This window comes from Notolepis coatsorum (assembly GCF_963971535.1).
Source record: "Notolepis coatsorum genome assembly, chromosome: 17".
In the NCBI taxonomy this organism is placed as follows: Eukaryota; Metazoa; Chordata; class Actinopteri; order Aulopiformes; family Paralepididae; genus Notolepis; species Notolepis coatsorum.
In genome coordinates this window covers 95,813,543-95,885,631 of record NC_140181.1, presented here as the reverse complement: position 1 = coordinate 95,885,631, position 72,089 = coordinate 95,813,543, and the positions used below count along the sequence as shown (strand labels likewise).

General features: G+C 43.1%; 2 protein-coding genes across 3 annotated transcripts in view; one reads left to right on the top strand and one right to left on the bottom strand.

The window, feature by feature from the left end:
• Positions 1-4,818, top strand: part of LOC311244389 (uncharacterized protein) — a 4,989-nt gene extending 171 nt beyond the window's left edge. The window contains exons 1-6 of one of the 2 annotated variants that reach the window (XM_084333857.1): positions 1-67; positions 1,131-1,199; positions 1,314-1,415; positions 2,641-2,810; positions 2,929-2,993; positions 4,674-4,818. The exon at positions 1-67 is cut by the window's left edge and continues 33 nt beyond it. In XM_084333857.1, coding sequence (XP_084189983.1) covers positions 1,349-1,415; positions 2,641-2,810; positions 2,929-2,993; positions 4,674-4,707 — 336 coding nt within the window. In that variant the 5' untranslated portion in view covers positions 1-67; positions 1,131-1,199; positions 1,314-1,348 and the 3' untranslated portion in view covers positions 4,708-4,818. The remainder of the gene's footprint in view (positions 68-1,130; positions 1,200-1,313; positions 1,416-2,640; positions 2,811-2,928; positions 2,994-4,673) is intronic. The other variant, XM_084333856.1, reaches the window with a different exon arrangement.
• Positions 4,819-34,948: 30,130 nt separating this feature from the next.
• opn7d (opsin 7, group member d) lies at positions 34,949-59,569 on the bottom strand (the record flags this gene model as incomplete). The annotated part of the gene is made up of 5 exons (XM_084332740.1): positions 34,949-35,416; positions 46,081-46,411; positions 47,397-47,528; positions 57,139-57,301; positions 59,479-59,569. 5 exons carry the CDS (start codon positions 59,567-59,569, stop codon positions 34,949-34,951), a joined length of 1,185 nt encoding a protein of 394 aa, XP_084188866.1.
• Positions 59,570-72,089: the final 12,520 nt, after the last annotated feature.

The following is a 72,089-nucleotide window of genomic DNA, read 5'->3' as shown; positions in this document are numbered from 1 at the left end:
CCCTCTCGAAACGTAACCGGGTTGACTACTATATATCTAATGGCATGTGTAGTTGGTTCATACGAGTGTACGTGCTTGTATTTCTCTAAAAAATTGTTAGATCTTACATGTTGCACGCGCACTACGTGATTTCAGTGATGGCTGCCCCCATGCTACCGCGTTGAGGCCTGCTAGCTAGCTGCTCTTATGTAGAATAGTGTACAATTAGGAATACTGTCACTATTTTATTAAAATCTGCGCATTGTTGTGGCCATCATAGGCTGTATTATTTAGCCTCAGATTGTTTATGTTCATGGTATTAACCGCGCTAGTCTCAAAGCTAGGCTATCATGTTAGCATATGCTAACGTAAGCCCCAGTCTGACACTAGCTGTGTAACATTACTGTCGCATATCTCGCCGGTAGGAATAACTATAGATGTATATGGGAATAACGACCAAGTGGCACAACGTTAGTCCCTGGCTTTATAGACAGTCTCCCCTCCTAATGTACAGTCCCCTCCCCATCATATGTATATACTCTGTCAGGATCTAGGGGTAACAGTACTGTATATTTGAATACCGTTTATGTCACAAATGTATCAGTACTAAATACCTATATGTCCCTATGCCATAAATGTCATGTATGTTGTGTATGTCATAAATGTCTATATGAATTGAAAATGGGGGACCCTGATGGAAACAAGACAAACGTCTTTTTCAGGTCTGCATCCCCTTAACAATTGTGTGTATTGAGCCGTACTGTATTGTACCCATTCTGCAATATGTTAAATAAAGTTTTCATTCATTCATTCATGAATGGGGAATATGTGTCTCTCACACCATGTCATTGATTGATTGAAAACGTTATTAACAGATTGCAGAATGGGTACAATACAGTACAGCTCAATACACACAATTGTTAAGGGGATGCAGACCAGAGAAAGACTTGCGTCTTGTTTACATCAGGGTCCCCCATTTTCAATGTCAGATATGGCAACTGCAGCTTAAATTATGCTGTGACCTGCTGCCAATATCCTGTGTAACTAAATCGAATATACTTGTATTGAGAAGACACTTGTACATTAGTCTAGAGGTCAAATACTTATGTTAATCCCTATTTAAAATGTAACGTTCTGTTGCATGTGTCCAGATGCCGGGCGTCAGTGAAAGATGTGAACCTACAGGAGTTTGTTCGTGCCCTGGCGGCCTTCCTGAAAAAGTGAGTTGACTTAATTAATTTCCTCCAATGGTGTGACGGTCACACTATTAAAATAATATAAAAAAAGTATATTCCACAGGGCCTCCTGTTATGATACATTTCTTCTGTCACCAGGTCAGGAAAGCTGAAGGTGCCAGACTGGGTGGACCATGGTCAAGCTGGCTAAACACAAGGAGCTGGCCCCTAATGATGAGAACTGGTTCTACACCAGAGCTGGTAAATTGTGACATCATCCCACCATCTCTTGTTTCCACTGCTGTTGGTATTAGTTGCGTTGATTAACGCAACTAGTGTTAGCTGTAACATTTGATGGCTGACGTAGCAGCTCTAATGTTTGCAGGGCTGTACACTGCAACGAGATGATCGCAAATTGCCTATTAATTTGGCCGTTGCGAGTGAAAAATAATATCTGGGAGCAACGTTGTGAGTAGTGATTTCAACCTTCATTCGCATTTCACTCCTAAATGAATCAATACAAATTGGATAAAAAAAATTTGTAAAACTTTAGCCTACAACCAAGGCTGTACAGTGCGACACAATGTTGTGGTGCTATGAAAATTGTCGTTGAGCTGAGCTCATCAAAATCAATGGAGGACTTTCAGGAAAGTAAAAAACGCATAGCGCTTGCCGATTGGTGCTAAGAACAGCAGGGCGGGTGCAAGCGATGTGACGTAATTGGCAGACTCGACTGTCAATCAAAATTATTCTGTTGCCGGCTGAATGATTGAATGAATGAAAGCGTTATTAACGATTGCAGAATGGGTACAATACAGTACAGCTCAATACAACAACAGTGGACTGGAGGATGAAGACTAGAAAAAGACTTTCGGCTTTTTTACATAAGGGTCTTCTATTTTCAATTCATCAAAACATTTAGAGACGTACAAATATACAATAGTTTCCTAAAAATGCTATTTATTGATTGATTTAAAAACTTTATTAACATATTGCAGAATTGGTACAGTACAGCTCAATACATACAATTGTTAAGGGCATGCAGACCAGAGAAAGACTTTCGTCTTGTTTACATCAGGGTCCCCCATAAACGCACCCGTGTATTGAAGCTTCTGTAGCATGTCACAGAAATATTCTGTACTTGTTTCAGATGTACCCCAGACAAGGCCCACTCCCAGGAGAGACAAATTTCCTCTGCCTGAAAAGACTAAGATTATAAATAGAATTTACCATATTATAAGTTATTGCTGGTGTAAACATTCTTACAGTTGGGTAAAAATGCCTAGACACTGGTGACCGTTGTTTCAACAACTAACAGTGATAAAATCTTAGCATGTAATTTGAGTTTATTCCTCTGTGAAGTATGGGAGAATACATTAAAACTCCTCAGTCACAAACGGGTTGAGTTGTTTTGCACAATATTTGCGGTTATTTGAAGTACGGAATGTTTTCACTACATTTAACTAATAATTGTCATTTATATCAGGGTTCCAGAGAAAAGTGATGGAGACCCTCCTGGAAATCAAGGATGATATCAAAAAACTCCACAAAGAAATTCATCCGGATGGGAGGGTCGACATACACCCCTGCCAGACAGAGGAGGCGTTGAACCTGCTTGAGGAGGACCTTGAAAGGGTGGACATCAGGACAAAAATGGTGACTTTTAAATCTTTTCCTAGGTTAGAGATTACTGACTCATATGTTCAAAGGATTTAAATTGTATTGTACATGATGTTACATTAATATACATGTCATTTGGTTTTTTCTTATTCAGATATCCACATTGACGGGGATCGGGGGAAAGAGTGTCCGCGACTGCACTAACAAGATGATGGACAGGTATTTATATGCATGTACAAAGATGCAGGTTGAGGCAGGCAGGCATGCGTTCTCACTTTCTGTGTTTATGTTTGGAAAGACCAGATGAAGTCAGACGCGTATATTATATTGATAGTAAATGTACTGAGGATGGACAGATGATGTTGACATTTAAACAAAAAATACAATGCATAATAAATGTGTTCATGATCATCATCATGCAACAAAAAACAATGGGAGGAAGGGGTTTTATGAAACTGGTGATACACTTGTAGTCCCAGTACAGCTTTTCCCTTCAATTTGTATTTGTTTTGACTAGTCACTTGTTGAATTGCTTGAATTATTAATGTCATGACTTTCTCTTAGAGACTCATGACAAATGCAGTCATGTCCCGTTTTAATTTAAAAGGGGGTGGTCTACGAGACAAGAGGGCCTTTAAGGAGACTGCCCTCTACCGTGTATGTTGGAACGGATAACGGAATTTAAAAAATGTCTAGAGGCAGAGAGCAGAGGAGAGATGGGAGAGGTATTGTATTTCATGACTGTTGGGAACTAGGCTTAATGTAGCACCTACCGGTACTTCCACGGATTAAGCTAAGCTAGGCTAACGGTCCAGGTGTTCCCTAAGCCTAATGCAATGCATGCATGTCTAACTCCAGGGAAGATGTTTAATAAGCTAATTTCCCAAAATTTTGGGAGTGTTCCTTTAAGTTGCCTTAATGTTCAAAGGCTTAACCTGTTACAGTATATTTATGTAAATATATATATAAATGTGCGAATTGGCTATAATAAGGTAATTTATACGCCTCCTATTCTATAATAATATTTCTAATGGCATTGGTCCGGATGGGAGAATTCAGTACTGTATCTACAGAACCTTCGGTTTAATCATCTTCCCTTTATTAATTTCCTTAGATTTTTTTGTACACATGATCTCAAGAAGGTACTGAACGAGATCAGTGGCAGTTTTTAATGTTTGGTCATTATTAGCATGGTGTTATTCACTGTCAAAGATGCAAAGAAAAATCTTAATTCATATTCTCCTTTCTTCACAATTTAAGCAAGCCTAGTAATAGACACAATATTTCTGACACTGTGATTACGTTCCCTGAGGTCCATAGATGTCCCTAGATACCAAGAATATGCAAATGTCCTTGTAGAAGTGGAGCAATATTTTATTTACCTAGTTGCCTTAATGTTCAAAGGCTTAACCTGTTACAGTATATTTATGTAGCTAATATATGTAAATATATATATATATAAATGTGCGAATTGGCTATAATAAGGTAATTTATACGCCTCCTATTCTATAATATTTCTAATGGCATTGGTCCGGATGGGAGAATTCAGTACTGTATCTACAGAACCTTCGGTTTAATTATATTCCCTTTATTAATTTCCTTAGACTTTTTTGTACACATGATCTCAAGAAGGTACTGAACGAGATCAGTGGCAGTTTTTAATGTTTGGTCATTATTAGCATGGTGTTATTCACTGTCAAAGATGCAAAGAAAAATCTTAATTCATATTCTCATTTCTTCACAATTTAAGCAAGCCTAGTAATAGACACAATATTTCCGGGGGTCATCCCTACTGCTGTAACCTACTAATGCTTACCACTTGTATCTATTGCTATGTCCGCCCATCACAATCACGTGAGTTGTATTAACGCCTGTCCCGTCTCCCTGTCTCCCTGTCAGTGGCTGTCCAGGAGTGTTGGACGTCCCGTGCTGAAGACCGGGAGGATGCGACCCCCTCTGCGCCTCTCCGGCTGTCTCGAAGTGCCGAAGACTGGGAGGATGCAACCCTCTCTGCGCCGCCCCTTAGCTCAAATAGATCCGCTATCAGCTCTTATCTTTAATCTTCAAAATGTTCAGTTGCTATGTATGTGTGTTGGGCCAGCCTTTAGTATTTTAAAATAAAAAGAAATTATAAAAACGGCTAACTTTTGACTATTCCATGTTATTGATGTGTTAATGTTTAAACAATGCATTTTCAACGCTCATGCTTTAATGTAAAGTTTGGTAGACGTCTATGTCATGACGTTGAAATAACGTCTAGGCTTAGACGTTAAAAACACGTCTGGAATAGACGTCTACCAAACTTTCACTTTTCACCCCATTCTAGACTGATTTTAGACGTCTATGTCATGACGTTGAAACAACGTCTAAACATAGACGTTCAAAAAACGTCTAAGCTTAGACGTTAAAAACACGTCTGGAATAGACGTCTACCAAACTTTCACTTTTCACCCCATTCTAGACTGATTTTAGACGTCTATGTCATGACGTTGAAACAACGTCTAAACATAGACGTTCAAAATACGTCTAAGCTTAGACGTTAAAAACACGTCTGGAATAGACGTCTACCAAACTTTCACTTTTCACCCCATTCTAGACTGATTTTAGACGTCTATGTCATGACGTTGAAACAACGTCTAAACATAGACGTTCAAAACACGTCTAAGCTTAGACGTTGAAAACACGTCTGGAATAGACGTCTACCAAACTTTCACTTTTCACCCCATTCTAGACCGACTTTAGCCTAGACGTCTATGGGCCATTTAGACGTCTTTTAAACGTCTATTCAACGTAAAATTGCTCAGAGGGATAGTTTGAGAACCACTTACTAATGTATACATTCCACCAATTAGTGGTTCTATATAGCAGCCATATATAAAAAGATAGAAAGCACAATACATTTAAGTGGCCCATGAATAGAATAACAAATGCACCCTTAGAAAGTATTAAAGGGGAACTATCTTATAAATGGCCCTTTTCAGTGTTTAGCATTGTTTCCTAGCTATGTGGACTTATATTAATATGATCTATGTCTCTAATTCTCATATTGGCGTATTCTTCCAATTCTCCTCTCACAATATTCACCCTCACTGAACTGAGTCATCTGAAAATGTGCTGATTTGTGATGTCAGAGAGACTCAGCTGCATGATAATGTGGCTGTTGTCGTGTTACTTTGCACGGTAACCAGTGGTGCGTTGTTAATATGGACTGAGCCGGCACGCAGGATAATGACGCCGCGCGCACGGGCGCACATAATAATAATAATACACTTTGTTTGTATAGCCTTTCATACAGAAACTGCAGCTCAAAGTGCTTCACAACAGAAGAAAGACAGGCATAAAATGAGCACATAAAGTGCAGACATATAAAATCAGTTTTTCACATTAGGATCTAACATCCCAACAGGCAACCTTGTTTATGGTTTGATTCAGTTTTAATATAAATAATAAAAATAAAGAGAAGATTAATTAATTATCTACTCAGTCCCAAAGTTTGTGATGTAAATATGGAATGTCCCAAGTTGCTGCTGTTTACAGAGTGTATTGTTGTCCAAAGGTGAATGATGGTGAATGAAGGGTTAAATCAAAACAGTTGTCAATTCCAAACGGTGAGACACGTCCTCATACATCATTCACCTTTGGACAACAATACACTCTGTAAACAGCAGCAACTTGGGACATTCCATATTTACATCACAAAGAGTCCAGACGTGGTTGAAGACACCGGCCTAGCGGCTATTGTTATGATAATGCGAGGTAGCGCCGGGAGGCAGGTAAACAGACGAGCCGAGTCGAGCGCAGCGCGTTCTTGAGTGCACGCGCATGCGCGCACAACCATGCATGTGCATGCACGCGCTTCTGCTCAAATCTTTAATACTCAGTGAGCTTGCACACCGTGCTACCCCGTCCCATGAACAACGCATGCCTGACGGTAACAACACATTAACATAACACCACAGCTGTGTGGCATCAGGCTCATGATGACACAGTGGTTGGAGCCCAGGCTCAAAACGGCTTAAGATCTTGAGGTAGAAAAATGCTGTTTTTGAGGACTTGATTAGAAATACAAAACAATGAATTAAAAAAAAAAAAAAATTACAGAGGTGTTCCATAAACTCACAGGAATTGTGTAAAAGTGCCCAAATAGTGAAAGAAATAGTAAAATAGTTCCCCTTTAAATAAATACAATACATCCTTGGAAAATACAATTATTCCATAGAAAATGCAATATAGAATGGTTTAAATATGAATTCATTCATAGAAAGTGACACTTGATGGCCAAAACAACTATCAATAGCCTACATTAAGTATAGGGCCGAAAGTATAGGGCCCCCCTGTCTCCGGGGTCTCGTAGTGGTGACCGGAGTGCCGGACGTCCCGCGATGATGTCGGGGAGTTCGCGACCCTCTCTGCGCCGCCCCCTATCTCCCTGTCTCCGGCTGTCCCTGAGCAATGACCGGAGTGTTGAATGTCCCGTGATTAAGACAGGGAGGACGCGACCCTCTCTGCGCCGCCCCTGTGCCTCAAATAGATTCGCTATCAGCTCTATCTTCAATCTTTCAAAATGTTCAGTTGCTATCGCTATCAGCTCTATCTTTAATCTTTCAAAATGTTCAGTTGCTATTGCATGCACTCATCTGTGTTTCACTACACACTTGAGTGCATGCTTACCAACTGTCCGTCTGCAACACTACTATCACCGACATCTAAGAAGGGAGATCCCCCCTTGAATGGCCCTTCTAAGGTGTCTCTCCTCCACACTGCCTGTGGAGCATTTTTACCTATTGTTAGGTTTTAGTGAGTTTTTCCTTACCTTCGCGTGGGGTATGTCTGGGAGTGCTTGCATTCTTTCATTTATTTGCATTTATTTTAAATTTGTTGGACCTTATGGTGTCCATGTTCTGTTCTTGACTTATTGTTATGTTTTCTTCTTGACTTGTTTAAAGAAGACCTGTATGGCCCATGGGGACATTAACGTGTGTTGTTGGGCCTTATAAATAAATAAATTTGAGGTTCCCAGTTCGATTCCCGCTCCTCCTGGGCAGCGTGTCGAAGTGTCCTTGAGCAAGACAATTAACCCCTAATTGCTCCCAACACGCAGGTTGGCACCTTGCATGGTTGCCATCGCTGTGTGAATGTGTGAGTGAACGGGTAAAATGTGAGGAACAAATTGTAAAGTGCTTTGGATAAAAGCGCTATATAAAAATGCAGCCAAAAATGCAGCCATCAATCAAATAAAAAAAAATAACAACATGATAACCTTAGCTCTTCATTGGAGCCTGAGTCTCCTGAACACGGAGATACCAATCCCAAGTTGATCGTCACTTTCTCGGCTGAGCTATAGTCACTTTTCCGCACATACTCCCCGAACTCTGCATGCACAGATTGATAAACCTAGATCTCTCGACAATCCAGAGACTCCGTGGGCAATCTGCGCAAGCGAAAGCTTGGCAGAGAAAGTGCTGATCGACTTGGTATTGGTCTCTCCGTGTTCAGGAAACTCAGGCATACAGTATAAAAGTCTATTGGATCATGTCTCCAGCCATACCTGTCAACCCTCCCGGATTCTCCCGTATTTCAACCTTCTCTCCCGCCGTCCTCCTGTTAAAATATCTTCCCGTATTTTTCCCTGTTTTTATTTATTTATATAAAATGGCTGCAATTCCCCTCCGTGACGACAGGTGGCAGCAGTGTAGATTAGAACATTAGCACAGGAAGTCAGACCGGAATATGGTTGCCGGGCAAAGTGGGGTTGTTCCCGGAGAGCTCACTCTCAGCCGTGGTTTCTCAGTGTATAATGTTGGTGCTCTCCCTCAACATGCGAGTAGGGTGAGACAACACCATTCTTTAGTCCAAATAATACCCTACTTTATACTATATTATTGTCATTCGTTTAATGTAAAGTCAGTCTTACATTGGCACTGCTTTAACGTTGCATTTACCCATAATCCATTGCTGTATTAGACCCATGTGCCAGGATAACTTTTGTAAAGTAATGAAGCGCAAATGTAAAGTTAATCAATACACAATGAAACTGTTGACAGAGTCACCTATGGAGCGACAATAATTTGGCGATGACGACAAGGTTTCTCTCTTTAGCCTTTGGCGTGGTTTATTATTCACATTGCACACATCAGTACACAATACCTTCTCCTTGTAAGAGGCGACGGAGGAAGAGACAGAGGGGGAGGTAACATCTCCTTTTATACCTCTTACCTGGCGTCAGCTTCAATAGCTACGCCTATAGCGCCCTCTTGTGGAAACAGTTAAGCAGTTACATGCAATCGTATATAACACATAACTTCAACAGAAACAATATCTTTATCTATATCACATGTCAAAACTACTTTAATAAAACAAGATTTCCGTTTTTCATTTCTACTCATTCATCCAAAACAAGACAGCAATTCTACTTCTGCATGCACCGGGAGAATTGAGCTCATAGCACAGATTTGGAGTTGATAGAATGGATATTGCTGTTCTTAGGAAATGTTGCACATGGTGGAAATAATGGAAATTAACATTTCTAACATTAACATTTAGTGTATGTTTTTAAAGTTGATACATTGAGCCAGGCATGGTAGAATTTCACTTTATATTACAGCAGTATCCGTTTTTAACATTACAATTAGTGATTGACACTATAGTGTTAAAAGTCAAAGTCAACTTTGTCATTTTCCAATTTGTGCAAGACATACAGAAAAATTCAATTACGTGCCCCCCTTCCCACGGTGTATATAGAAAGAGACAGTAAACACAAAAGTAACATAGGACACAATATACAACACACAGGACTATGTACAATATAAACAGTATAAATCAAATCAAATTTATTTGTAAGGCCCGACAACACACGCTAATGTCCCCATGGGCCGGACACGTCTTCTTTAAACAAGTCAAGAAGAAACATAACAATAAATCAAGAACAAAACAAGAACACCATAAGGTCCAATACATTTAAAATAAATACAAATAAATGAATGCAATGCGAACACTCCCAGACATACCACGCGCGAAGGTAAGGAAAAACTCACTAAAACCTAACAATAGGGGAAAATGCACCACAGGCAGTGTGGAGGAGAGAAACCTTAGAAGGGCCATTCAAGGGGGGATCTCCCTTCTTAGATGTCGGTGATAGTAGTGTTGCATACTGACAGTTGGTAAGCATGCACTCATGTGTGTAGTGAAACACAGATGAGTGCATGCAATAGCAACTGAACATTTTGAAAAATTAAAGATAGAGCTGATGGCTATAGCAACTGAACATTTTGAAAGATTATTCAGTTGATTAATTAATTGATTACAATTAAATTAATGAATGAATTAAATAAGAGGTAAAAGAGAACTTAGTGTAAATATTCCTTAATTTGTGTCGTTATAAAAATCCTATTGTATTCAATAAATTAATTATGATACACCACAATGTGCCCTTTCTATTCTAAATCTATGGCCTTGCGATTCCACGGCTGCGCAGTGCCGACAAGAGCAGGCATTCCATCTCCTCTACAGAAACACTGACACTTCCATTCATTTAATGCAGGGATGTACACAGCATTTCACTTTCAACCAGGTATCTGATTAATTTAATGTAGCAATTAGTAGTTCACCCAGTCCTTGGGTACATACAGGTTTTGTACACTGTACATTGGAATACTGACAAAGCCATACTTGGTCATTTACTGTACAACTGGGTTAGGACATTTGTAGGGGCCAGTTTCGAATTGCAGTCTCCCGTAGGTGTTCTTTGAGAGTGTTTTTGAAAGTGGGTAGTGATTCACATTCCTTTACAGCTTTGGGTAGGGCGTTCCACATTGATGTGGCATAATTGCGAAACGTGTTTAGTCCCTTGTTTGAGCCGAATCTGGGTTTAACATGATTTGTGGAGCTCCCTCTGGTGTTGTGATCGTGGTATTCACTGACCTTTGGGAAGTATTTTGACATGTACATGGGTACCTTGGTCGTGTAGTGTATCTTGTAGACCAGGCCCATTGCGAGTTGCTGTACTCTGTCGTCTACTCTAAGCCATCCTAGGTTGTCAAAGTGGGCAGGGGTGAGGTGGGTTCTAGGAGTTAGGTCAAGCAGTAGTCTGACTAGTTTGTTTTGAGATGTTTGTAATTTGTTTTTTAGTGCCTTTGAGGTGCTTTGGTACCATGAGGTGCAAGCATAGTCGTAGTACCCTTGAATGAGTGCTCCTGCCAGAGTCTTCAGGGTATTCTTGTTTACCAGAGAGGAGATCCGGTACAAGAATCGAGTTCGTTGGTTGACTTTTTTTATTACATTTATCAACACATCCTAACAGAAAATATATAAATACGAGGGGGAGGAGACTACATTGGGAGGGGGTGGGGGCGGGGCGAAATCTCCAGTTTTTTCAAATCCCAATGTTGACAGCTATGTCTCCAGCACCCCCACAGCCGTAGCTACAACCACTTAATGTCAAGGCTCTCATCCATATTCATTCATTTTTTCCCCCCGCCCTCTCCTCCATGAGCTCCATTTAACGCAGAAGTGTAGTGGTCTATGCTTCTCTGCACAGTCGTAGTTTTCTGATGACATCACCACCTTTCGAGGATATGGAGACTTTTTCAATACCCCATCATTTCAGAGATGCTGGGGAACCATGATTGGCTTGGATATAATGCAGTGCGATGGCATAATATTATTTGCCCAAAAGCTGGGCAACGAATGGTGCTTGGCTACTACCACTCGCAAACATACCCATGCAGGGACCTTAACAAACAACTTGCGTCTTACAACTTTGTCACATACATGTGTTCGCTCAATCAGTGGATTCCGATTAGAGAATTCAGAATGCTCACAGTCGAGAACCTTCTACGTTCTGTCAGGCCGGGAGATCCGTTCACGTCTACACCAGAGGATTCCATTCTGATGCACGGCCTTCACCGTAATGCAGCTCCTCACTCTGATGGCGGCATGGTGGTGTAGTGGTTAACACTGTCGCCTCACAGCTAGAAAGTCATGGGTTCGATTCCCACTTGGGGACCAGGTTGCTGTGTTGCCAGGTACCCAGGTGGGGTATCTCCCGGGCCTTTTTGTGTGGAGTTTGCATGTGGAGTTTGCATGGGCAGCGGTGGCCTAAAGGTTAGAGAAGCGGGTTTGTGACCGGAAGGTCGCCGGTTCTATCCCCGGGACCGGAAGGAAAAAGCTGAAGTGCCCTTGAGCAAGGCACCTAACCCCCAACTGCTCCAGTGGAGTTGCTCAGTGGCCAATGGTGTCAGACTGTGGTTGTACTGGGCAGCTCCCAGGTGTGAATGGAACTGTGTGAATGTGAAGCAGGGCGTTCCTGAAAAAGAGCATCTGTGCTCAGCGAACCTACCTTGGGTAAATAAAGGTTAAACAAATGTTCTCCCCGTGCTCGCAAGGGTTTCCCCTCCCGATAAGATAAACCCAATGAAAAAACATGCACAACAGATCGCTGATGCTGACGAAGACGGACAGGAGCACTTGGATTGGTCCCCGGGCGCGGCGCTCGCCGCAGCCCTTGTCTGCTTCCGGCTGCCCTTGGGGGGGAAGGACGACGGGATGGGAGGTGCAGAGAACATTTCGTCAACGACTCAGTGCATGTGTGTGTGTGTGTGTTCCTGTGGGTCGCCCATTGCATGTGTGTGTGTGTGTTAATCTGATGACAAAGATTTATACTTATGATGCCAGCAGCCTATCCAGCAGTGCTGCTAGGCCTACTTCACACGCACCAGGCTACAGAGTCACTCACCTCAAGTGGACCCAGTGCACCACACAAGAGATGTTGCTATCCATTCCTTGTTGCTATCCATCCTGGGGGGGCAACGGTGGCTCAGGAGGTAGAGTGGTCGTCTGGTAATCTGAACATTCAACGGTTAGTTTCCGGCTCCGATGAGCTGGTTGGCACCTTGCATGGTTGCCTCCGCCGTCGGTGTGTGTGTGTGAATGGGTGAATGTGAGGCATATGTTGAAAAGTGCTTTGGATACGTTTATCATTTACCTTGTCAGGCGAGGGGGGGGGGGGGGGGGGGGGTTCTGATGGGCACAATAGCATCATATGTTACCGTGTTCACGGACGCCCTAATGGGCGGGGTGGACGGTATGGTCTAAAATTTATATCACGGTATAATTTGAAGCATAGACGGTAACTGTATATATCACGGTATCAGTGTTTCCGTTAGAATAATTTTTTTTGCCTGATAGGCAGGCTATATAAAGAATGACATCCTCAAGGCATGTAGATTTATAATATTTTAACTTAAAACTAGGCTACTTTTGCGTATAAAGTCATTATATTCCAAATAAAATAAGTCCCGAGTCGAGACTCCGTGCTGCTCCCATTGCAAACAGTGAGGCTGGATGCTGGATTTTGCTAGAAGCATATGTAGCTGCAGAGCCGCAGAACCATGGGCGCTTTCAGGAGCCATTGGCAATTCAGCCGTTGGGTGGGGGGGCGCTGTTGAGCGGGCCTGTGACCAGACCTAAAAGCGCCCATGGTTCTGCGGCTCTGCAGCTACATGCTATTCGCAACTCCACTGCTGCAGCCGTCCTCCCGCTGCAGCCGTCGTTATCATAACACTACACACATATCATAATGTTTACAGCAAACTGTAGTTGATCACCAGGTATGTTTTATTAACGTAGAATAATTCATATAAGAAAAACGATAGGGAAATCCCTTACCTTTCTCCACTGGTTAAAAATGCCAGGAACTGAAATTGAAACTTGCTGTGTGCTCGGTGATATGTGTTTATTATGAAATGACAATTGCGTGTTGACACGCCCACTGCGCGAAGCCTCCTAAATAACTTTTTCCAGTTTGCACATATCTATTATCTATGACTAATTCTATCTAATTTTAGGGGCAAATGCGATTGAAATAGTCGAGCTGTGGTTACATGACGTCATTGCTCTTTTAGAGCTGCTCTACCGGTTACACGGTATAGTCAAAATCCATACCGTAGAGCAAATTCATACCGTTTATACCGTATACCGTTTATACCGTCCACCCCTAGCGGGTACTGGACGTGTCAGATTCACTCTGTGTATCAATGTGGTGGAGCTCTCTACAGTTCTTACACATTCGGAAACACTTTCATTGGTTGGTGAGCGGCCAGCATGTCCTAGTCATCATGTCCTAGTCAGCATACAGTCAGCATGTCCTAGTCATCATGTCCTAGTCAGCATACAGTCAGCATGTCCTAGTCAGCATACAGTCAGCATGTCCTAGTCATCATGTCCTAGTCAGCATACAATCAGCATGTCCTAGTCAGCATACAGTCAGCATGTCCTAGTCAGCATACAGTCAGCATGTCCTAGTCAGCATGTCCTAGTCAGCATACAGTCAGCATGTCCTAGTCAGCATGTCCTAGTCAGCATACAGTCAGCATGTCCTGGTCAGCATACAGTCAGCATGTCCTAGTCAGCATACAGTCAGCATGTCCTAGTCAGCATACAGTCAGCATACAGTCAGCATGTCCTAGTCAGCATACAGTCAGCATACAGTCAGCATGTCCTAGTCAGCATACAGTCAGCATACAGTCAGCATACAGTCAGCATGTCCTAGTCAGCATACAGTCAGCATACAGTCAGCACACAGTCAGCATGTCCTAGTCAGCATACAGTCAGCATACAGTCAGCATGTCCTAGTCAGCATGTCCTAGTCAGCATGTCCTAGTCAGTACAGACAGTCTCCACCGGTGCAGCTTTACATCCTAAACATCATGGTTGTAGTTTCCATCAGCCCCCGGCTCGTTCCTCTCCTCCAGGGAGCATTGTCCCAAGCAAACTGCGTTGTCCTAATGGTTCTTAGGGTTCCTCCAGTTTACTCTGAACTAGGAAAAACTTCTTTTTCCTTTGATGCTTTCCAACATCTGGAATTCCCTCCAACTGACTCTGAAGCTGAAGGTTCTTCCTTCTCTTGCTGCATTTAAAAGTACGATCTCTCTCTGTGTGTCTTGTAACTCAGTGTCTTACGAGTTGAAATAAAGGTTTGGTTAAAAATTAAATGAAATGCCGGCCACCTGTCAGCATCTGTACTCACTACTGATGCTCTGGTACTGATGCTGCTCTGGTACTGGTGCTGCTCTGGTACTGATGCTCTGGTACTGATGCTCTGGTACTGATGCTGCTCTGGTACTGATGCTCTGGTACTGATGCTCTGGTACTGATGCTCTGGGACTGGTACTGATGCTCTGGTACTTGAGAGGGTGAGACTTGAGAACTGAGGTCTCTCCCTCAAGGTCATCAGAACCATTCATAGCTTGAGCTCCTTCCACCACCACCACTACTACCACTACCACCAGCACCACTACCACTACCACCACTACTACCACTACCACCACCACTACTACCACTACCACCACTACTACTACTACTACTACCACTACCACCACCACTACTACCACTACCACCACCACTCTACTACCACTACCACCACTACTACTACTACCACTACTACCACTACCACCACCACTACTACCACTACCACCACCACTCTACTACCACTACCACCACTACTACCACTACCACCACCACTACTACCACTACCACCACTACTACTACTACTACTACTACTACTACTACTACTACTACCACTACCACCACCACTACTACCACTACCACCACCACTCTACTACCACTACCACCACTACTACTACTACCACTACTACCACCACTACCACCACTACCACCACCACCACCACCACCACTACTACCACTACCACTACTACCACTACCACCACCACTACTACCACCACTACTACCACTACCACCACCACCACTACTACCACCACCACTACTACCACCACTACTACCACTACCACCACCACCACTACTACCACTACCACCACCACTACTACCACTACCACCACTACTACCGCCACTACCACTAACACCACCACCACTACCACTAACACCACCACCACCACCACTAGCACCACTACCACCACTACCAGCCTTGCTGTTACAGAGTCTTGGTCAGGAACCTTTTTCAAAACTAGCAGAAAAGCGGTGGGTTGTCTTAAATCTAGGAGTTTATCACAACGAGTTGCCTCGATGGGCTTCACAGAAGTGACATCACAATAGATCCACAATAAAATCACCATAAAATCCAGAATTTTACAACAGCCCCAGACCTTCCCCAATGAACATATAAGGAACAACTCCCTGTAATCTAGCAACATGAAAAAAAGGAAGAAACCTCAGATGAGCAATTCAAAGGGGATTCCCCCATCAGGGTGTCGGTGATATATGGGTGTTGCTATGGATGATAGATGGATGGATAATAGAACAAGCGAATAATTGTTATGTATATGCATACATACATGCATTGCAAGAACACCCACAACAGGCTGGATGACACATACACATATATACACATACATACATATAATATATACATACATACATACATACATACATACATACATACATACATACATACATACATACATACATACATACATACATACATACATACATACATACATACATACATACATACATACATACATACATACACACACACATATAAGCGTATACATACATATACACACATACAATACAATAGTATCTAAAGTATTTATGAACATTTTAAATAAAAATAATAATAGAAATAAGAACAATAAAGCACAGGGATACTAGCGCTGGTATGATTAAATATGATGCATGGCGTATTTCCCTCCATTAAAGAGAGAGGGCAGTGTGGCTCCATTTAAATGAGGCCGACCCAGATGTTGACTGCGGTTTAATTCAGTGAGGTTCCAATTTAATTTGGACATCTTTGCAGGAGTGATATTTGAATCCATTTGATAAAAATCGATATACCTCTTGTCGTAGGAATCACAGCTTGTAATGTGCAGCATGTTCGAACATTGAAATGAGATCGCTTTAAGACACGCTGAACTAACCCCCTAGGACCTGAGGGATTATGGCCCACCCTTATGTCACACTAATTGTGTAATTGTCACTATATACTGTAAATCCAAAGGGAAGTGAAATTTAATAATTAATTTGTGCAAATGCACACATTGCATTCTCTCTCTCTCTCTCTCTCTCTCTCTCTCTCTCTCTCTCTCTCTCTCTCTCTCTCTCTCTCTCTCTCTCTCTCTCTCTCTCTCTTGAGAATTTGAGTTTGGCACGCTAACTGGGCGCCTGGGGGAGTGGGGAAGTGGTGGAACAGCTGGTCTGGCATGCCTTGGTCAGGGCTCCAAACCGCCATAGCCTACTAAAGTGACCATGGGTGCCCACAGACAGGCAGAGGGAGGAATAATTTGGGGGAGATTGGAGAGAGAGAGAGAGAGAGAGAGAGAGAGAGAGAGAGAGAGAGAGAGAGAGAGAGAGAGAGAGGTGTGGGGATGTAACTCCACATAACCCTTCTCTGATCTTTAAAGTTGCTTCATTTTGCCAGCAGCACAAGAGGATTAGAAAGAAGTAGCCCTCTTTAAATAAGACCATTGCTTTATGGAACGAGGAGGCACCATTAAAGGTAGACAGTGTAGACCTACAGGTAGTTATCATGCCATTGCTTTATGGAATGAGGAGGCACCTTTAAAGGTAGACAGTGTAGACCCACAGGTTAGCATGCCATTGCTTTATGGAATGAGGAGGCACCTTTATTAGAGATAGTTTGGTGGCCATTTTGTGCTGATTAATCACTTCCATAGACTTCCAGTGTATCTGAAAATGTACCTTAAACACCTTGTGGATGCTCATAACTCACCACATCTGATGGAAATGGCTTGTTAACCTGTGGTCCGGTCTACACTGTCTATGTGCTTCCTCGCTCCACAAAGCAATGGCATGCTATTGCTAACCTGTGGGTCTACACTGTCTACCTTTAAGGGAAAAGTAGATTCAACAACTGTCCGACATATTCAGATTCAGATTCAGACAACTTTATTGATCCCGCGTGGGGCAATTCATATTTGCAGCTTCACCAACAAGCAACAAAGACAAACAAAAAAAAAACATCTCAACGACAGCACGGCAAATAAAAAGAGAAACACTCCATGTGATACACAATCCAGCAAAGTAAAAGTAAAAGTAAAAACAGACAACCAAGTGCAAAAGGCTACTTAAAATGACTACCGTCTGTGTTTAAAAGTCTGATAGCAGAGGCCGAGGGACAAAAGATTTGGCGTAGCGGTTGGTCCTACTTGCTGGGACGTCATAACGGCGGCCAGAAGGCAACAGTGAAAACCGCTGAGACAGAGCATGGAGGGGTTGATTAATGATGCTCGTCCCCTTCTTGACCACCTGGTCCGTCCAGAGAGAACATAGGTCTCTCTGTTTTACTCCAATTATTTTGGAGCACACTTTCACTATGTACTGTAGGCTGTTCCTATCTTTAATGGACAGGCCACTGAACCAGCAGATAAAAGAAAAAGTTAGGAGGCTTTCAATAAAAGAACTATAAAAAGTGCTCAGGATCTTCGCACTAACATTAAAAGAGTTCAGCTTTCTCAGCAGGTAGATCCTCTGCTGACCTTTTTTAACAATTTAAGTTGAACTTTAAGTTGAACTTCAGTTTACAGTCAAACACAGTTCCCAGGTATTTGTACGATTCAACAATCTGGACGTCCTCATCATGAATTACACTAGCTACACTGGCTTGATAATCGGGGTTGTGTCTGAAGTCAATTATCATGTCCTTAGTCTTAGAGACATTGAGGTCCAAGTAATTCACAAAGTCGTGAAGTACAGGTCCATGATCAGTCTCGGAGCGCTGCAGTAGGGATACCAGGACAGTGTCATCTGAGAACTTAACCAGATGCCTTTGGTCATGAAGCGATCTGCAGCTGTCCGTGTACATAATAAATAAAAGGGGAGACAAAACGCAACCTTGGGGGGAGCCAGTGTTGGAAATCGACATGTTGGACATCTGCCCATTGACAAAGACCTGCTGGACCCTCTCAGTGAGGAAATTTAAAATATATAACTCAAATTAAGTGAAGAATGACATAGAACCACATTTAATAATGGTGGAGTTAGGCAGCTGAGTGGCGCAGTGGGCAAGGCGCTCTCCACTAACGCAGGAGATGCTGGTATCGAGCCCAGCTCTCGGCGTTGCTACCGGCTTGGCCGGCTATCATACTAACACAATTGGCAGTGTTAGAGGGTGGGAGAGCTGGTGGGTGGGGATTGGACGTCGTGGACAGCGACTCCTACAGGTCGGTTGGGTGACGCAGGTGCGGCGGAAACAGGAAGTATCGGGGGCAGCGTGAGCCTCCCACGCGTTACTCCTCGCCACTGAGAGTTCGAGCTGCTGCGGTGAAAAGATGCGGCAGGCTGCCTCCTCGTGTACCGGAGGGGACACGTGACGCAAGACTGTTATCCTTACAGCCGACCAGTGGGAGGCATAGTCTAGCAACGTTCAAGACAGGGGAGGGAAGAATTGGAAAATACGAAATTGGGATGGGAGAAAAATAGAAAATGGGGAGAAAAAGTGGATCAAAAAACAAAACAAAAATAATGGTGGAGTTATCTTTAAAGAGAGGGGTAGAGAGAGGATTTATTTCCCATAACACCCATCTATTTTATTTAAAATATTTTTTTTGTTCTGACTTTTTCTGTATTTTTGCTCCCATCCCAATTTAGTCGTTATGCCAATTCCCTTCCTGGTCGTTGCGCGCATTGGCCCCACTGTCGGTCTAGGGAGGGTGTAGAACTACCACATGCCTCCTCCGATACATGTGGAGTCAGCCAGCCGCTTCTTTTCACCTGACAGCGAGGACTCTCACTGGGGGAATGTAACGCGTGCGGAGGTTCACGCTATTTCCCCCGATCCCCTCCCTGCTGAACAGGCGCCCCGACCGACCAGTAGGAACCGCAGTTTACAACGACCAGGACACATACCCCGCTGACAGCTGGATTCGATCCCAGAGTCTCTGCGGTGGTAGGCAAGTGCATTCTCCACTGCGCTACCCAGCTGCTCCTAACACCCATCTAAACTGCAGTCAGAACAGGTTAGACGACTTCTCTAACCTCAACGAATACAAGCGAGAGCACACCAATGAACAATGAACACGTCATTTAATGTTTGTAATAGATTATTAAACCATACCTGTCAACCCTCCCGTTTTTCCCGGGATTCTCCCGTATTTCAACCTTCTCTCCCCCGCCGTCCTCCCGTTAAAATATTTCCCCGTATTTTTTTATTGATACAAAATGGCTGCAATTCCCCTCCGTGACGACAGGTGGCAGCAGTGTAGATTAGAACGTTAGCACAGGAAGTTAGACCGGAAGACTGTTGCTGACAAACTGTCAGGCAAAGTGGGGTTGTTCCTGGAGGCCTGAATACTTTCCACAACAAATTCGTGTTTCCGCGTCTGATTGGCCACGCGCGTTTCTGGTCGCGTGAAATGTGCGCCAATCGTGGGACCGCAAGTTTTTGGATGGTTAAGCTTAGGCGCTCTTTCGAAGTTGGTTAAGGTTAGAGTTTGTCTTAGAGCATGGCGATAGAACGCCTGCCCTGATTCCAAACTCTAACCTTAACCAACTGCGAAAGAGTCGCCTAAGCTTAACCAGTGATAAACTAGGCGTTAGGTAGTTTGCAGGCTGTTAGACCCGGAAATAGGTGCAGAACTTGCCGTCCCACGATTGGCGCAGATGTCACATGAACAGAAACGCACGTGGCCAATCAGAGCGCAAAACTCGAACGCGGAAATACGAATTTGTTGTGGAAAGTATAGACGCTTCCTGGAGAGCTCACTCTCGGCCGTGGTTTCTCAGTGTATAATGTATGGTGCCCTCCCTCAACATGCGAGTAGGGTGAGACAACACCATTCTTTAGTCCAAATAATACCCTACTTTATACTATATTATTGTCATTCGTTTAATGTAAAGTCAGTCTTACATTGGCACTGCTTTAACGTTGCATTTACCCATAATCCATTGCTGTATTAGACCCATATGCCAGTATAACTTTTGTAAAGTAATGAAGCGCAAATGTAAAGTTAATCAATACACAATGAAACAATATCTTTATCTATATCACATGTCAAAACTACTTTAATAAAACAAGCCTCCTCGGAACCGATGTCAAACTGTACTCTAAGGTATTAGCCATCAGATTACAAAAGCATATGACGTCTTTAGTTCATCCGGACCAAACTGGCTTCATAAGAGGTCGCCTGATCACTGATAACATAAGACGAATACTGCACATACTAGATGCAGACAAGGACGACACCATACCTAAGGCGATGCTGTCCCTGGATGCTATGAAAGCCTTTGACAGGCTGGAATGGTCGTATCTATGGGCAGTATTAGAAAGGATGGGGTTAGGAAAAGGATTCATTGATATGATTAAAGTATTATACAAAGACCCATCGGCCATGATTACAACAGGTACATTCATCTCCAAAATCTTTCCGGTATCACGCTCAGCCAGACAGGGTTGCCCTCTTAGTCCCGGACTATTCGATCTATCATTAGAGCCTTTAGCACAATATATAAGACAATCCCAATCCATAGAACCAATCGTAATCAAGGGCACACAACATAAAATTAGTTTATATGCGGACGACGTAATATTGTTCATGCAAAGCCCCAACACCACATTGCCTCATCTACTCAAGTTGATTGAGAACGTTGGTGATTTATCGGGATTTAAAATAAATTGGCCGAAGTCGGCTTTCCTTCCACTTAACACCCCTGCAAAAAAAGATACAACCCTCCCAGGTGAGATACCTATGGTAAAACATTTTAGATGCTTGGGTGTGGAAATATTTCCCACCATAAGACAAACGGTGAAGCACAATTACACAAAAATACAGAACAAAATCAAAGACGACCTGGACAGGTGGGCAAAACTTAAAAACTCAGTACAGGCAAGGGTATCAATAGTTCTGTATCGTATCGCTCTCGCTCGGCATCGCTCTCTGCACTATCTCGCATACGTGCACGCGCACTGAATAAAGACCACAATGTACCTTTAATCCCAATATTCGTCTGACCACACCCCTATCAGCTTACCCATATAAGCAGGGGTGGGGCCACCCACTCGCCTCCTTCTCGCTTTCACCACAAGGAAGAAGTGCCTCGGTAGATCCCCACACTTGACACCATGATGGAAGAAAGGTTTAGGAGCAGCTTTGGGAAACAAGGATACGTTGACATCATATCTTTATTTTCTCTCTCACTATTTTTCGAGAAAATACGGCGATATTGTCTTCGTACTGGAGTGTCTAGAAGATGATGATCATTCTAAAAACCCTCCACCGGTTTGCGTATTGGGAGCACGCCGCTGCATGCTTCTCAACTGCAGTTCCTTGCTGTGTTTGTTGGGGTGAAACCTGTCAGGCCACAGCTGAACTGTCGGACATGCCGCTGTTGTGAGAAGCGGTGCGTTCCAGGTTGGTTGAGTAGTGTTTGCTGGCGGGCTCCACTTGTCTGTTAGTGCTATGGGGGCTACTTGACAAAGTTTATGGAAACCGGCCCCAGGCTAGGGTCCTTTGTTCAGCCACCTAGGCGACAGAAGGCCTTGGTCTGAAGACCATTATAGTTTTAACTAGTGGGCCGCGACCATTGACACTGGTGATCCCTGTGTGTTCTGGACGAGTGGATTCTCTCTGTCACCGTGTTAAGGCCCCATCTTTCATATCCAAATGAGAGTATTCCTTCACGAGGGGATATGTGCATGTAATGTGCGATAGCGGCAGATTCATGTTCAAAGTCAGCTACACAGGCCAGTTGGTACTGTGCTGATTCCGTCGGGTGTGGTAAAGTCACCGTTGTGAAGCGGTGTTGACATCTTGTTTTCTCTCTTCTCTTAAAAAGTGAGGAGAGGTTCAGAACGGCGGCCTGTCTGGGTGAGTGTTATGTCATTGTTTACATGTTCATAGCTTACGGTTAGCCAGTCAGCTGTTAACTGCTGCGTTAGCCTGCTGGATCGCTGCATGGCCTGCTTAGGGCCTACTATTAGCCAGTCAGCTGTTAGCTGCGGGGCTAGCATGTCGTGGTCGCTAGGTAACGTTAGCTTGCTGCTACAGGCCATGGCTGGCGCGGGGTAGCTTAGCTTCTCGCGCGCCGCCGTGAGCTCGCTTCTGATCGCGTGCGTCGTTAGCTCGGCGTCTCGCAAGCAGAAGCAGTAGCACCCGAACGGTTGGAGCGGCCGTTAGCTTGATGCTATTCTGTTGAACGTGCTTTGATTTTAACATGTTTTACACTCTTGACCGCGACGTCATCCTTGACAGGGGATGTTTCGTCGACCCTGCCCTGAGCCTGGACGGCAAGGTTGCATCAACGGGGGACTGTAGTACGGGTTGGGGCGGTGACGCTACCCAGTTCGGACAACACAGGAGCGGCTGTGTTCCTACGGTGTCTGTGACTGCACTTCGCTGATCTGCGTTCCGGGTAGGAACGGGGTTGACCAGACCTCATAACACGTCTTCTGGTTTTACTTTGCTGAATGTATTGTGAATAACGGTGTTTTTTCCCAAAACGTGTGTTGTTGCAATGCATTTAGGATACGTTGCGGGTTATGTGTGAGCTGTTTTTTGTCACTGGCAGTTAGCTTCTCCGTGGATCTGGTTGTTGTGTGAGAAACATCATGGTGTTTATATGTACCGTGTACTCGCAACTAAGGTAACTAACCTATGAAGCTATGCTTGGTGACAAGTGAGTAAAAGAATGTTCTTTCTCAGACTGTAATGACAATGAACAGTGTGTTCACACATTAACAGGTTTTCCTGTTTTAACTGGCCGTATTGAGGGTAAAATAGGAGGATTGTGTTTCCCCCCCGGTTCCCTGGGGACTTTTTCATCCTCCTATCAGACATGTTGTGCATTAATTGTGTCTTTTGTGTGGTAGGGATACGATGTAACTCTTAGCTTGATTGCTGAGGTTGTGCTAAATCTGCTGGAGAAACTTATTTCCTAAAGGGAAATTGGTTTGGTTGCTGTCATGTGTGCTTAGCAAGGCCTGTGGTCGATACTAATCAAGAATGATGTATTCTCTCATTGTGAAAAAAACGGCGTTCCTCTGTTGAGTGTTTTTGCCATTTTTTGTAGGTGATGATGGGTTGTGTGTGTCATGTGACCTACAACTGGGTTGTACTGGCCACAGAAGCACATGTGTATGTTGGACCGGGGTTCTTAGAGCCCTCTCTATTCTGTGTTTTTCCTTAGTAGAAATCAGATAGCAGGTTAGCTCATGCGCTGTGTGGAGCTGTGAAACGCTTCATAGAGCTGACTATGACTGTGTCATATTCTCTTTTTGTCGTTACATCGTATCATGGGTGTGGGGTCGTAAAGGGGTGAACTGGTAACCTTTCCTCTCCCCATTGTTCTGTCGGTCAGGGGTACACCCCCTGTCCTTCAAGGTTCCCGTCACGTGGCGGTTCGGCACGTTACGGGGGGGGGGGGGGGGGGGGGGGGGAGTTCCTGGTCCCACGGCCTGGTATATTGGGCGTGTGCACCGCAGGAATTCCCCCGCCATAGAGTACGTCACCGTGCGCGTCTCTGTTGGTAGGACTTCCGTGTGCTGTTCAGGTCCATGTGATGGATCTGTTTTCAGGGGGGGTGGTCAGGGCTCCTCCTCACCAAGCGCCTATTCAGGCCTTCTGTGAGTTCGGACTCCTTCTTCCATGTGAGGAAGCCTCCATCAGAGTACAGAGCCTTCCTCCTCAGATTGTCAAAGTGAGTGGACCCTCTAGAAGGGTCCTTTTCTATTGTATGTATATTCGATTCAATTCGTTTATTGAGTGTGTATGGGTTCAGTGCCTCTTCCCCGGAGGCCCTAAAACCAGTTTTTTACATGGCTCAAGGTGCAATATATTCTTTTCAATCTGTACAGCTCGCGTGGGAAGTCTCTCTGGGGATCCCCGTCTCTTTCCTATGGGAGGGTGGTGGGATGTAAAAATGTGAAAAATTTTTACCCCGGCTGTGTAGACTGGGATACATACTGTTGATGCTTCCTTCTTTCTATTCCAGAAGTGTTGGAGTTAGGGAGTGTCACACCCCTCTTGTCGTTCCCCTGGGTGCCTTGGGGATTCAATGACAGGTCTAAATAGCCTGTTCATTGATGGGGGTGTGTCCCGACGCACGTATAGTGCTAGCTCGCTGTAAACAGGCGATTGACTGGCACGCCTTGGTTGCTTGTGGTTGAAACAGCGTTTTTATAAAGCAACTGAGATGGGGGTTTTTCCTCTTCCGACGACCACATCCCATGACCTGGGTGGGTTGTCGACGGATTCTCGTTCATGTCTGGGGGATGATGACGGGATGGATCTGAACATATGTGGTGGGGTCTCACGCCCTTGGGGTGGGCCACCAGGCGCGGTTCGTCCGAACGTCTGGGTGGCGCCTTCTTTTCATGTTAAGATCAACACGCATATCTGCCCTTCTCCTGGAGTAGGCATGTCGGCGTGGTTAGGGCACGGGACTGGTTCTGGTCACGCTGGTCCAGATCAGTTGAACCCGTTGTCCGCCGGGGATGCAGATCTGCTGTTCTGGTACCCTGAGGGACTTGGGCTTTTTTCAGGGGGAAAAATGCCAGGTCGGTCTGGGTGTCACAGGGTTAAGCGCTATGGAGACCCTGGTTGGGTATGTTTTTACTCAGCACTGTCGTAATGGCTTACAGCCATGCCATTCTGTACACGCTCGATCTCGTCGGATCTCGGCCGCTACACAGGTTGGTCCTGGTTAGTACTTGGTTGGGAGACCGCCTGGGAATCCCAAGTACGGTGTGCTTAGGGGCTGGTTCTCCATTCTTTTTCGCTCCTCTCTCACGCATGGCGGAGAGGGGCCTGTGGGGGTGGTTTTTGACCTCCTCTGGTGACCCTGTGCTTCCCGTACCGCCAGGCCCGGTCCGAAGTAATGTTTCCTCGACCCGTAGGCCTGGGTTAACCCTTTTTTGAAAACTGAAACACTTGTACTGCGGTATAGCCGGTGTATACCCGCAGGTGTGTTTTGGAGTTTTTTCTTGAGGGGTTATAGGAACAACCACCGCATTGGGTAACACCGAGGTGGTTGATTCCCTGGTGTGTTGGAGCAGTGTCAACTCCCGGGTTCACCGTTTGAGGGTGCCCCTGCACGTTCATGACGTCTGCCAATCGTGTCAGCCTTCTCTGCCTCGACCCCTCTGGGTGGGGGTTTTTAAATGGAGGCTTGGTCATGCAACACCGCCAGCTTACGCTCCTTCCGCCGGGGCGGCTGTGTTCAGCTGTCCCCTCTGGCGCCTGTCTCGTCCGCAGTCTCCAGGCTAGGGTTAACAGCCTGTTGCCTGGTTTTTCCCCGGTGCGCTGCCTGCTTCCGTTGGTTAACCTTTTTTGTGTGCTTACGGCCATGCTGACTGCCTGTTCTGCAGGGTCAGTGTGCCAGGCGGTGTACTATTGGGGGGACAGGGCCCGCTCGGCTTACGGCCATACCAACCTGAACACGCCCGATCTCGTTCGATCTCGGAAGCTAAGCAGGTTCTGGCCTGGTTAGTACTTGGATGGGATTCCGCCTGGGAATACCAGGTGCAGTAACTGAGGGGCCTTTGTCCGAATACGCTGGCGATGTGGGGGGCGGGGCACTACGTGCCCACCTGGTGGGGTCTTGATGCTGGCATCATGGACTTCTCCGGGCCCCCATTCTAGGGAGTCCAGTCCTTTTGGTGGGTCTGGGTCTTCCTTCGCGCTCCGCTGCTACGGCCTTGCCACGGGGTTGGGTTTGCCCTTGACCCCGTGATTCTGGGGGCAGTAACGAGGTTGTTCCTCCGTTCGTTCCCGGGTGGCATGCGGGTTGTGCGTGTGTGTAGTCGTGGGGTCAAGCCACGGTCTGCTCACCCTGTGCGTTGAGTTGCTTGAGTGCCTCTTCGCACGGTCGGGTCCGTCGCCCTCCCGTGAAGCCCCTAATAGGGGGGGTGCCCGCCATTAGGGTGGGTCGGGGGGGCTCGGCCCTCCCTGTTCTGATGGTTTGTGGGGGGCTGTCAGCGGGGTGTATTTGTCGGCCGTTGGCTCTCGCTCGGCCTCCCTTGTGCAGAGAGCGATGCCGAGCGAGAGCGATACGATACAGAACGTTAGGTTATGACTATAACCAAGTTCTGTTAGTATAGCGACGCTCGGCATCCGACGCCGCTGCAGCCTTTGACCTCGCCTTGTGGCGAAAGCTTGGGAAGGAGGCGAGTGGGTGGCCCCACCCCTGCTTATATGGGTAAGCTGATAGGGGTGTGGTCAGACGAATATTGGGATTAAAGGTACATTGTGGTCTTTATTCAGTGCGCGTGCACGTATGCGAGATAGTGCAGAGAGCGATGCCGAGCGTCGCTATACTAACAGAACTTGGTTATAGTCATAACCTAACGTTAAGATGGATGTACTACCTAGAATCAACTTCATCAGTTCAATGCTACCGTTACCCCCTCCAGAGGGTTACTGGAAAAGATTACACTCCTCCACATACAAATTTATTTGGAATAACAAACCACCACGTATAAAAAGATCCACTGCACAGAGAAATAAAGCAGACGGTGGCATGGCAGTTCCAGATTTTTTCCAATATTTTAAGGCGTACACATTAAGACCATTGACAATATGGTTTGATCCCCAAGCATTAGTATCCTGGAGAAAATTGGAAGAAAACATAGTAGCCCCACATAGACTGAAGGACATAGCACACACTAAACTACCAATCAAGCACTGTGAGCGGAAATTTGGCCCCATAATTACCCATGCGATCCGGATATGGCGTGAAGCACAAAAGAAATATTCTAACCCACAAAAATGGCACAATCACACTCCCTTATTCAATAACAATGCACTCTTAATTGAAAAACGTCCTATAAGATTCCCTATATGGGAAGAGCAAGGCATACACTCATTAGGGGATGTTTTTAACAACCAGGGTTTTTGTAGTTATGGAGAAATATGCACAAAATTTAATCTCACCGAGTCCACATGGCTTTTTTACTTACAGTTACGGCTATGTTTGAAGTCTCACGGTGTTCCATTAGACATACCAGTTGAACACCACAGATACCACAAATTCTTCTATGAAAGAGAGACATCGAGAGGTTTTGTATCAGGTTTTTATTATCAATTACTAACGTCCTCGTATGAAACCCTCCAACTAGACTCTGTCTGGAGGAGGGATATACCAGACCTGGAAAGTGACTTTGATTGGCAAGGAGCATGGGCAAATGTCCGTCTTACATCAAGGAACCCGGACCATCAACAAATCAATCTTAACTATATTCACAGGACATACTTGACTCCTATAAGACTGAACAGAATGGGTCTTAAACAAGACTCAAAATGCTCCCAATGTACAAATGGAGACGAAGGGACATTTATGCACATGTATTGGGACTGCCCACCAGTTAAGGCATTCTGGAAAGATGTGACCCATCAATTATCAAAACTCGTATCTTGGAATATACCAGTACACCCCTCTGTATTACTATTGAATGATGTTTTTGAGTTTGCAGTAATTCCACAGCTAAAGAGATTGGTTTTATCGGGTATCACACATGGGCGGAGTTTATGGGGGTGCAGGGGGTGCATTGCACCCCCTGGTGGCCGGGGGTGAAATTGCTTTAAAAAAAAAAAAAATCAAGATTATTTTTATTTTAATAAAATTATAATAATTGTGAGAAACAAATCTGAATTCTATTATGTTTTGTTTTACAATACATTCATTTTATAGTAGTAATCATGTCACATTATAAGGCGAACCTTCTGTAGTGTGGCAGTGAAAGGGTTAACGAGCGGCCAAGCACCAAGCAGCAGCAGCAGAATGCCCCGCGAGATAGAACGCTTGTACTTAAGCCCCTTATTCTGAGATGATAATTAATGTATCTGGATAACCAATGCACGGATTTTGTCGAGGCAGGTAGCGTTATTTCGGGAAAATTGATATCTATAGTCTGGTATATTTTTCGTCCACGAAAAATGGAGGCTGTAATAATTATTATTGCTCGAGAGTCTCTATGAATAATAATAATTAGAGCCTCCATTTTTCAAGTCAGTTAAAAATGATCCCCCGTAGTGCTGTGTGTGTGAGTGTGTGTGTGTGCTGCTGTACTACCTAAATAAAATAAAAAATTAGGGGTTAGGGCATTGTAAAAACGCTAAAATAATAAAATAAAGGTCAAAAAAAATCGAGCGCGCCCGCTGCGTGCGCGCGGGTATCGTTCGCCAATGACTCGCACCCCCTGGCGTCAAGTTCAAACTCCGCCTATGGTATCACAGTAGCTAAAAAACTGATCGCATCACGCTGGTTTCAACCGGAAAAAATGTGCCGGAAGGTTTGGTTTCTTACATATCTCGATGTGATTTATCAAGAAATATCTACAGCAAGAATTCTGGGTCTCAACGAATCCAAAATGTCAATGTGGTTAGAAGTGGTGGAGAGAATAAAAGCTAGCTTATAATGGTAGTGTCTGGTTAGGAGTGAGGGATAATGGAGGTAATATCCAAGGAGGGGTCCGGGAGGGGGGGGTTCGAGCTGGAGCATATGTGTGTAGGGTTTTAGATAATAGGTATTAGGGGTATATCCTGTATAAGACATTGGTATAATTGGTAATTTCGTTGGATATACACTGTATACGGTAAAATATTATTATATACTTTTTTTTTGTTTTCTGTTTCTGTACTTGCATGTCATTTTAGCCACCTTAATTGTTATTCATTATGCATTGTGTGTTGAGTACTGACTTTTAATAATTTTGTTTTGCAATAATATAAAAAAAAAAAAACAAGATTTCCGTTTTTCATTTCTACTCATTCATCCAAAACAAGACAGCAATTCTACTTCTGCATGCACTGGGAGAATTGAGCTCATATCACAGATTTGGATTTGATAGAATGGACATTGCTGTTCTTAGGAAATGTTGCACATGGTGGAAATAATGGAAATGAACATTTCTAACATTAACATTTAGTGTATGTTTAAAGTTGGTACATTGAGGCATGGTAGAATTTCACTTTATATTACAGCAGTATCCATTTTTAACATTACAATTAGTGTCTGACACTATAGACACATGTTTAAAAGTCAAAGTCAACTTTGTCATTTTCCAATCTGTGCAAGACATACAGAAACATTTTATTACGTGCCCCCCTTCCCACGGTGTATATAGAAAGAGACAATAAACACAAAAGTAACATAGGACACAATACAATATACAACACACAGTGACAGGACTATGTACAATATAAACAGTACCTACAATTAAATTAATGAATGAATTAAATAAGAGGTAAAAGAGAACTTAGTATAAATATTCCTTAATTTGTGTCAACGTTATAAAAATCCTATTGTATTCAACAAATTAATTATGATACACCACAATGTGCCCTTTCTATCAATTCTAAATCTATGGCCTTGCGATTCCACGGCTGCGCAGTGCCGACAAGAGCAGGCGTTCCATCTCCTCTACAGAAACACTGACACTTCCATTCATTTAATGCAGGGATGTACACAGCATTTCACTTTCAACCAGGTATCTGCTTAATTTAATGTAGCAATTAGTAGTTCACCCAGTCCTTGGGTACATACAGGTTTTGACCAGCCGATGGCAGCGACGAGGCAGCTCAGCAGAGAGCAGCTGAGCTCTCCAGTTTTTTCAAATCCCAATGTTGACAGCTATGTATTAAACAAATGCGTCTACTCAAACATTGTTTTCACAACTGATAATGATAACAATAGATATGCTTTTTAAATTTTTTATATTGCATACATCGAAATCCACATCACAATAACAATAACAAAAGGGGAAACCGTTACATAGTGAAATTACGTTTTGTTGTTTTGAATGATCAAGAAGGCTTATCAGAGGCCTCTTCTTGACACATAGGCACAGGGTTACAGATGAGGCTGTAATAAAAATAATTTCCTTTGGTTCCATTCCATTGTATTGGGAAAATATCTTGCCCGTCATCACACAATTATTTCACAGCGTTGGTGTTACAGGCGTCCTTCATGCTTCGTGGACTATAGCCTCCTCCTGGAACGCGTCCCATTCGTGAAACCATGCATCCAGTGACCTGCCAGCATTATAGATGACTGTGCTACCGATCAAAGCTCATTCAAAACCCTTTCGGGTGTAAGTTATGTGGAACATTTTCTCCTAAATTCTATCTTAGAACCTGAATTAAGAGCATGCTCCGAAGTGTTGCATTTCTATCTGAGGAGTGGGCTTCAACAACAACAACCTCTTTATCTACATCATAATATGTATCTCTATCATTTATCTAAATGTGAATGATCACCTAGTGTGTTCCATGTACATTGGCCAAAATATCAAAACGTCCGTATAATCTCCCATGAGGCAGTCTTCTCTCGTTGAGATCATTATGCAATAGGGAGGTGTAGTCTGATGTCACTTTAGTTTCCCGCACGGTCCACCCGTATAGGGAGGTGTAGTCTGACGTCACTGGTTGTTCCACCCATATAGGGATTTAGCATTGGGAAAATGGATTATCGGCTATTGTAACAATTCTGCCGCATGAACATTGGCAAGCTTTCCATTTTTGCACAAAATGAGTTCCCTTCTACCACTAACATTATTGTTTAAGCATTTATGGTTGAAATAAAGGTAGTTATAAGGTTTTTAATTTGTCGTAAAAAAAGAACTACTATTACCAGTAGGCAGCCTGTTGTTCAGTAGCCAGTAGGCAGCCTGTTAGGCTGTTGCCAAACAACGTCACGGCAAGCTGATATCAAGCTAGCTAGCTAGCTAACGTTAAGATTACCTAGCTAAACGTACTAGACGTTAGCAATGTCTACTGTCGTGAACCATTTTAAATTGGGGCATGTAGAGGAGTTTCGGGAACGAGTAAAATTTACAGGTCCTCTTCTCAGACCTGTGGGGCAAGCACTGCACACGCAAGCACTGCACACGCATCATGCTGGCTAGCAAGCTAGCTAGCTACACGGCCCATTGATACCACAATAGCTAACTAACGTTACACGCTCAAAAACCTTATAACTACTACTACTGTCGTGTCCATAAGTTCCCTGGCAGAATACTTTGTTTGTGAGGACAAAGGTATACAAAGAGGAGAGAACCATTTTAAATCGGGGTATGTTAGGAGTTTCGGGAATGCCGGCTATAGCAAGCTAGCTAGCTACTAACGTCATGTAAAAAACAATATAAACTATACACAATATGTACAATGAAACAATGATTTACATTAGTATTTACAGTGATTTAATATGCAGCGAAATAACATTATACGATTTTAATTATAAATACAAATGTGGTTGTGGCTTTTACAAATAGTGGTTAGCTTTAGAGATAAATGGCTATGATCACCGGAGCACTAGTTGTTTGCAAGTGTAGCTGTACAGTGAGCTGTAGACCAGCCTGTAACACTAGTGTTGGGTGAAACAGATACTAGCCACAGATTCAGGGTCAGTTATTTTCCCATTGTACGAATTGTTAAGCTTATGGAATGTAAGGGAAATCTGATCCTAGGTCTGTGACTGACTACAGGCAGGAGGCAGGCTACGCTGTGGTGACGTCAGTCAGCAGCGCCAAATAGCAGTGTAGTTAACCAGCGAACAAAAACATAAACGTTGTTATTTTGCTACCTTTACGATTAATTGCGAATATTTTCATGTTGAGCTATAGATTGTGGATACATACGCACAGAAAGGTACACCATGCCAACGTTAATGCTTTATTTATCTAAAACAAGCCAATTTAGAAATGGTCAATGGGGAAATACATTAAGTGGAACAGAGGGTGGAACAGGAAAAAACTAAAATTACGTAACCACTACACCTCCCTATAGGGATTTATCATTGGGAAAATGTATTATCAGCTATTGTAATAATTCTGCCTCATGAACATTGGCAAGCTTTCCATTTTTGCACAAAATGTGTTCCCTTCTATCAATAACATTATTGTTTAAGCATTTTTGGCTGAAATAAAGTTAGTTATAAGATATTTAATTGGTCGTAAAAAAAATAACTACACTTACCAGTAGAACGCCTGTCGTTCAGTGCTGTCGCCTAATACAGCCAGGAGTCTACGCTGTGGTGACGTCAGTCAGCAGCGCCAAAGTGAAGTGTAGTTCCTCAGTGAACGAAAACATAAACGTTGTTATTTTGTAGAGGTGTTTTACAGTTAATCTAAATTAATGTAGATTAAAATGGCTCATTTGAAGTCTGCCGAAGGCATTAAAAATATGTGTGTTCTACCCAAATAATGACCAGAAGTAAGTCCTTACTTTTTCTTTCCTCCTTAAGTTTCTCAGGCCAGGTGGCCCATTACACCATGAGCCCATCTCCCGTTTCCAAAATGCATTACATACTGTTTGAAAAAGCTGTTTTGCTATGATAATTGGTAATGAAATATCAAAATAATGTTCAATAAGATGTACTTGTATTTAATAAATTATTTTATTCAGAACACAAATAATGTTACCAGTACAGTCACTCAGTAGCTATGTGACATGGCTTGACTCAATCAGTGACAGTCACCCACACAGTCTGCAACTGGCAGAGAGAGAGAGATATAGAGAGATTGAGGGGGATACTAAATAATTTCGCCGCGGGGGGGCATAATCCCACGGGACAATGCATTGGTAACTTGTTTCAAATGACAATATATACCTCTGTGAATATTATTGCACAGATCGGAATACGGGCGTGCACGTGGGAGCATGCGCAAAGATATTTTGACAGTGATATGCGAGTGCTCCCGACTGCGAGGGAGAGAGAGAGAGAGATAGAGAGAGAGAGACACACACACACACACACACACACACACACACACACACACACACACACACACACACACACACACACACACACACACACACACACACACACACACAGTCACACACACACAGAGTAATTCGACCAGGTATACATCAGCTAATGTAATTGGCTCCCAGACCCAACTCTGAGAATAGATTAACGGCGGTAATTTTTTTTTATCGCGCAATAAGAGTCCGCTGTTAACGGCCCGGCCTTATCATTTTGCTACTTTTACGATGAATTGCGAATTATTTCATGTTGAGCTATAGATTGTGGATGATTACACACAGAAAGGTACACCATGCCAATGTTCATGCTTTAAACGAGGCAATTTAGAAATGGGTCCATAGGAAATACATTGCCATTTCAAGGAGGGTGGACCGCGCGGGAAACACCAATGACGTAACCACTACACCTCCCTTATAGGTGCTGAGGTAGCCTACGTTAAAAGGTCTCCCTCACCGAACTGGCACCAAAGTATGGCACCAAGCAGAGCACAGAACGCTGTTATTCTGATGTGATGACCCTTCCTTCTTTTATAGTTTCCTTGGTTCAGATTAAAGGGAGCTGCAGTTCTTCTCATTATCAAAAATGTAATCCAGTTAATTTAATAAGTCAGAAATGTGACATGTAACATTAATACAGATAGCAAAAAAAACTAAAAAAAAGTAACAGGCTGTGGTCTGTTCCTTTTTTGGTCATGTTTGTGAATCTGAACCACATGTACTGACATACAAACATTGCATAAGACCCTGCACCACATCCTCTTTGGCAGAAAGAAGCACATTGTGGATGTTGGAGGGTGAGCCACACAGGAGCGAGGACTTTAAAGGACTGTTGCCATGCAAGGTTTCGGTGCAACCGCTGTCAGCTCAAGTGCCACAGCCAGGGCCGTTTCTTGCCATATGCGGACTATGTGGTTGCATAGGGCCCCCGAAGCCACCAGGGCCCCCCCTAAACTGCCCTTTTATTTTAATAAAAAAAAATTGAAAGACCAGTTTCTCTTGGTAAGTATATTGTATATACAGTATATATATCCTGTAGGGATGTAACAAATCATCAGCTTACATTTTTTTACCGATAGGCTACTGCTTATGACCGCAAGTGGGCGTTTCTTTATAAAAAAAAATTTAAACATAAGTAGCTTACTGACAAAAATGTAGTTGCATTTTCAATTAAATGTTAAATGCATGCCCACCTTAAAGGGTTTTGAATCCCCCCACCATAGTTTCACAAAATTGGGGCCCCCAAACAACATTTTGCATAAGGCCCCCAAAAGGCTAGAAACGACCCTGGCCACAGCCTGTCCGGGGTTATGATCTCAATGCTCCTCACTCCGATACGCACTTATTTCACCTTGTGTGCGAGTCGGATAGAATTCAGGCCGGGGCTCTTTGTAGTTTTTTCGCCGGAGCCGACCGCGTCGCCTTCTCTCGTTTCGCGCCCCCGTCTGTCCATTCTCATTTTCCGCATTGAGGAAACACTCTGTCGTAACACTAGAGGAGCTCGGCCTGCAGTTTGCCCGAGAGCTCGCTGACGGTCACCTCGCTGTAGGTGGATCCTGTCAGCAGCACGCAGGCAGTCCTCAGGGGCGTGGTCACGTGACCCTGCGCACCGTCCTCGTCCAGACACGCCCCCTGGCTCTCCTGTTGCCCGTTGGAGAAGCGCGTGGAGACACTCGTGTCCTTGTTGTTGCGCTGGAACTCCTTGAGCTCCGGCTGTGGACTTCCCCTGCAGATCCTCTGGCGGATCGTCGACGTGTCTCTGTACAGACACTTGCGGAAGTTGGGTTTGCACAGAAGGTAGACCATGGGGTTGTACATGGTGGAGGACTTGGCGAAAATGGCCGCCAGGGCGAACGCAGCGGGAGGCACCCGGGTGGCGTCGCCGAAGGCAGCCCACATGGACACCACGGCATAGGGGGTCCAGGCTCCGAGGAAACCTATACACACTGCCACCGACAACTGTGAACAAAGCACACATGCAAACATGGATATAGACAAACACACACACGCTCACATTTGAAGATTTGCTGAGATTAGTGGTCCACTGATATGGTTTTTCAATGGCCGATGCAGATATACTGTATAGAGAGCAGGGCAGCTGGTGGCTGTTAGATTGCCGTTATAAATATATATATTTTTTGCATTTGATAAAATACCACAATTTAACCCTTTCTTCGCCAATGACGTGTTACCACGGCATTGCTCGCCATGCGTAATCTGCCAATGACGCCGTAAGGCGTCTTTGGTCTGTTTACATATTTCTTCCATTTTCCCAGTCTAAACTTGACCGCGGAGCTTTGAGACTTGTGTTTGAGCCGGAAACTGCATTTCCTCTCAAATTACACTAGGTGGCAGTGTCCCCCTATTTTCTAACACTGTATCACAAGAGAATGGTTATTGCATCCCTACAATGAAGCTGATCTGTGATTGGTCAGTGTACCTGACCGCAGGTATAAGAGCTCACACCCTCCCATAATCTATGAGGTTTTGTTGGAGAGAGAGATATTTACATTCATGAGAGCAGCGTATAGTAGTGTATCAGTGATAGTTCATGTAGTATTAGAAGTAGTATTAGGAGAAATTGTAAGGTATCAGCTGTGCTTTAGAAGTACATAGTCGTGCTAATAGTAGTACTTATTGTGAGGGATTAGTGGGTAGTCTAGGTAGTATATTGTAGTAGTAATAGTAGTTTGATCATTTAGTTGTTATATTAGATTAGTTATTTAGGATGAGAAGACGTAGTGTAGGGAAGAAACATGCGGATAGGCCGACGGAGGATCGGTTTGTCCAAACCAAGTTGACGTTCGGACCTGTTGCTGTGCCAACGACCGGGCCGTTGGTAGCTATGACCGGGCTGCGCCGTGAGAGTGAGACCGTCGCTGGGCCCAGCGGCGTGTCTCGCCCCAGGAGCATATCCCCCCGTCGTAGTTCGAGGAAGAGGACGGTGGCTGTGCGGGCATACGTATCTTCTTCCAGTGATAGTGATTCCACTGTTCATGAATTGGACTGCAGCGCCGATTGGAAACCACCAGGTGAGGTTGTGTTGATGTAATTGTGTGTGTGAAACGTGTATATTGATATAATGCTTTACCTAACGCTAATGGATTCATTGTATACTGTACTGTCCATGTGAATATGTAACGCTAGTTCGCCAACCAACGTCAGTATTTATTGATTATAGACCGGGAGTCCTCCGATGACGAGCTAGGCCTTGGCCCACGACATCATCACGGTAAGGGCAGAGCTCATTTTGACGCATGTACTGTTCATATTTATTTGCATAGCGTGTATGTATAATGTATATAATTCGCCAACCAACGTTATCATTTATTTATTATAGACCCGGATTCATCTGATGACGACGAGTTAGGCATTGGCCCACGACATCATATGTAAATGTAAATGTGTTACTATTGTGTTTTATGAGACTGACTGACTGAATGAATTCAATTCAATTCAGATTCTGGAGCAGAGAGCGACGATGGCCCACGCAACAGAGCGTCACCGACTCCTACAGGTGAGTGTCTACATAATAATACATAATACATAATACATTGCAATATTGTAATGTTTTACATCCTGTGATTCTAGAACCAGAGGATAGTCAGCATATTCCGGAACCCGTTGCAGGGCGGAAGCACACATCTAAGAGTGGTAAGTTGGCCTCACTCTGCACACCACTTCCAGCTCTGACCTCTGACCCCCACACCACGTCCAGCTCTGACATCTGAACCCCACACACACTCACTCATTCACTCACACACAGTTTGTAACTACGTGTTATATGAATGTTTGTCTACAGTAGGGGTGTTATGATAATTGTATATTTGTATAATTGACAGGTCGCGGGTGCGACGAGGAGCGAGGAGCAGGTCGGCGGCGAGCCGTCAGGACCAGGAGGATGCCTGGTCTCGTGAGGGCTGGGTGCCTCGTAGGCTCCCCTTCACAGCCCAACCAGGACTGCTCCAGGACGCCGTGGCACTGGATTCTCCCCGGCCTGCAGCATGGCTAGATCTGTTCCTCACCGACGACTTCCTCAACACGATTGTTGCCCAGACCAACTTGTACGCCGATCAGTCCATTGCCCGGCTGGATCCCACGCTAACCAGTAGCAGGGCACCGGTTTGGAAGGCCCTCACATTGAAGGAGCTCAAGCAGTTCCTTGGCCTGATCTTTCTAACCAGTGTCCATCCCAAGCCTCGCTTGGATATGTTTTGGACCACTGATGAAACGATCTTCACACCGTTCTTCTCGACCACCATGCCACGGAACCGTTATGAGTTGATCTGGCGCTTCCTCCACTTCGCAGACAACACATCCCTAGATGTGAGAGACAAACTTTGTAAGGTGTGCACTGTGGTCGATCATGTGAATGTGCGGTGCAAGGATCTGTACCAGCCCGGCCGTGAGATTTCCATTGATGAGGGGATGATGGCATGGCGAGGCCGCCTGGCTTTCAGGGTCTACAACCCCAACAAGCCAACCCGGTATGGCATCAAGTCATACTTCCTGTGCGAATCACGCACAGGATATTGCTTCGCCTTGAAGCCATATTGTCGGGATGGGGCGCTGCTGGGCGACACGGTCGTTGGTCTGCTTGGACGTTTGGCCGGGTCCGGCTATACGCTCTACATGGACAATTTTTACAACAGTGTAAGCATGTCCGACAGGCTCCGACAGTTGAGGACCGACGTCTGTGGTACCCTCAGGAAGCACCGGGGGGAGCCAGCCATCATCAAGAACCTGACCAATGCTGACATCGGTGTGGGGGAGCGCATTGCTGTCAACAACCAACAGGTCATGATCGTGGCATGGTGGGATAAGAGGATCGTGAAGACGATCACCAGCTTCCATGAGGACACCATGGAAATTGCAAAAGTGTGGCAGAAACAGAAGACGGGCAAAGCAGTGAGGGTGGAGATGCTCAAGCCGTCATCCATCATGTCGTACAATAAATTTATGAAGGAGTTGACCAGATGGATCAAAACCTGGCTTACTATCCGTGTACACGTAAGACTGGAAAGTGGACCAAAAAGTTTGTGCTGTATCTGATCCAAATATGTTTGTTCAACTCTTTTGTCTTGTACAGAACCAGGCACCCCAGAGGGTATTATCACAGCCTCCTCCGGTACACCATGGCTGTGGGGCGGACCTACACAGGGGCTAAGGAGTTGAAAATTCCTGGGGTGGCAGAGGAGGAGGAGGAGGGCGGTGGGGGTGAGGAGGAGGCAGGGGCTGAGCAGGTGGGGCGTGGCAGGCAGCGCGACCCTAGGGCCCCACCGGGGGACCCGCAGAGCAGATTAGTGGGTGGCTTTGGGAAACATGTTATGGTGGCCTACAAAGCCACCCCGAAGCAAAAGCTACCGTGTAGGAAATGTCGGGTCTGCAGTAGGCGTGGCATCAGGAGTGAGACCAGATATTTTTGCACATCGTGCAAAGTCCCCCTGCATCGTGAAAAATGCTTCACTCTGTACCACACAAAGAAGGATTTTTCTAAATAGTTTCTTTATTAGTTGTCATACAGAAGAAGTACAGACTACTTCTAAATAATCCAGCATACAGAAGTACAGAATACTTCTAAATAATCCATCAATATGTGATACAGACAGAACCATGTGTACCACTCCGGTAGATAGTATAGCTAGCTGAGTGAGTAGTATAGTATAGTATAGTATATGGGTAGTTGCACTGTTTTCTGTACAAGACAAATGCGTTGTACATATGTATTTGGGCCACTGTTGTAAATATTGCATAGGCATGTTTGGACCACTTGCAGATGAGACGTTATGTTAGTGATCTAGCTTTGTCAACTCCATTCATCATTTGCATTGTGTGTGTATATAGTTTATTTTTTTATTTATCTTTTCCCCCCCCCTCATTTTTACCGTTTGTACAGAACCAATGGTTGCTGACAGTCACCCAGTTTATAAAGTATATACTGTAGGTAAAGTACCACACTTTTCTAATGCAGTCCATTGGCCTCTTATTTATATACTTTGGAAGCCTGTATTGGATAGTTTTTGGTCCACAGATCATCTGGCGCGCTTCATCCATTTATCAATGGACAATGCAGCCATCGATGCGAGAGACAAACTGTAAGATACGCCCTGTAGTTGATCATGTGACGTGCCTGTACTGTGAATGTTACCAGCATACTTCTAAATGCACAGAAACAATGGTTGGTTCTGATGAGTCACCCAGTGTACACTTTTATAAAGTATTGTGTTGGTAAATTACCATAATTTTATACTGTGAATGTTACCAGCATAATGTGTCTAATGCACAGCAACAATGGTTGGTACTGATGACAGTCACCCAGTTTATTGAACATATTCTGAAATAAAAATGTGTTTCACTTCATCAAAGTTTCAAGTTTTCTGCATTGTAAAGTATTCTGTATTTTATAATAATGTTTTCTGGACCTACACCAGTAGTTATAACTTACTTGTTTGTTAGCGCCAGGCATGGTGGTTGATAATATATCAATTCGTTTCACCTGGAAATACTACTACCTTATCAATACAAGATATTATTACTTTATGAATGTGTTTATCATGTATGGACGAATCCATTGGAAAACAGGTAGGTACAGAGCAACACAGTGTCTACAACACGGGAGCAGAGTATACACAGTACATGAATGAGAAACAGTCTAAATGTTTTTTTTTTAGTTTATTTCATGCACATGATCTGTAATACCTGATCGGTACAATATCTACTAACCTGATCAATACAAGATATTCCCACCTGATCGATATAATAGTATTACTGCATTTCAAGTTTGTTTATTTCTAATAGTAACAGTCAATCAGTCAATCAATCAATCAATCAATCAATTAATCAATCTATCTATCTATCTATCTATATCATTACCAGTGTAAATTGCTTTATAACACGTTCGGTAACTATTATCATCCCCCCCCCCCCCCCCCTGTTGGTTTTCATAAAGGCAGTCTTGTCTCGTCTGTTTCAGGCAGCAGCAAAGGGGAATTGCGCAGCACGCATAAAAAGGCTTATATCTTTTTTTCTAGAAAATCCTTCTGGATTTTCCCCTCTATTTACCTTTTTTAACTTGTAATTGTGAACGAACGAAGACATGCAGAAACAAACGGTTTTTTTCATAGTGTACATCAACTCGTCTTTGTCAAATGAGCCAAACCATTTCCCCATAGTTATAATATAAAATATAGAAATAGCTCCGCTAAGATCATGAGATATCGCCAAAATCACCCAAAAATCCTGGCAAGGGGCTGTGATTTCTGGCTGGCAGATAAAGGGTTATAACAAATTATTACACAAGAATCTTGGGACTTAAGTTCACTAAAAGCTATATTAGCTAGCTAGTTTAGATGGTTGATGAGAGCTAGGTTTGCATTTGGTAACATTATCTTAAATAAACATGAAGTTAACTTTAGCCTGACAAAATATTGCTAACCTTTGGATATCAAATATTGCAGTATTTCTTCTTGATTTAAGTGAAAAATATCTAGGGTTCTCTCTCTTGATTGGATAAAGTGGGAAGGGAAGGGATACCAGAAGAAAATATATATTGTAGCGACCCTAGGGTCGGGGTCATTGGTCAGCCGGGCTGTCACTCTGCGCTCTACCAACCCGGGGCTGGCAGGTGACGCTGTTGGTCGCGCGAGCCTGGGGTTGGTGGAGGGGAGGGGCAATGGCTGAGGGTATAAGAGGGTGGTACACCTGAGAGTGCAGCCTCTTGGTGTATGGGAAGCAAGACGTCTCTGTGTGGGAATGGCGTCTCTCAGTGTCGGACTGTGAACAAGAGAGCGGAGCAACCTGTAACCAACGGAGCACGAGTAACTTAGCTTGCTAACTGCTAGTGTAACGGAGGTCCGTGAGTAATATCCACAGTCACGATGGACGTGTGTTGTGAAGTGACTGTGGCAGTAAGCGGTACTGCAAGTTAAACTCACTTACCATTAAAAGACACATAGACACGTTACCAAGAAGTGAATTCACCTCTTGGTATAGCGGTCTATGCTGTCGGCCGTGGCATAGGAGATCCGTGTTCGGAACTCCCTCGGGGCATCGACATTTAAACACAACGCAGAAGGAGTAATATACGATCGGTCACACTGGTGCCGTGACCCGGATGTCCTGAGGTGGCGTGAGTTTAGGGAGGTGAGTGCGTTTTGATGAATGTTAAATTCAGCGAGCCTCAGGAGACCAAAGCGATGGAACAGAGGCTTTGAGGGCGCTCTATACCCGGACCATGACAGCACTCGTAGTACCCTCTTTTGTAGGCTTTCTAGTTTCTTGAGATGGCTGGGGTATGTGTTGCACCATATGACGTTACAGTAATTAATGAGGGGTTCAAACAGGGTTTTGTATAAAGTGAGAAGGGCAGGCAAGGGAAGAAAATGACGTATTTTGCAGAATAAGCCAACATATTTGGACAGTTTTGTTTGTAGATATTTTATGTGGCATTTGAAGTTGAGTGACTCATCGATGATGACCCCCAGGAATTTTGTGGACACCACTCTAGATGGATCTAATTTAAAAAAAAAAAATCTCTATCTCCTCTTTTCCTGCCGCTATCGGTTGTGTGTATAGTTTCTTATAGTATTCTTCAAATGTCTTCTCTATTTCAGCTGGTTCTCTTAGTATTTTGTTTGTTCGTGTCCCTTATTGTGTGTATTGTGTTCAGTTTTTGTTGTGTCCTGATTCGTCTAGCTAAAAGTCTGGTCGCTCTCTGTCCTCCTTCATAGTATGTCTGTTTCATTTATCTAGCTTTCTTCTCTATTTCTGTCAGCAGTTCTTTGTCTTTCCTCTAACTTCCTTTACCTCTCTAAGTGTCTTTTGGTTCTTTGAGCTTTGGTGTTCTTTCTCTAATTCTTTCAGTTTCTTTATCAAGTTCTGGTATGTCTCTATTCTGGCCTTCTTGAGTAATGCCGTCTTTGATATCAATTTTCCACGTATTACTACCTTTAGTGCATCCCATAAAATGTTTGGGTCTACCTCTCCATTATCATTTTCTTCTCTGTATCTAATTATGTCTCCTTTTACTTTGTTAACCAAACCTTTGTTATTTAATAGTCCTACGTTCAGTCTCCAAACTGTATTTCTCCGCCTACTTTTAAGATTCACTGTCAGATATATTGCGCTATGGTCTGATATGTCCGTTACCCCTATCCTGCAGTCTTCTACCCTGTATCCGTCCCCTGTTGTCATGAGAAAATAGTCTATCCTTGAATATGTTGTGTGTGGATGCAAATAATGTGTATATTCTCTATCTAGTGTGTGCATTTCTCTCCATATATCCATGATTCCTAATTCTGCCATTTGTATATTCATATATTTGCTAATGTTTGTCCCCCATTTCTGTGTGCTTGTCGTGTCTATGTCATAGTTCAGTACTGCATTAAAATCACTGTACAGATTAGGAGCCCTTCCCCTTCCATCGCTATTATATCAAAGATTGTTTCAAATAGATATTTCTCACTTTCTGGTGGAGCATACACATTCACTAGTGTTACCATTTGACCTTCCATTTTCCCCTTGACCATTACATACCTCCCCTCTTTATCCCTTATTTCCCTGATAATTTCAAACTTCACTGTGTTCTTAATTAGTATAGCTACTCCTCTTCTTTTTTTTATCCACTTTTTCTCCCATCCCAATTTCGTATCGTCCAATTCAACCCTCCCCTGTCTTGAACGCTGTTTCTTGCCTCCCACAAGCCGGCTGCAATGTGGACGAAGCCATACATAGCACGAGTCCCCTCCGATACTTGAGGTAGCAGCCGTCGCATCTTTTCACCTGCGCAGCGCGATCTTTCAGCGTCAGGGGTCTGCGCTTTGGAGGGGCGCCGCCCCCATCGCTTCTTGATTCTACTGCGCAGGCGCACCAACCGACCTGTAGGAGTCGCTGTCCACAACGTCCGATCCCCACCCCTCAGTTTTCCCTCCCCTTAATACTGCCAATTGTATTAGTACGGACGACCAGCCAAACTGAAAACAATGTGGAGAGCTGGGCTCGAACCCAGCATCTCCAGCATTGGTGGTGAGTGCCTTGCCTACTGCACCACCTAGCCGCCCTTAGCTACTCCTCTTCTAAGGTTCTGTTTAAAAGAACTATAAAACAAATTCTCATACCCGAATCTCTTCAGCTTTTCATGTTCTTGTGATATTAGATGTGTTTCTTGTAAGAAGATAACCTGCGCCTCTTCTTTCTAAAGTTTCGTCATCACCTTACTCCTTTTGATCGGACTATTCATACCATTAACATTCAACGACATCATTTTGATACCCTTAACTTGTGTCATATTTCTTTTCCAAATGTTCTCCCATTCTACTCATGTCACATAAAATAATATTTGTGGTTGTAGCCTCTGCTATCCCTGTCTGATTTACATACATATAACCATAATAAACATTAACATCAACATTAACACTTGGTACTTCCATGGTAGTAGAGGGTCTCAGTCGTATCCCTCTTTCCCCCGCTGGCGGGTGGGGAGTAGTGGCTCTCCTAGTGAGAGGGCTCCCCCTAGTGGCTAAAAGATGCACACTATACATGTCCAACTTGTTCTGTGTGCGACCTCCGAGCTCCCGGTCAAAAGCTCTGCATTAGTCACTTTCATGTTCCCATCTATTTGTATTATGTGTCACGTGTAATCCTGTGGTTCTTTCATGTCACGTCTCAATATATCTCTTGAATCTCCATGTCCTTTTTTTTAACTTTTGGTATAATTATCTCGTATGTACTTTACCCTCTTCTCATTGCATAAGTCATTTTCATGTTTACATTTACTTGTATTGTGTGTGTCACATTTATACAAGTCTAATGTGTATTGTACTTATCCTTCCTTGGATCACCGTGTCCCCTCTCGTCTCCTCTCTGCTCCCCTTCCCTGTGTCTTTTCGTCGTTCTTCTCAGTTGATCCGCTTTGAATCGGTTCAGATCTCCTTCACCTTCCCGTCCTCCTCTCCTCGTCCTCGTCCCTGGTCCATCTTCTCGCCTTCTCCAACCTCTGCATCAGCATCGGTCTCTCTTCTTCTCCTCCTGGCACCTTCCATCCTCTCCGGTTCATGTCCCTCGTCGCTTCCCTTCAGCGTGGTCATTGGTGATTGAAATCTGATTCCTTTCTCTTTCAAAGTCTTTTTTATCTGAACATAGCTTCGACGTTTTACAGCCACCTCTGTTGAATAGTCATGGTCGAAGGTTATCCTCTGCCCCTCCACCTCCATCTTCGTCTGCCAGGCTGCTCTGAGAATGTTTTCTTTGACTTCGAATTTCAAGAAATTAACTATAACTGCTCTCGGTGGTCTGTTTATCTGTGGCTTCGGCGCTAGGGCCCTGTGTGCCCTTTGAATCTCTATCTTGTCGAGGTCTGACATTTCCAATTCTTCTCGAATTAGGTTGTCTACATATTTGGTCATCGAGTCTCCTTCTATCCCTTCTCTCAGTCCCGATATTCGTATATTATTTCTCCTTGACCTCCCCTCCAAGTCTGTTAGCTTTTCTCTCAACATGTTTTGTTGTTCGAGCGTCGCCATTAGAATTCCTTGTATTTCTGTATTCCATTCCTCCGTTTCAGCTGTCCTGTATTCTAACATCCTTATGTCTTTCTCTTGTTCCTGTAGTTTTCCATCAATTGTCTCGAGTCTCTTATTTATTTCTTCTTTGAGCTCGTCCTGACCCTTCTTTAATTCTTCCCTGAGTCTGTCGATATTGTTCTGGATGTTCTGCGTGTTAGCTTGGATGCTAGTCTGTATGCTAGCTTGCAGCTCCACTACCCAAGTGGGCACCTCTGCTCTGTCACCTTGCGTCATGCTAGCTTGAATTACCTCCTGCGTCACCTCCTCATGTTGATAACTTTCCTCCGGTGCTTGTATCTCTTCTGGGGTCGCTTTTCTTTCGCTTTTTCTCGTGTTCATCCTTCCTTTTCTCTTATATCATTGAATTGTCACTTTTTATTTTGTTTTAGATATTTTAACTTCCTTTTTCGTTGTTCTTTGACCGGGAGCTCTTTACAATGGCCGTCTACCTGAACATCTCAAACCGGAAGTCCCAGGCGAATGCTTTTACCTCTACACTACCCAAATGGCCTTGATACCGATATCGGAGATATCGACAGTAATCCATATTGGTAGAAAGAATATCATAAACCGTATAGATGCAGATATTTACAGGGCTATTCACACACATACCTTACTACTATTCTATACTTACTGTATACTACTATCTATCATGCTAATAGTTTATACTACTATGCTGCACTCATATTATTTGGGGCGACAGTGGCTCAGGAGGTAGAGGGGTCATGTGGTAATCAGAAGGTTACCGGTTCGATTCCCGCTCCTCCTGGGCAGCGTGTCGAAGTGTCCTTGAGCAGCCCCTAACTGCTCCCAATGAGCAGGTTGGCACCTTGCATGGTCTGTGAGTGAATGCGTGAGTGAATGGGTGAATGTGAGGCATAAGCGCTTTGGATAAAAGTGCTATATAAATGCAGTCTATACTATTTCACGAACAACGCCACTGACCCTTAGCTGCCAGAGATCGTACCCCTTCCTGCTGACTTGTTCACAATTCATAAGTGGCTTTGGATAGAAGCGTCAGCTAAATGACTACAATGTAAAATGTAAACGTTGTCCTCTGACCTTGACGATGAGAGCGTGTGCGTTGGTGGTCTTGGTCTGCGGCGACACGTGCTGAAGGACTGCCAGACGAGACGCCCGCACGGTCAGCAGAATGGACGTGTAGGAGAGGATGATGATGGTGCAAGGCACCGCGTAGCAGAACAGGAAGAGGCAGATGATGTAGGACATGGCGGACAGCTCATGGTTGGGCGCGTGCCAGTCTATGCAGCAGGCCGTGCCGTAGGGCTCCGCGGTGTAGTGGCCCCACTCCGCCAAGGGCCCCATGGCGAACACGGACGCGTAACACCACACCGCTATCACCAGGAGACAGGCGTGAGATGATGAGAACTTGCTGCCTGGTGACAAAGGAGGGAAGAGAAGACGCTTGTATACGGGTGTTTCATGTTGGTGTACATGTTGTATAAGTGGTCTACGTGTTAAAGTAATAGCTCCACATTCCACAAAGAATGGATTGCACGGTGCAAGTTGCACCCTTACTTACAATTCATTATGAATTGAAAATGGGGGACCCTGATGTAAACAAGACGAAAGTCTTTCTCTGGTCTGCATCCCCTTAACAATTGTGTGTATTGAACCGTACTGTATTGTACCAATTCTGCAATCTGTTAATAAAATGTTCATTCAATCAATCAGTGTTTGGTCAGTAGCCATGGGTTTCCCGGTCCCTCCGCTCTGCAGTAAACAGAAAATAAATGTTCTGGTATCCTGTTCTCACTTTATACAATCAGGAGAGAGAACTCTCACTACAAAAGCAAATAGTGCTTGAAACAAGTAAAATAATCTGCCAGTGTAGTAAACAAATTTGGCTTGGCAAGATTTTTTAAAATAATAATAAATAATCTCTCTCCTGATTGGATAACGTGAGAAGGGATACCAGAAAATTTATTTTGTGTTTACTGCAGAGCGGAGGGACTGGGAGACCCATGTTACTGACCAAACACTCACGGAATGTAGAGCTATTTAACACTTATTTTAACCAAAAAGTACCACTTACAGCACCTTTAAAAACAACATGGTAGTATCCCATAGCTTCCAATCGTCACTAATCATATTAATTGTCCTCTTTCACTTTGACTTAACTGTGTGACAAGAGGGCATTATATTATATATACATTATATGTGAAGGGGAGTGGATGGTTGAAAACAACAAGAGTTGTATTGAAATAAATAACCTTTATGATTTTAATAACCTTTATGATTTAAGTAACCTAACCTTTATATAAATATATAGCCATTTCAGCTATCAATAGCTACATCTGAATTCCTTTGTTCTGTTCTAGCAACAGAACAGTGAGATAAGGTCATTGGTCACATACACACCATGGTTTGGGAAGCAGACTTTGATGTAACACACGCAGGACAGCGCTGTGAGGTTGGTCAGGCTGCAGAGACCAAACAGAACTCCACACGTCGCATAGGCCTGGCAAACAGTCTCACCAAACAACCATCTTTATGGACAGACAGACAGGCAGCAGTGAGAGAGAGAGAGAGGGAGAGGGAGAGAGAGAGAGAGAGAGAGAGAGAGAGAGAGAGGGAGAGAGAGAGAGAGAGAGAGAGAGAGAGAGAGAAGGCGTTTTATTAATCCCCTTGGGGGAAATCCGTCCTCTGCATTTCACCCGTCCTAATTATTTAGGTGCAGTGAGCAGCCACACAGTGCGGTGCCCAGGGACCGACTCCAGTTGTAATACCAGTACCTCGGTCAAGGGCAATGGCAGGAGTATACTGCAACTCACAGTATACGATGGAAGATAATAGGTTTCCCAAAAAGGCAAGAGTCCAAAATATAAAAAGAATGAAGAGGGAAGCTACTGTATAATGCAATAAATTATTTTTTAACCTCTTAACTGGCACCCCCAAAAGTGGCAATTTTTTTACTTGAACTTGAGGACTGCATACTTTTTTTGAAAACCAAAATACTATACTTTATACTTATAGCACATGCATGAGCCTGGTCTCTTTTGAAAGATAACATTCTGAAGTTTATGATACACTTTCAAATTCACTTTTAGTGCTAATGAAATAGAGTAACATAGGTCTGAACTTGAGTTGTAGAAAAACTTGTTACTCACGTTTTTCTGTAGTAGTTGCAATATCCAAAAGTATATTTCCAAAAACATTGGTATGCCTGAAGTCCATAGCCTGAAGTCTTGTGTAGTACATGTCCACATTTCATAACGATCCGTTCAGAAATGAGTGATATACAATATAGACAATTTGGTCAAATGTAAAAAAAGAAGAAAAAAAAAAGGTCTGCAGGTTTCCATTTTCTCATAGACTCCAATGCAATTTTTTACTTCCTGTTTTTGCTCGTGACTTTTCACCTAGATCCCTGATTCGCTCATCCCCACGTGGGGTAGCATTGGAAAGTCACACTCATTGGTTACAACCCTGTCCAATAATCTTCGAGGTTGCCAAATGATTGACGGAGGTAGAGCCTCGGGAGTCGGGAGTGGTATTCGAAAAAGTCTGCTAAAGACTTTGGTGCACGCCTCACATATCGGCATGTAACTTGAGAACCGCTGAATGGATTCTGTTGCCTGAAACAAATAGGGCTTTAATTTGATATATATATATATATTGTATTAAAAATATGCACACCAGAGCCGCTAGAGGTCGCCAAAGTGGAGTGTTCCGCCGGCGCCAGCTATTAGTTGGGGCCCGCTGTAGCTAGGCCGTGCTTTAAACGATAGGACTGCGTCACCTTGTTTGTAGAGCTATAACTATATTCTATATTAAACTGTAGTAGTTTTCATAAAGCAAACTGTATATTAAACTGTTCTGGGACCTGACGGAAGCCTGGCAGAGGTGGTAATTGCATTTCATCATACACTCCTGACTCACAGAGATCGCTGCCATCCCCCTCGTTGAGGAGGAAGGTAGGGGATATAAAAGTGAGTTTGCACATAGGCGGGATACACTATTATACAATATACTACTGGTTTACTTCCTCAGGCCAAACTCAGAGACAATAGTGGTTTGTTGACCATAAACAAATGACACACTAGACTTCTGTCTCAAACTCCCCAAGCTGAACCTTAGAGATAAGAGATCAATAGACAGCCTGGCGTTTGGGGCTGGCCGAGACAAAGGAAGTCGACACCAGGCCCTAAAAACACAGGTTTATTACGTCTCACAACAGAAACGGCCAAGCTGCAACTGTTTACAGTTGATCCCCCAATAGAATCTGCCACAGGCAGCTGTTAAAAGTAACCATTTGTTATCTGGGGGAGAACATTACCTCCAGCAGAGATATCCTTAAAAGGCGTTTCCGGAACATTTCTATTCAAAGAGGCAGGCATCTAGTTTCATCTAGTGTCAGCGAATCAGACGTGGCGGTAGACTACAAACGGTCACGACCACTGGTTATCCAATCGGAAGCTCTGTGACTCCCAGAAAGACCCGCCCTCATGACGTAACGTTTGGTGGGGGGAGGCTAGTCTTTAAATTACGTGGTTCTGAGAGAGAGATTCAGAACCCCATGAATAACTGAGCGAGGAACACCCATTCTACATTCTTTTCCCCCACTGGCCGGAGGACCGCGTCGACGCATTGAGACGACAGATTCCAAATACCATCAAAGAAGAAAGAGCCGAGAACGAGAGATGCTTATAGCTGTTTAGATATTGAACGTTTAGACTGAATTCTGCTAACCTTCGGCTTAGTGACTGCTTCTAGCAGAATTCATTGCACTAATCTTCAAATCGTTGATTTGTAAATTGCTTTGAATCCCAATAAAAACCCGGATTCTTTCTGATCAAATCTGCTCGGAAATCTTTTTTTTCAACCGCCGTTTCTCTGTTGACGCCGGGTAAAACCATTTCTTGGTTTTGTTTTAAGTACCACAGGGTTGTAAGATTTATACACAACGCAGAGCAGATTAATTAGGTTCTGATTATATCAGAACATCATAGCCCAGTGAGTACTACAATAGCTATGGATACAATACGGGCGGCTAGGTGGTGTAGTGGGCAAGGCACTCGCCACCAGTGTGGAGACGCTAGGATTCGCGTGTTCGAATCCAGCTCTCCACATTGTTTTCAGTTTAGCTGGTCGTCCGCAGTAATACACATTGGCCGTATTACGGGGAGGGAAACTGAAGGGTGGGGATCGGGCGTTGTGAACAAGCGACTCCTACAAGTCGGTTGGTGCGCCTGCGCAGTAGAATCAGGAAGTGTCGGGGGCAGCGTGAGCCTCCCACGCGTTACTCCTCGACACTGAGAGATCGAGCTGCGCAGGTGAAAAGATGCGACTGCTGTTACCTCAAGTACCGGAGGGGACTTGTGCTATGTATGACTTAGTCCACATTGCAGCCGGCTTGTGGGAGGCAAGAAACAGCATTCGTGACAGGGGAGGGTTGAATTGGATGATACGAAAATTGGGATGGGAGAAAATATAGAAAAATGGGAGAAAAAGTGGATAAAAAAAAAAAGCTATGGATACAATACTATGGCTCATTTGACATCACCTATCTATCGTTCAATATGTGAAAAATATAATCCATACGTTCCTGTGTTATACCGTGGTGAATATATAAGTATGCTTTTAGAGCGGTCTAGGGTAATTCATAAAATGCTGAGTTATAGCCCTATACGTCAATTCCACTATAGACGTTGCCATTTCTTGCCTGTACACGCTATTATTCCGAAATCAAATCTATATCATAGGTATTATGTTCCATCATGAATGCATGAAAGGGGGGGTGTCGTTTCTGATTATTTGATTGTCAGTAACGGCATTCGTATTGAACACTAAAAAAAGCGTATCAGCCCGATCAGTATAAAAGCATTGGAGGATCAAGCAAAAATGTACGTCAGATTGTTCTTACCTGTGATCGGGAGTATTCCAAAAATAATATTCCAATTGTTTGATCGCCATCTGGTACATCCAATGTCCATTTGGCCCATGGCATAATCCACCACAACATATGGATCGGGGATATTTGACGCGCTTCAATGGAACCGGGAGAACGTCTGCCCTCGCCCGACAAGGAAACATGAAACCGGAGACGTTTGGCCATTACACAGGCCAAGATACAAGGTTACAAAGGGTGCTCGATACCGCCGTCTAGCGGGATGCGGCCGGTATTGCACTTTGGCGACCTCAGACTCATTCCCTATGGTAACACAGAGGTCCGTGGACGAATAATGAATACAAATATCGAATAAAGGAATAAACAACCAAAACCCGAGAAATCTCGGGTCTTGGTGCCCAACGCATGGCGAGTTAACCCGGGATATCTCGGGTCTGGCGCCGAATGTGTTAAGAGGTTCAAATACGCTCAAGCCTGTGTGTGTTTGAAAGCCTATAGCACGCTCTAAAGGATGCATATTTGAAGGCATTAAATAATTTCTTTTTTGTATTTTACAAGTGGCTTCCCCCCTCATGTTTTATATTTAGGAGGATATACCCAGCATGCATATCTTTTTTATGGGCGTGGTGGAAACCGGAGTACCCCACAAGGAAAGGCCTTTCACCGGGGATCGAACCCAGGACCTTCTTGGTGTGAGGCAACACTGCTAACCATTGTGCCACCGACCGACAGACAGACAGACAGACAGACAGACAGACAGACAGACAGACAGACAGACAGACAGACAGACAGACAGACAGACAGACAGACAGACAGACAGACAGACAGACAGACAGACAGACAGACAGACAGACAGACAGACAGACAGACAGACAGACGTCTTTATGATGTTTTTGACAGATGTTTTTATAACATCTATGGAAGGGGTTCTCAAACCTTTTTATACAACAGCCCCATTTTATTTAGGATTTTTTTTGGCGACCCCACACTTAAAATGTATCACGTAATTTCAACGTGGAATTAATCAATTAATCAATCAATGATAATATCAAAATAAAAGTACACATTGTTGAACTTGATCATGCATATTTATTAGACATTTTAATTACAGCACTATGTTATCAATACACATTTATAAAACTAGGCATATTTAGCAAAAATATGTTGCCAGAACATTAAAGAAAATAAAAAAAAAGTATAGATTTTTATTTTTTTGCCAATGCGCTGTATACACTGTCACCTACCGACGACCCCACTTTGGGTCGCGACCCGTAGTTTGAGAACCGCTGATCTATGGATACAAAAGGCATCTTCTCCCCCACACAGCCTGGCTACCTGTTACAGCTAAGATGGAACAAAACGTTTCCTGGAAAAGCTTGTAATCCTCAATCCAGTAGCTGCCAGAAAAAGATAATTCGTCTAGACCAGGGGTGTCAAACTCATTTTCACAGAGGGCCACATCAGCATTATGGTTGCCCTCAAAGGGCCAAAGACCGTATAAATGTTAATGTAATGTAAAATAAATGTAGCTACTCATTTACATATTGTTAAACATGTTGTTTCTGTATTTATTACTTATTCAAGTTATACATATTGCATATGCATTTGCATAGATGTAAAAATATATGTTAGCTTATGTTATTTTAACAAATAATTTTAGTTGATCAGAACCCCATATTACTCCATTAATCAATGATCAAACCTGTCATGATCCTAGGCCCGGTCCTGGCTGGACTGGGCAGGATGGTAACATTGGGCAGTACCCTCCACCTAACTTTGGGCAATGCCCTCCATCTGACATTGGCCCTCGGCCTGACATTGGTCTCCTACCCTCTAGTGGCCAGACTAGCCTGTTGGTACAGGCGGCCATTTTGCTCTGGTTCCAAATAATAGAATTTGTGTCTAATTGTTTATTATTTTGGGCCACTCCTGTCTATGTGTGATGTCACCCCTTGTTGTGTTGTTGTGTGTCATTGCCGTAGTGTCTAGTTGTTGTTTAGTTTGTCAGTGCCTTTGGTCGTTGTGTTGTGATTCTGTGTTGACCAGGTGTTCTTGATTTGTTAATTAGTCTGGGTATTTAGGTGTCTGTCTGTCCTCCCTTCCTTGTGGCGACATACCTCCAGTTACCCCCTGTTCCTATCCACGTCGTGTCGCACCGTTCTCCCTCTAGTAAGTCTTAGTGTTTGTTGCTTTGTATTGTGAAGTTTGTTATGTAGTTTCTGTATGTTCCTTGTATTGCACTGGATTCTACATTAAACACCCTTCTCCAAGCTTCACTCCTCGCCTCTGCCTCCTCCATTCCTTCCCTTTCTGTATTATTGCATTCTACCTACCCCATCGTGACAGAATGTCGCCACCAACAGTAACGAATGCAGCAGGAAGGGCAAGTGATACCATCACCGTTGTCCTGACCCTGATGGCCGGTGACATGAAGAGTTACTCACTGGCCAAATGGGGGTTCCTACTCCGGAAGATCGACCAGGTCGCCACTGAGAATCCGATACTGCAGACGGCGATGTGGGAGATGGCTGAACATGTTGCTGTCCTCATAGAGAAGCATAAACCGAAGGCTAGGGTAGCTAGCCTGCCGACTGTTCTCAGGCTTACGGTCAGCCTAGATCCTCCCACAGCCGCTGAGGCTGCTCGGATGTCCATCGCCGATCTGTCGTCTACAGCCAACATAGCTCCGACCGTTAGCTTCGTGCCAATAGCTAACCGGTCGTCCCCAGTTAGCACAGCTCCACTTGTTAGTCCCGCCATTATCGATGGCCAGACGTCTCCAGTGGGTACAGCTCCACCCGTTAGCTTTGCTCAGACAGCTAACCAGACGTCCACAGCTAACATAGCTCCGCCGGTTAGCTTTGTGTCAATAGCTAACCAGCCACTCCCAGCTAACCTAGCTCCGCCCGTTAGCTTCGTGTCAATAGCTAACCAGCCGTCCCAAGCTAACATAGCTCCACCCGTTAGCTTCGTGCCAATAGCCAACCGGTCGTCCCCAGTTAGCACGGCTCCACCTGTTAGTCCCGCCACTATCGATGGCCAGACGTCTCCAGTGGGTACAGCTCCACCCGTTAGCTTTGCTCAGACAGCTAACCAGACGTCCACAGCTAACATAGCTCCGCCGGTTAGCTTTGTGTCAATAGCTAACCAGCCACTCCCAGCTAACCTAGCTCCGCCCGTTAGCTTCGTGTCAATAGCTAACCAGCCGTCCCCAGCTAACATAGCTCCGCCCGTTAGCTTCGTTTCAATAGCTAACCGGCCGTTTCCAGCTAGCACAGTCTCCACTGCCAGACTAGGCTCCAGGTTCAGGGTGAGCCTAGTATCTGAGACAGACCAGATGTCTCCAGCTAGCACAGTCTCCACTGCCAGACTAGGCTCCAGGTTTAGGGTGAGCCTAGTACCTGAGACAGACCAGATGTCCCAAGCTAGCCAGGCATTCTCAGCTAGCACAGTTCCCACAGTGAGTCCAGGGCCCACAGTTAGCCTAGCCCCCGAGGCTAGTATGGCTAGTAAGGCCTCCACAGCTGGTCCAGCTTCCACGCCCAGTCCAGCCTCAGCTCTGGGTCCTGGCTCCTCATCCCCGGATCCTACACCACGCCTCGCCGCCGAGACCGATCCGGTCTCCACGCCCTGCCCGGCCTCTCCACCTGGTCCGGCTGCCGTGCCGGCTCCCGGCTCCTCGACGGATCCTGGCTCCTCATCTCCGGATCCTACACCAAGCCTCGCCGCCGAGACCGATCCGGTCTCCACGCCCTGCCCGGACTCTACACCTGGTCCGGCTGCCGTGCCGGCTCCCGGCTCTTCGACGGATCCTGGCTCCCCGTCTGGTCCAGCTCTGCGCCGTGATCAGCGTCCTGGTCCTCGCCGTGGTCCTCGCCGGGGTCTTCGCCGTGGTCTTCGCCGTGGTCTTCGCCGTGGTCTGCGTGGGATACTGCTCCAGGGGTCGTCGCCGCCGCACCTCCGGTCCGGCTCTCCTGAACCGGCCCCGGGTCCGGCGGCTGGAGGGTCTCTCGCCCGGGATCCTGCTCCAGGGTCCAGCTCCCCTTCCCGGGCTTCTACACCTGTACCCACCCCCCCTCGTCGGGCCTCTCATCCCAGGTCCAGCCCTCCTCGTCGGGCCTCGGTGCCCGTCCCCACTCCCCCTCGCCGGGCCTCGGTTCTCAGGTTCTGCCCCCCTCCCCGGGTCTCGGTGCCCATCCCCACCCCCCCTCGTCGGACCTCTGTTCCCAGGTCCAGTCCTCCTCCCCGGGCCTCTGTTCCCGTCCCCACCCCTCCTCTCCGGGCATCTGCGCCCGTTTTCAACCCCCCTGGCTGCTATGCCCCTCCTGGGTTTTTCGTTCAGCCTCCTGGTCCCTCTTCTTCGGGTCCTCTCCCTGGGTCCTCTCCGGGGTTCCGGCTTCCTCCCTCACCTGCTTATGGACGTTGTTTTCGGGGGTCTGGAAGCCCCCCGTTGAGGGGGGGGTACTGTCATGATCCTAGGCCCGGTCCTGGCTGGACTGGGCAGGATGGTAACATTGGGCAGTACCCTCCACCTAACTTTGGGCAATGCCCTCCATCTGACATTGGCCCTCGGCCTGACATTGGTCTCCTACCCTCTAGTGGCCAGACTAGCCTGTTGGTACAGGCGGCCATTTTGCTCTGGTTCCAAATAATAGAATTTGTGTCTAATTGTTTATTATTTTGGGCCACTCCTGTCTATGTGTGATGTCACCCCTTGTTGTGTTGTTGTGTGTCATTGCCGTAGTGTCTAGTTGTTGTTTAGTTTGTCAGTGCCTTTGGTCGTTGTGTTGTGATTCTGTGTTGACCAGGTGTTCTTGATTTGTTAATTAGTCTGGGTATTTAGGTGTCTGTCTGTCCTCCCTTCCTTGTGGCGACATACCTCCAGTTACCCCCTGTTCCTATCCACGTCGTGTCGCACCGTTCTCCCTCTAGTAAGTCTTAGTGTTTGTTGCTTTGTATTGTGAAGTTTGTTATGTAGTTTCTGTATGTTCCTTGTATTGCACTGGATTCTACAGTAAACACCCTTCTCCAAGCTTCACTCCTCGCCTCTGCCTCCTCCATTCCTTCCCTTTCTGTATTATTGCATTCTACCTACCCCATCGTGACAAAACCATTCAAGTAAATAACAAAGAAGAAGATCATCAAATACAAGCTATGACATTAAGTTTGTTCAAAACCTTTTTGTCACAGTCAAGAGGGGCAGAACTAACAACTGAGCTGCAAAGAACACGTGGGACAGATGTAGCAGGTGTTACAAAAACAAATGGCTGCACACAACCTTGCAGAGGCCATACATCCAACTAATGGAAGATAGTTTAATTAACTTTAATTAACAGATTGCAGAATGGGTACAGTACAGTACAGCTCAATACACACAATTGTTAAGGGGATGCAGACCAGAGAAAGACTTTCGACTTGTTTACATCAGGGTCCCCCATTTTCAATTCGTAATGAAATTGCTATTATGTGTCTGCATGAACACACAACTGTAACTGTACTCAAAAATAACAAAATAAGGGTTGTCTCAGTTCACAACTATATTGGTAAAGTTTTGGGTGGGACTTGTTTGCGTCCCTACAGCTTCTTATTCAATTGAGCGAGATGCTCGGTTATGTCACACAGCCAGTTTGCATCTGACAGTTCAGACAATATTTCTTCAACCCTTTGTTACCTATTCCGCCTGGATCTTTTTTGTATTTTGGGCTGTAAAATTGTCAAAGAATGTCTGAGGAGTAAGTGCTTTTGGCTTTTTTCCTTTGTTACTTCATCAATACCTCAGATGTTCAACATACATGTATGTGTAAGAATGTGTAATAACTAAGGCTGTCAAAGTCAAAGCTTTATTAACGCATTAACCCACAATTATTTTAACACTGCTATTTTTTTAACCCAATATTAATGTAAATTTTTTTTTTTTTTTTTACCTGAGCTCTTGGGGGGCCACATCAAATGACGTGGCGGGCCGGATTTGGCCCGCGGGCCGTGAGTTTGACACCTATGGTCTAGACAAAGCCTTTGAGGGCTGATACTTAGTTTGTCCAGGAAGGCTATTTCCTGGAATGCTTGAATATAACGTTAAAATGTACAATGTACCCTTTCTGATCTTACATGGAACAAGGAGGATGCTGTACAAGTCTTCTCTGACAAATACACGTTTGTATCATTGCAAGAAGAGGAGAGAGAGAGAAAGAAACAGACATCAAACATAAAACAAAACAGCAAGAGAGAGAGAGAGGTCCGTCGTATACTTATGTGAGAACGCCGAGGATATGGCGAGAGGGAATAGTAACAAAGTCATCCCAAGATCGCTGACGGACAGGTTGATGATGAAGAACTCTGCAGGCTTCAAGGATGTTCTTTTACGATAGGCAACAAGTAGCAGGATGCCGTTTCCCAGGAGAGACAGCACGCCTACAAAGAGAGAGGCCATGGACCATATTCATACAGCCATTTTTGCGCTTATGTCATGATCCGGTTGGGATTCCTTTCCACCCTGTTCGGGAACAGGGTGGAAAGGAATCCCAAATTGAGCATGACATAAGATAAGGTCAATGGGGAGGACAGGAAAGGGAATATGAACAAAAAGGCAAGTTATATGAACAAAAACGGCAAAAGTTGAAGTGAGGGAGGAAAAAAGGGAGGAGTTGGGGTTTAGAGGAGAATCCACAATCTACTGTACATTCAACGAATCGTTGAGCCCCAAACACATTTTACATTGTATACACTGTTTGAAAAGAGATGAATGACCGCTTTCTATTAGGGGTGGGCCATATTCATATTTAAATGTCATGAATCAAAGTCGACTTTTGTAATGTGGTTGTTAATGTTCTTTTATATGCAGGTTATTGCCTCAAATAAAGTCCTGAACCGTGTTGACTGTCAAAGCAATGTCAGCCACTAGGCGGGAGTGTTGTGTCAAACAATACCTCCACTTGATAGCTTGGAGCGCTGTTCTTGCCTGACCTCTGGCCTGCATGCGCTGTTGTTATTATTCTTCCTTGGCTCAGTAGCTAGCTGGCTGCAACATAGCATTAGCCCTATGGCAAACTTCAAGAAAATCGTATTAAACTCTTGTGAAGTTGTCTGGTGTGGGTTATGTGGACCAGAGTTATTATACTGTGGAACCATGTCCACAAGGTTGTACTGTATCTGTTTATGCAACAAGTTCAAGTTCAAGTTCTTTATTTGTCAAATACACAACAATACAGGGGCATTGCAGGTAATGACATTTTTGTGTTTCGAGCTCAGACTCAACGTAAGAAACAACAATGAATACAAGAATGGTAGCAATAAGTAGTAATAAGATAACATATAAAATGAGATAAGATTAAATAAAATAGTCAATTATGTACAGAAAGTGTCTTGTGTATAGTGTATGTGCATGTTGAGGTGCAGTGCAGAGTGCATGTGTGTTTGTGTGTGTGTGTGTGTTAAATAACAATAAGTAGTAGTAGTAAGATCAACTCAAATATAAAATGAGGTAAGATAAAATAAAATAGTAAATCATTTACAGAAAGTGTCTTGCATAAAAGTGTATGTCCATATTAAGGTGCAGTGCGGGGTGTGTGTGTGTGTGTGTGTGTGTGTGTGTGTGTGTGTGTGTGTGTGTGTGTGTGTTCAAGAGTTTAACAAGCGAGGACGACGGACCTAGCTAGTAGGCTTGCAGCTGTAGTCTGTGTTACCGGTGTTACTCTTCTGTTCAGACATAAAAAAAATACTTTATAAAATGTTTTATAGAAATAAAACCCATTTCGTTCATTTTCGTATATCAGTGCCCACATTCATCAAATAAAAAACTAAATTGTAAAATACTAAGTGGGGTTATTTATCAATACATAATCAGCCAACATTATAAACTGAAAGTGTCTGTGCAGACAGCAGAGCTATTTATTAGGTCTGTGCAGCAGAGAGTAGCACAGAGTAGCGTTCACTTTAACTTTTAGAGTAGATTTAACTTCACATGAAGGAGAGAAAGGAGGCTCTAGAGACGGGTTGGTGCAACATTTGGCAATATTTAAACCCGGCAGCAGTGAAAGCTTGACCGGAGAGGAGTTCAGAGGTCCAGTCCAGACCAGCAACAATATGTTTGTGCAATGTACTAAATAAGGCTGCACTGCAGTTACATTGATTCGTCAATGAACGGATAGAAAATGTACAGAAGGTATTAGTGTCTGTTTTTTTTGTTTGTTTGTTTTTTTAACCTAATGTCAACTCTAACAAATGGATACTCGTCTTTGAAAATTGGAATGGACAGACACAGCGGATCAATGTAGCCACCTAAACCTTTGTAAAACAAAAAGTGAATCTCATTCTAAATTTCACCTAACTCATACCCCAAACAAAGTCTGTCCTCCTCTGGGGTGACATTAAATCTGCTGGTCTCTAAGGCTAGTGGTAAAGTCCCTGACCGGATCTGTGCACATATAGGGATCTTTGTCTTTTGTTTAAATTATACTTAACACAACAAGTTTCTGCACTGTAACTATCTTTTATGAGACAGTAAGTTTGTACATTTTACTCCTAATCTCATGAATATTGCACAATAATCGGTTCTGGACAATGAATGCCAAGTCGTTCCCATAACTTACCGAATATGCTGTAGAGTGAACCCATGAGGAGATCGTACTCCTTGGTGATGGTGGACACAAACACGGATGATGTGTCTGACGCATTTCCCATCTAGAGAGGAGAGGAGGAGAGGAGAGGAGAGGAGGAGAGGAGATGACAGGAGAGGAGGAGAGGAGATGACAGGAGAGGAGAGAACAGGAGAGGAGGAGAGGAGAGAACAGGAGAGGAGGAGAGGACAGGAGAGGAGAGAATAGGAGAGTTTTATTTGTCACGTATAAAGTATGAATGAGAATGTGCTTCATACAGTAAAAAAAGAAGTAAAAAGAATAAAGTCCAAACACTATACAGTACAAAACACTATACAACATATACAATATACAATATACAAACTAAAATACAACCTAAAGTACAAAAAGAATGCAAACAATGAGGTACAAAATGCAAAAATGAGGTAATAAATAGATAAAATATGGTGTCGTGTTAAAAAGTGTTTAAAGTGTCTAAGTCAATGTTAAAGGGGAACATCTTATAAATGGCCTTTTCCAGTGTTTAGCATTATTTTCTAGCTATGTGGACTTATATTAATAGGATCTATGTCTCTAATTCTCAATTTGGCCCATTCTTCCAATTCTCATCTCACAATATTGTCCCTCACTCAAGTGAGTCATCTGAAATTTTGCGTATCTGTGACGTCAGAGGTTTCTCATCTGCATAATAACGCCCGCCCCATCTATGCTTGTAGCCAACTGCCAACTGCCAGCTATGCATCTATGCTTGTAGCCAACTGCCAACTGCCAGCTATGCATCTATGCTTGTAGCCAACTGCCAGCTATGCATCTATTCTTGTAGCCAACTGCCAGCCACCTGTATTACTCATTAACACATTGACCGCCAATCATATTGTACGATGGGTTTGCTGGTCATGCGAATTCTGCCAAGCCACGGCGTACGACGTTATTGAGATCATATTTCATTTTTTCGCCATGGTATTCATAATTCCGCCACCCAGCCTCTGCTGAGACAGTGGGACTCTGCACAACAGTGCAACGCTTCAATACCGCCGCCTGGTGGATGATCGGGCGAGTTACAACTGGAAATGGATCTGGTGATCTCGGTGCATCTGGGAAATCCGTCCGGCAGTCACATATTGTTGGGGGACTCTAGACACACATCCGTGTATATGGATCGCTGCCATAACTCAATAATCGATATGATTTGGGCGTTTATTGCGCCATACAAACCGGAAATGGATCTAGTCGATCGACGTCAAATAAGTGGGATCTTTTTTCTCCAGTCTCATCGGCGAACGGTAAGAGGACAGTAACGTTATTTTCAAGGTGATTATACATTTCTTTATTTACATACCATCTGATCAATAAATCAACCCATACTCCATAAAGCATTTACTGACGATCACGGAATTATAAACAACCCCCCTGACATGGTGTGGCTGTTCAATGAAAACTGTAAAGGTTTTGGAGTGATGGCGGGAGATTTTAATCTGACAATGACAGCATTGGATAAGTCTAGTCAAACTAACCATAGCTCCAAATCCTCAAAAGTTCTTCAAGGGTTATGTGCAGAAAGTGGCCTAATTGATGTCTGGCGTGAATTACATCCAGGCATTAAAGACTACAGCTTCTTCTCAAATGTACATAACTCATATAGTAGAATAGACTATGCCTTTATTTACTCAAAATATATATACATGATAAAGGAATGTGAAATTAGCCCAATCATTTTATCAGATCATGCCAGAATATGCATGACTATTCAGTTTAATAGGAACAACTCGTTCACCAAACAATGGAAATTTGATAATTCATTACTCCAAGATGAAGAATTTAAAGTAAAAACGCGAACATGGATTACAAACTACATAAAGGAAAATAATGACCCCCCCATTGACCCTAACATTATCTGGGAGGCTGCAAAAGCCACTTTAAGAGGACTAATAATTTCATATGGTTCATTTAAAAAGCGAGTAAAAAGAGCACAAGCACAAGAACTTGAGAGAGAAGTAATAAGATGTGAAGCACTTCATAAGACAGCGTCTACAGAGGACAATTGGAGACAACTAATTGTGGCCAGGGCCAAACTAAACCTTAATATTTCAAACGAAATTACAACAAAAATGAATTACGTTAGACAAAAGCATTACGAATTTGGCAATAAACCAAGTAAATTACTGGCCCATCAATTAAAGGAAGAACAAACTGAAAGAACTATTAAAGCAATTAATCTCAATGATAATATAACATATCAACCTAAAGAGATTAATCAAGCTTTCTTTGAATTCTACAATACACTTTACAAATCTCAAAGTTCTCATTCACAAGAACAACTGGACCAGTACTTACAAAATAAGAAATTGTCAAAATTGTCTGAATTAGACCAGCAATACCTTAACTCATCATTTACAAAAGAAGAGGTTCTGGCCACAATTAAGTTAATGCCCATAAATAAAAGCCCAGGACCAGATGGTTTTTCTGCTGAATTTTATAAAGAATTTTGGACTGAACTTCATCCCATTTTTATGGCAATGATGTATAATTTCTGTCACAATAGAATACTCCCTCAATCAATGAACTTAGCACATATCACAGTATTGCACAAAAGTGGCAAAGATCCTTTAAATTGTTCATCATATAGACCTATTAGTCTTTTAGATCACGATTACAAGATTATAACCAAATTATTAGCAAAAAGACTAGAAGATATTTTGCCTAAATTGATTAATCCAGACCAATCAGGTTTCATAAAAGGGAGATATTCTGCTGACAATATAAGGGGACTTTTAAATGTAATAAACCATTTGGACACCAGTCGGAGCCCTTCTCTGCTCCTATCACTGGACGCAGAGAAGGCCTTCGATAGGGTTGAATGGAACTTTCTTTTTTCTATACTTGACAAGCTTAATATGGGACCAAACTTTATCGCTTGGATTAAAGCAATCTATAAAAATCCTAAAGCAGCTGTCATTACCAATGGAGCTTCCTCTGATTTTTTTTACACTAACGAGAGGGACAAGACAAGGATGCCCACTGTCGAGTTCACTCTTCGCGATGGTGATTGAATTGCTGGCGTCATGTGTACGAGACAATATTCACATTAAAGGACTGAAAATGAATAAGGAGGAACATAAAATATCCTTATACGCAGATGACATTATTTTATACATAAAAGACCCAGAACAGTCCTTATCACACTTATATAACGAAATAGAACAATTTGGAAAATACTCTGGATATAAGTTAAACTTTAATAAATCAAATGCTTGTCTCCTGCATATGACCCCAACTGAAACGATGTATAAAACATATCCTTTTAATTGGTCTCCAGAAGGGTTTAAATATTTGGGAATAAACATTACACCGCAACTAGAGAACTTGTACAGGGAAAACTATTGTCCTCTTATAGAAAAGATAAAAACTGATTTGTGTAAATGGTCCACGCTCCCATTATCTCTGCTGGGAAGAATAAATGTAATAAGAATGAACGTCCTTCCAAGACTAAATTTCCTTTTTCAAATGTTACCATGTTACTTATCTACAGAATTTTTCAAATCTATGAATAGACCCATCTCAAAATGTATTTGGTGCAACAAAATGCCTAGGATAAAGTTATTGACACTTATGAAACCAGAATCCATGGGAGGTCTCGGTCTCCCCAACCTCCAACATTATTTTTGGTCAGCCCAATTAAGAAATGTACTGTCATGGTCGTTGGGAAGACGGGACTCACAGTGGTTTCAGTTAGAAGCTAAATTTGTTGACCCGTTACCATTGGACTCTCTCATATTTATAAAACAATTTAAAAAGATAAGAAACATAGGTAATTGCTTCACTGTCTTTAACACACTATGTGCTTGGAAGGACTGCTCAAAAAAACTGGGTATCACCAATTGTACCTCCATATACTCTCCTATCTATCACAATCCTGATCTAGATAAACATCTAAGATCAATTAATATACTTAAATGGGCTCAGTTGGGGATAAGTCAATTCAAAGACCTGTTTCATACAAATATGCAGTTAAAATCATTTATGGATTTAAGAACAGAATATGCCATCCCAAATACTGATTTCTTTAAATATTTACAAATGAGAAACATTATACACATACTGAGAAGAGAAAATAAACTAAGACTAGAATTACATGAAATAGAAGAAATACTAATGTCATCGACCACAATTAAAGGTAAAATTAGTGAATTTTATGACATCTTCTCCAAAGAATGTCACTCATCTTTTTTGCCTTTGTTGAGGATCTGGGAGACAGACCTAACCATGAAATTTGCAGAAAATACATGGCTAAATATTTGTGATAGAATACACTTTCCATTTACAAGTAACAAAATCAAAGAAGCAAATTTTAAATGTATCCATAAATTGTATTTAACTCCAATAAAAATGCATAAAATGTCTAGAGATAATTCAATAAACTGTCCTAGATGTAAAACTAACGAAGGAACATTTCTACACATGTTTTGGCACTGTGATAAACTAAAACGATTCTGGAATTGTATTCATTTATTTACAAAATCTGTATTAGAAACGGAATTTGACTTGTCCCCATGTGCCTATTTACTTAATGAATTACCAGAGATCCAGATGGATCCAAAAAAATATAGACTGCTGATTGTTATAACATACTTTGCCAAGAAATGTATTCTCCTGTTTTGGAAAAATGACTCTTCGCCCACTTTTGAGATGTTTCAAGATCAGATATCCCAGCTTCTTCCATTGGAGAGATTGACCTTGGAGGAGCGCGGCCGGGGGTGGATGTTCCGGGACCTTTGGTCTCCGCTGTTTTCTCGATTGAGCAGAGGGGCTGTTGATTGATACGGCTAGTGGCGGTATGTGAATATATCCGCATGCTGTCGCTGGCCGTGTCGATTGGTGGTTTTGCTGTTTGGTTGGGGGAGGGGTGGGGGCCGGGGGTCTTGGGATGTCTATCCCCGGTTGTGTATTTTTTGGAGGTGGGTTTCCCTAGTGGAAGAAGTTGTACAACAGACGCGTAAGAGGCCTGTCTGTTGTATAACAATGATGTTGTTGTTGTCATTGTTGTTATTATTTATTATTGTTTATTTAAAAATACGTATGAGAAAAAATGAACAGTGTAAACAATATCATTAACTCTGAATATAAAAATATGAGAAAAGCAAACAAGACGCGGTCTCGGACTGGTGGGGGCCCCTGATTCGAGGTCTTGGTGAGTCGGAGTGTTAAAGAGGCATGATGCTCTGGCTCGCTGGGGCGCCGGATTTGGGGTCCTCACGGGGTAGGGACCTTGGTTGTCGATACTGGAGATGACGGGTGCTCAAGTAATCTCGCCTTATGGTACATACATGTGGGTATATGCATGTATATATGTATATATATGTGTGTGTGTATGTATATGTATGTATATATATATATTCTTATTAATTTATATATTTAATTTATACATTACTATTTTTTTTTTTCATTATTCTGATTTAACTGATGGTGATGTCGTTATTATTATTATTATTATTATTATTATTATTATTATTATTATTATTATTATTATTATTATTATTATTATTATTATTATTATTATTATTATTATTATTATTATTATTATTATTATTATTATTATTATTATTATTATTATTATTACTGTTATTGTCCTGTGATGTCTTGTTTATTAGTATTGTTATTGTATTGTATTGTCTTGTTTCATGTTGAAAAGGGAAAATAAAGAAAAACTGTTAAAAAAAAAAAAAAAAAAAAAAAAAAAACCCGTTCATCCACGCATAATAAGTCATAACGTTTAGGATCATGTACAGTTGAACATTTTAATATAGCGTGTATCGGCAACAAACGGCAGTTGATAATCTATATATGCGTTTATGCCTATAACTCACGTTCTAGGAATTACTGCAGAAAACGATAAAAACATACTTATATTCTAGACGGTATTTTTGGAAGAATCTATGAATGAAAAAGTATAATGTTCCTACATCCTGAACGATAGATAATCGATGTTGAATTAAGCATTACATCACGCGCAGGAGTGGTTTGTGAACAATAAACCATGCCTAGGGGTGGTCGTCAGAATCACGACTGCAAGTGGTGTAAAGCTTTTATACAACTGCCACATTCATCCAACCTTATTTCTATACAATAATCGAAGATTTATTGAAAAAACCATCCGCCAGAAAAAGTTGTTCCCACAACTACAAAAAAGACAATTTGCCTCCATGTGGAAGCAGATCGGAAGTGCATCCAACCAACTAACACATCCAACTGTGTATTATTGGAATGATTGAGAGAAGTTGCCTCATGTGGAAGCAGCTTGAAGTGCATCCAACCAACTAACACATCCAACTGTGTATTATTGGAATGATTGATTGAACATTTTATTACCAGATGCAGAATGGGTACAATACAGTACGGCTCAATACACACAATTGTTAAGGGAATGCAGACCTACTTAGAACTTCATTCTTAGATGCTTCTATAGAAAGTAGGTAAAACAAATTAAAAAGTTTTCTTTGCCCTATAGGAAAAAAACGTTTTCTTCGCCCTATTCTTTTATTTATTTTTTTAAACCTACTGTAGAAGGCCTAAACTTAACCAGTTGGAAACCAAGCGTACAGTAATAAAATTAGCAATCAATCAATCAATCAACTCAATAGGCCATGCTCACTTAGAACAGCGCAGCACCCAGCTCTCTCTCAGTCTGACTATCCCTCGCGTTGCAGGCAGAGTGTGTGTGTGTGTGTGCGTGTGTGTGCGTGTGTGTGTGTGTGCGTGTGTGTGTGTGTGTGTGTGTGTGTGGGGGGGGTGTGTGGCGGTGGGTGGAGACTAGAGCGAGGAAAAAGAAATTGGAAAAAAAATTGAAAATGAATCAATCAATCAATCCGCGATTTTTCTTTTGTTACAGAATGATTCAAGACCCATCAATTACATCATCCAACATTGTTTAAACGACTAAGACATTCGCTGTGACAGAATCGCTTGATATTTAGTCGTTTAGTCGCTATCAACATATCCATTTGTAAAGATTATTGTCCACCTTCTTGTGATCCGGCGGATTGATGTGATGTGATTCGGTTGTGGGCGGGTCCTGGGCCAGCAAGCGTGGACTGATCGCAATACATACGTGTAAATGGACTGTTTCAGCCAATCAGAATCGAGAAATTTGCATGCCGTTGTATAATGGGCCATAGTAATGTCAATTTAGCAATACAATTTAAAAAGGTATAGCCCTGCAAAGAAGGTGAACATCTCCATAGGCTTAGACTGGTGGCAGTGATCATACATTGATGGATAGAAGCGTGGCAGTCAATGTGTTAAGAGAGACCGCTTGGCCCATGCGCGTCAATGTCTCTCTCTCTCTCTCTCTCTCTCTCTCTCTCTCTCTCTCTCTCTCTCTCTCTCTCTCTCTCTCTCTCTCTCTCTCTCTCTCTCTCTCTCGCTCTCTCTCTCTCTCTCTCTCTCTCTCTCTCTCTCTCTGACACTCAAATATCGCATTCCGAGTATGAACGGAGCCCAGCCTCAAAACGGCTGAAAATTTTTAGGTAGAAAAATGCTGTTTTTGAGTACCGGTACTTGATTAAAAATACAAAACAAAAAAACATACAGATGTGTTCCATAAACTCACAGGAATTGGGTAAAATTGCCCAAATAGTGAAAGAAATAGTAAGATAGTTACCCTTTAAAGGTGAGTGTGAAATGAATGTAGATGGATTGGTTAGTGTTGCATAGAGAGGAGAGGAGAGGGTAAAGGGGAGTGCTTCTGAAGCAATATTATAAACCGGGTTGGGAAGGTTACTTTGAACCCTTTCACTGCCGCACTCATGGCCATAGCCAGCTATGAGGTCACCGAGGTCCGGACTATTAAAAAAAAATATATATATATATTATTAAAAAAATATCTATTTTTTTAATTTTAATTTTTTTATAGAAATATCACAATATAAATGTACACTCGCAAGTTGAAAATGTCCGGTAATGTCTGATGTTTGGCAAAGGTACTCCCCCCTGCATCGCTACAGCACTATACATGCATGGTCGCTTCTGCCCAGGCAGGGGACATGCAGGTGGCTTTGCTTTGCTTTTGAACTAACGTTACTTGTTCAAAGCATGCGCGAGCAGAACAGCAGTGACTGACAAGCCTGCGCGTGGGCTGTTTGGTCAACGACCGGCCCACTAGCCTGGCCCTATATTTTCTACAACGGAGTTCGGCGATTTGCGAATCTGATTGGCCACTGACGTTTCTGGTCATGTGATATGTGCGCCCAATAGCGTGACGAGCTGTGTCTTTGCCCATTTCCGTGTCGAACAGCCTGCAAAGCACCTGGCGTTCTAACCTTAACCAACTTCGAAAGAGTGCCTAAGCTTAACCGTCGGAATCAGGGCAGGCGTTCTATCGCCATGCTCTAAGACAAACTCTAACCTTAACCGACTTCGAACGAGCGCCTAAGCCTAACCAGTGTAGAAACTTGCGGTCCCACGATTGGGCGTACGCGTCACATGACCAGAAATGACACTGGCCAATCAGATTCGCAAATCGTCGAACTCCGTTGTAGAAAAATAACAGGCGGCCCAGCGGCCCATTTGGTACTGACTGACACTGGGCCGGCCCAATAATCACATCTCTTAATAAGCCCCCCCCCCCTCCCCTCTCGCCTGTTTCTCGTGGTGTGAGAAGAACAGATGCGGCAAACAGGGGAAAAAATGGACAAACAGAAGAAACGTAAAGGGGGTGTGGAGAAATTGCGGGCGAAAAAAATCTGAAATCTAGAGGTGGATGCTGAAAAATATAATAAAATCACAGACATGTTTGCTGCAGCTGCAGCTTCAATGTCGTCACCCACAATAATAGTGCAGGCTGTGCAGCAACAACAGCCTCAGGTAGCCAGCCAGGCAGAAGGGCCGAGGAGGGACAGTGAGCAGGAGGAGGAACCTGAGGTAGTTTGTGTGTGCCATCACTGCCATGGTGATGTCGATAATAATATGAATGATAACGTTATTTGGTCAGCATCGCGTTGGCTAAAATAAGCCCACGTTCTGTGAGTGACCGTCACCTAGGTCCATAATCTAAGCTGATCAGCACTACTAACGAGACGCTGCCCCCTAGTGGCCGGCGTTAATTTTTGTTTGGGTCAAACTCCCCAAACAAACAAGCACACCATTGATTTAATTGCCATATAAATCACACATACAAAGATCTAACTATTACTCCTCTCTGAGCATGAATATAAAACAGGTGATCTATTAACTGTGTAAACCTTATTCATAGCAATATTCATGTAAGCAATATTCATCATTGATATTTGGATACTTGAAATCTGTATGAACTGAGTAGTTAGTATCAAATGAAATAAGATGGAACAGCTCCATGCATTAATTGAATAAACAACTATTTGCTCATTACCAGTATGGTATTGTTTAAATTGTACAGCTTTTTGTGTCTCTGTCTTTGTCTGTCCTTATTTTGTGTACTTTCAGTGAGCCAAGAAGTGGAGAAATATGTTAATACTTCAGTAAAAAAAATTTTTTTACCAACAACAGGTGACTTTTTATTATAGATAATGCATTTAGAATGAATAGGTTGGGTTGTATAACTAATTTTGGTATGCATTTAGCCCATCCACCAAATTATAAATGCATAAGAGACCACAGGGCTTTGGTGCACTCTTTAGGCCACTCACCTGTAAGTGCCCCCACGTCCTGTAAATTACTTTGTGAGTGACTGACCTTACATTTACATTTACATTTAGTCATTTAGCTGACGCTTTTATCCAAAGCGACTTACATGTTCTGTACGACAAGCCATCAGGAAGGGCACAACTCTATCAGCTGAGCAACAATGTTCATCAAAGTGTTGAGTGCTACAGTGTAGACAGTGGATAATGAGGTTAATCTCTCCATCAAAGTGGCTTTTCCCCTATTTGTATGATTGATCCAAGTTGCTTGTTCTTCCAAAATAATCTCTAATGTGATTATGGTTTTTCTCAGTAACTGTAACTGATTATGTAATAATTTTTTTTAAATGTAATTACTGTAATCCAGTTACATCTAATCCGATAATACCCAACCCCGAATGATGTATACTGTGGGGAAGTAAGAACCCAGGCTAGAGCACCATATATTCTTTTGCATGTAATAAATATAGATAATAGCTATAGTAACTTAGTATAATGATCTTGAGTTCAATGCCTTGCTCAAGGGCATTTCAGTGGTAGTTGTTGTTCATTCAGTTCCCTCGTCCCAGATTTCCTGCTGGTCCAGGGATCGGAACCGGAAACCCTCACAAACTATAGTTTCTCTAATATATAGAGAATATATATAGTCGCTGTTCCTTCCTTGTCAAATGTATTAACTTCCTGTTGCCTGTCGTCATTTTTGTTTATCATTTGTTTATTTTTATGATTCATGATATTTTAGTAATATTTTTCTAAATAGTTGTATTTGTTTAAACAGTAATTCAGAACTGCACTATTGCATTATTTTACTCTTGTCTATTCTATTTTACTAACTGTTTTATTGCACTGCACTATTGCACAATTTTGCTGCTCTTTTATTATTGTCTATTTTGAAATTATCTATATTATGGGCCGTAAACAAAGAGGCCTGTTAGGCTGTTAGATCCTAATGCGAAGAACTGTGATTTGGTGTTCGTCTAACCGTGAGTTAGTCTATTTTTGTCTATTTTGCTCATTTTGTGCCTGTCTTTTTGTACTGCTGCGAAGCATTTTGAGCTGCAATTCTTGTATGAAAGGTGCTATACAAATAACGTTTATTATATTGTTATTATTATCTGCATCCCTCTCTTTACAATTATAACACATGCAATGAAATAAAGAAATACATTAAAAGAAAAAAAGACACATGTTTCTTATTACAAACCACGGAACAAAACCAAAATCTTCTTGGACACCTATCAGTAAACAAGGAGATGCTTTCTATTCAGTACAAAACATGTTTATTGGAGAGGAATGCAGTGAAATGCAAACCAGGAAAGTCCCTTCGCTGTTGGATCTGGAAACACTACTGGATGTCTAAACACTGGGGGTAAAACAGATCTATATTCCAATTTTCAATGGGGTTAAAGGTCCAAATAGCTTAGGATCACAGTCTTCCAAGAATGTATGTGAATGTAACCAACATTAGGTTGAAAGAAAATTCCCGGTTATGGGATTTACAGTAAAGTATCTTTGAGATTGAAGCTTATAGATGATTATGTAACTCGCCACTAAAAAGGTTCTTGCTAAAGAAGAATTTGGGTCAATTTGAGTCTCCAGAACAGACATTCACTATAGTGTCCTTAGGTCAGGTCTACCCAGCCACTATTGTACAGCCACTCGGTATAAGAACTAGATCAGGATGTAGACCTAACCATGACACAAGATCTGGCTCCTAACCGTCCAGGCTATCGTCGTCGAATACGAGTAAACCCTATAAACACTGCAGTCTCCATCGATACATCTCCATGACATTGAAGTAAGTAAATAAGTAAGTACGTTTTATTTCTAAAGCACATTTAAAAATACTGTAGTTGCACCAAATACAGTAAAAACATGCATAAAAAAGCATGGAAAAATTACGACAAATATAACAAGAAAGATTAAAAAAATTAAAGAATAATAAGAAATAGAAAAATAATAGGCTGTCAATTAATTCTTTAACTCTGGAGATTAATTTAAATTTATTAAAGCATTAAAATAAATTAATCTAGATTAATCTATGAAGTGAAAAATCTTCAATCTTAGCGCCGCGGATATAAGAAAGAGGTCTAACTGAGTCAATGTTGATGGTTTTGTTGAACATTTGTATTTCACAGGAGAGAAACTGTATTCAAAGAAAGCTATTAAAATAGTCTTTGAATCTAAATATACTTTCTTTGTGTTGATTTGACATTAACATTTGACCCCTAGTGACTCGGGTGTGCATATTTTGTAATACAATATATATATCGAATTGAAGGCTTATTTGTTACCTGTCGATAGCACAAAATACCACTCCCGACTCAGGCTGCAGGAGTTCCGTCAATCTAGATCCAATCTCGAAAATGATTGTGGATCATTGTAGCCAATGAGTGTGGCTTTCCAATGATACCCCACATGCGGATCTACATAAAAAAAACTAAAAACACGAAAACAGGAAGAGCAAAACAGCCGAATGAATTGAAGTCTATGAGAAAACTGAGTTTTTCTTTGTACACAGGTTACCATAATCACTCCTAATCACTCATTTCTGAATGGATCTTTATGAAATTTGGATATGTACTACATAAGGCTTCAGGCTATGGCTCCGTCTGGATTTGTAAGCCATACCACCTTCTGGGGAAATACCTCTGGACTACTAACTACTACAGAAAAACTTTAGTAACAATTTATTTTTACAACTCAAGTTCAGACCTATGTTACTCTATTACGTTAGCACTAAAAGTGAATCTTTTTTCTGGAATCAGAAACTTCAGAATGTCATCTTTCAAAAGAGACCAGGCTCATGCATGTGCTATAAGTATAAAGTATGTTGTTTTGGTTTGCAAAAAAAGTATGGAGTCCTCAAAAAAACGAAAACGAAAATGGCCAATTTTAGAGGTGCCTGTTCCTCCTGTATTGTCACCGTGAAAGGGTTAACCGTTTGCTAGT